This window comes from Cherax quadricarinatus, chromosome 50 (genome assembly GCF_038502225.1).
Source record: "Cherax quadricarinatus isolate ZL_2023a chromosome 50, ASM3850222v1, whole genome shotgun sequence".
In the NCBI taxonomy this organism is placed as follows: Eukaryota; Metazoa; Arthropoda; class Malacostraca; order Decapoda; family Parastacidae; genus Cherax; species Cherax quadricarinatus.
In genome coordinates this window covers 25,174,918-25,246,368 of record NC_091341.1, presented here as the reverse complement: position 1 = coordinate 25,246,368, position 71,451 = coordinate 25,174,918, and the positions used below count along the sequence as shown (strand labels likewise).

At 39.9% G+C, this 71,451-nt stretch overlaps 4 protein-coding genes and 1 long non-coding RNA gene across 15 annotated transcripts in view; 4 read left to right on the top strand and 1 right to left on the bottom strand.

The window, feature by feature from the left end:
* Window positions 1-11,726: 11,726 nt before the first annotated feature.
* Window positions 11,727-24,239, top strand: fh (frataxin). 4 transcript variants are annotated; one of them, XM_053785987.2, is made up of 4 exons: window positions 11,727-11,861; window positions 19,361-19,555; window positions 21,732-21,849; window positions 23,991-24,239. In XM_053785987.2, exons 2-4 carry the CDS (start codon window positions 19,362-19,364, stop codon window positions 24,237-24,239), a joined length of 561 nt encoding a protein of 186 aa, XP_053641962.1. In that variant the 5' UTR covers window positions 11,727-11,861; window position 19,361. The 4 variants fall into 4 exon arrangements, with proteins under 4 accessions (XP_053641962.1, XP_053641960.1, XP_053641961.1 ...); XM_053785985.2 differs by lacking the exon at window positions 11,727-11,861 and adding an exon at window positions 16,507-16,711; XM_053785986.1 differs by lacking the exon at window positions 11,727-11,861 and adding an exon at window positions 16,649-16,808.
* A 232-nt stretch (window positions 24,240-24,471) lies between these two features.
* On the top strand, window positions 24,472-44,947 carry LOC128695408 (uncharacterized protein KIAA0825 homolog). 3 transcript variants are annotated; one of them, XM_053785980.2, is made up of 13 exons: window positions 24,472-25,070; window positions 26,793-26,989; window positions 28,628-28,734; window positions 29,093-29,308; window positions 30,380-30,598; window positions 31,036-31,200; window positions 31,309-31,407; window positions 32,076-32,156; window positions 32,705-32,914; window positions 37,228-37,421; window positions 38,102-38,234; window positions 39,005-39,181; window positions 41,303-44,944. In XM_053785980.2, the coding sequence occupies exons 1-13, from the start codon at window positions 24,472-24,474 to the stop codon at window positions 41,501-41,503; spliced, it is 2,598 nt and encodes an 865-aa protein (XP_053641955.1). In that variant the 3' UTR covers window positions 41,504-44,944. The 3 variants fall into 3 exon arrangements, with proteins under 3 accessions (XP_053641955.1, XP_053641957.1, XP_069951688.1); XM_053785982.2 differs by having other exon boundaries at window positions 39,009-39,181; window positions 41,303-41,439; XM_070095587.1 differs by lacking the exon at window positions 24,472-25,070 and adding an exon at window positions 27,383-27,471 and having other exon boundaries at window positions 26,859-26,989; window positions 41,303-44,947.
* Window positions 29,161-32,174, bottom strand: LOC128695411 (uncharacterized). Its single transcript, XR_008407992.2, has 3 exons — window positions 32,045-32,174; window positions 30,988-31,205; window positions 29,161-29,288 (listed from the first exon to the last, which is right to left on the bottom strand). It is a non-coding gene; the product is annotated as an uncharacterized lncRNA (long non-coding RNA).
* Window positions 44,948-53,201: 8,254 nt separating the features above from the next.
* LOC128695409 (18S rRNA aminocarboxypropyltransferase) lies at window positions 53,202-65,514 on the top strand. 3 transcript variants are annotated; one of them, XM_070095586.1, is made up of 8 exons: window positions 53,202-53,483; window positions 54,149-54,245; window positions 56,190-56,380; window positions 58,270-58,379; window positions 61,025-61,192; window positions 62,318-62,531; window positions 63,740-63,913; window positions 64,835-65,514. In XM_070095586.1, exons 3-8 carry the CDS (start codon window positions 56,191-56,193, stop codon window positions 64,912-64,914), a joined length of 936 nt encoding a protein of 311 aa, XP_069951687.1. In that variant the 5' UTR covers window positions 53,202-53,483; window positions 54,149-54,245; window position 56,190; the 3' UTR covers window positions 64,915-65,514. The 3 variants fall into 3 exon arrangements, with proteins under 3 accessions (XP_069951687.1, XP_069951686.1, XP_053641959.2); XM_070095585.1 differs by lacking the exon at window positions 53,202-53,483 and having other exon boundaries at window positions 54,232-54,363; XM_053785984.2 differs by lacking the exons at window positions 53,202-53,483; window positions 54,149-54,245 and adding an exon at window positions 54,645-54,901.
* A 5,388-nt stretch (window positions 65,515-70,902) lies between these two features.
* Window positions 70,903-71,451, top strand: part of LOC128695407 (uncharacterized) — a 44,024-nt gene continuing 43,475 nt past the window's right edge. For 2 of the 4 annotated variants that reach the window (XM_070095584.1, XM_070095583.1), the window contains exon 1: window positions 70,903-71,117. The gene's annotated coding sequence lies outside the window, so the exon portion shown is untranslated. The remainder of the gene's footprint in view (window positions 71,118-71,451) is intronic. The other 2 variants (XR_011393368.1, XM_070095582.1) reach the window with 1 other exon arrangement.

Here is a 71,451-nt window from a genome sequence, read left to right as displayed (position 1 = left end):
TCATGTCTCATCTTACAGTACTGATATTATTGTGAATGTTTTTCATTTGTAGAATTATTTGTTTAGCGTTATATTTTATAACTTGAAATATGACTTTTTATAGGTATTGCATTAATTTTAAAATAATTTCTTCTTTAACACGCTAGCCATCTCCCACCGAGGCAAGGTGACCCGAAAAAGAAACACTTTCACCTTCATTCACTCTAGGGCTGGGCCGTGGGGGTGTTGACCCATGAAACCCTCTCCAGGTATACTCCAAGTATCACTGTCTTTCCAGACTCACTCTGATATGACAGTATCTGGTTTTGTAGTTACAAAAAAAAATATTGATGAATGGCAAGGATGGTGGTCAAGCTTGGGTTGCCTCACTGCTTATCCACACCGAGTTGTGAGATCTTAATAAAGTAATTAGTCTTGCCTATTTCCAACCATGGACTTGAGATGGTCATTTCATAACATCAGCCAAAATATGAGATTTGTAAAAGAATAATGATCATCTACTTCATTTATCACAGTAAATTGCTACACACATATATACGTATATATGTATGAGAGTATAGTTTTACCAACGCTCTTATATGGGTGTGAAGCATGGGTGATGAATGTTGCAGCGAGGAGAAGGCTGGAGGCAGTGGAGATGTCATGTCTGAGGGCAATGTGTGGTGTGAATATAATGCAGAGAATTCGTAGTTTGGAAGTTAGGAGGAGGTGCGGGATTACCAAAACTGTTGTCCAGAGGGCTGAGTAAAGGTTGTTGAGGTGGTTCGGACATGTAGAGAGAATGGAGCGAAACAGAATGACTTAAAGAGTGTATCAGTCTGTAGTGGAAGGAAGGCGGGGTAGGGGTCGGCCTAGGAAAGGTTGGAGGGAGGGGGTAAAGGAGGTTTTGTGTGGGAGGGGCTTGGACTTCTAGCAGGCAGAGAAATAGCAAGCATCGAACTTAAGCTAAAAGAATCCTTTAGGAGTCAGGAATCGCGGGAAGAACTAAAAGCCATAAATGAAATCGAAAGAAACCCAAAGTATTTCTTCTCCTATGCCAAATCAAAATCGAGAACAATGTCCAGTATTGGGCCCCTACTTAAACAAGATGGGTCCTACACAGATGACAACAAGGAAATGAGTGAGCTACTCAAGTCCCAATATGACTCAGTTTTTAGCAAGCCGCTAACCAGACTGAGAGTCGAAGATCAAAATGAATTTTTTATGAGAGAGCCACAAAATTTGATTAACACAAGCCTATCCGATGTTATCCTGACGCCAAATGACTTCGAACAGGCGATAAATGACATGCCCATGCACTCTGCCCCAGGGCCAGACTCATGGAACTCTGTGTTCATCAAGAACTGCAAGAAGCCCCTATCACGAGCCTTTTCCATCCTATGGAGAGGGAGCATGGACACGGGGGTCGTCCCACAGTTACTAAAAACAACAGACATAGCCCCACTCCACAAAGGGGGCAGTAAAGCAACAGCAAAGAACTACAGACCAATAGCACTAACATCCCATATCATAAAAATCTTTGAAAGGGTCCTAAGAAGCAAGATCACCACGCATCTAGAAACCCATCAGTTACACAACCCAGGGCAACATGGGTTTAGAACAGGTCGCTCCTGTCTGTCTCAACTATTGGACCACTACGACAAGGTCCTAAATGCACTAGAAGACAAAAAGAATGCAGATGTAATATATACAGACTTTGCAAAAGCCTTCGACAAGTGTGACCATGGCGTAATAGCGCACAAAATGCGTGCTAAAGGAATAACAGGAAAAGTCGGTCGATGGATCTATAATTTCCTCACTAACAGAACACAGAGAGTAGTCGTCAACAGAGTAAAGTCCGAGGCAGCTACGGTGAAAAGCTCTGTTCCACAAGGGACAGTACTCGCTCCCATCTTGTTCCTCATCCTTATATCCGACATAGACAAGGATGTCAGCCACAGCACCGTGTCTTCCTTTGCAGATGACACCCGAATCTGCATGACAGTGTCTTCCATTGCAGACACTGCAAAGCTCCAGGCAGACATCAACCAAATCTTTCAGTGGGCTGCAGAAAACAATATGAAGTTCAACGATGAGAAATTTCAATTACTCAGATATGGTAAACATGAGGAAATTAAATCTTCATCAGAGTACAAAACAAATTCTGGCCACAAAATAGAGCGAAACACCAACGTCAAAGACCTGGGAGTGATCATGTCGGAGGATCTCACCTTCAAGGACCATAACATTGTATCAATCGCATCTGCTAGAAAAATGACAGGATGGATAATGAGAACCTTCAAAACTAGGGAGGCCAAGCCCATGATGACACTCTTCAGGTCACTTGTTCTATCTAGGCTGGAATATTGCTGCACACTAACAGCACCTTTCAAGGCAGGTGAAATTGCCGACCTAGAAAATGTACAGAGAACTTTCACGGCGCGCATAACGGAGATAAAACACCTCAATTATTGGGAGCGCTTGAGGTTCCTAAACCTGTATTCCCTGGAACGCAGGAGGGAGAGATACATGATTATATACACCTGGAAAATCCTAGAGGGACTAGTACCGAACTTGCACACGAAAATCACCCACTACGAAAGCAAAAGACTTGGCAGACGATGCACCATCCCCCCAATGAAAAGCAGGGGTGTCACTAGCACGTTAAGAGACCATACAATAAGTGTCAGGGGCCCGAGACTGTTCAACTGCCTCCCAGCACACATAAGGGGGATTACCAACAGACCCCTGGCAGTCTTCAAGCTGGCACTGGACAAGCACCTAAAGTCAGTTCCGGATCAGCCGGGCTGTGGCTCGTATGTTGGTTTGCGTGCAGCCAGCAGCAACAGCCTGGTTGATCAGGCTCTGATCCACCAGGAGGCCTGGTCTCAGACCGGGCCGCGGGGGCGTTGACCCCCGGAACTCTCTCCAGGTAAACTCCAGGCATGCGTGAGCGTGTTTGATAGGAGTGAATGGAGACAAATGGTTTTTAATACTTGACGTGCTGTTGGAGTGTGAGCAAAGTAACATTTATGAAGGGATTCAGGGAAACCGGCAGGCCAGACTTGAGTCCTGGAGATGGGAAGTACAGTGCCTGCACTCTGAAGGAGGGGTGTTAATGTTGCAGTTTAAAAACTGTAGTGTAAAGCACCCTTCTGGCAAGACAGTGATGGAGTGAATGATGGTGAAAGTTTTTCTTTTTCGGGCCACCCTGCCTTGGTGGGAATCGGCCAGTGTGATAATAAAAATAAAAAAAAAATATATATATATATATATATATATATATATATATATATATATTATATATATATATATATATATATATTATTTATATATATATTTAACAAGTCAGCCGTCTCCCACCGAGGCAGGGTGACCCAAAAAGAAAGAAAATCCCCAAAAAGAAAATACTTTCATCATCATTCAACACTTTCGCCTCACTCACACATAATCACTGTTTTTGCAGAGGTGCCCAGAATACAACAGTTTAGAAGCATAAGCGTATAAAGATACACAACATATCCCTCCAAACTGCCAATATCCCGAGCCATTCCTTTAGAGTGCAGGCATTGTACTTCCCATTTCCAGGACCAAGTCCGGCTATATAAAAATAACCGGTTTCCCTGAATCCCTTCACTAAATATTACCCTGCTCACACTCCAACAGCTCGTCAGGTCCCAAATACTATTCGTCTCCATTCACTCCTATCGAACAAGCTCACGCACACCTGCTGGAAATCCAAACCCCTTGCCCACAAAACCTCCCTTACCCCTTCCAACCTTTTCGAGGACGACCCTTACCCCACGTTCCTTCCCCTACAGATATATATAGATATAGTATACAGTGGACCCCCAGTTAATGATATTTTTTCACTCCAGAAGTATGTTCAGGTGCCAGTAGTGACCGAATTTGTTCCCATAAGGAATATTGTGAAGTAGATTAGTCCATTTCAGACCCCCAAACATACACTTACAAACGCACTTACATAAATACACTTACATAATTGGTCGCATTCGGAGGTGATCGTTATGCGGGGGTCCACTGTATATAGATATACGCCTACCATCCAACTTACAACCTGCTCAACTTACGACCACTCGACTTACGACCGTGTTTTTTATGCCAAATTTCTGGGAAATAAACAACTATTTGTGTTGTACACAGCGTTTATGCTGTTAGTACTGAATAAAATACAGTACTAACAGCATAAAAAGTAAAGTAAAATTGAAATACCAAAATAAAACAATAAAATAAAGTCATTACAAAAATGTTTTGTTGATATTCAGTAGTAAAGTTCGATTTACGACCATTTCGACTTACGACCGGTTTCTCGGAACCAAACTCGGTCGTAAGTCGGATGGTAGGTGTATATATCTACATGTATATATCTACATGTATATGTATAGTGGGAGAGGGCCAACTTGTTGGGCTAGTAACCCCTTTTCCTGTAAAGATTACTAAAAAGAATAAGAAGAAGAAAATTGTCAAAGTGGGAAGTCTGAATGTGCGTGGATGTTGTGCAAATGATAAGAAAGAGATGATTGTGGATGTTATGAATGAGAAGAAACTGGATGTTCTGGCTTTAAGTGAAACAAAGCTGAAGGGGGTGGGAGAGTTTCAATGGAGAGGAATAAATGGGATTAGGTCAGGGGTTTCAAATAGAGTTAGAGCTAAAGAAGGAGTAGCAATAATGTTGAAGGATAAGCTATGGCAGGAAAAGAGGGACTACAAATGTATAAATTCAAGGATTATGTGGAGTAAAATAAAGATTGGATGTGAAAAGTGGGTTATAGTAAGCGTGTATGCACCTGGAGAAGAGAGAAGTGTAGAGGAGAGAGAGAGATTCTGGGAAATGTTGAGTGAATGCGTGGGGAGTTTTGAATCAAGTGTGAGAGTAATGGTGGTTGGGGATTTCAATGCTAAAGTGGGTAAAAATGTTATGGAGGGAGTAGTAGGTAATTTTGGGGTGCCAGGGGTAAATGTAAATGGGGAGCCTTTAATTGAGCTATGTGTAGAAAGAAATTTGGTAATAAGTAATACATATTTTATGAAAAAGAGGATAAATAAATATACAAGGTATGATGTAGCACGTAATGAAAGTAGTTTGTTAGATTATGTATTGGTGGATAAAAGGTTGATGGGTAGGCTCCAGGATGTACATGTTTATAGAGGGGCAACTGATATATCGGATCATTATTTAGTTGTAGCTACAGTTAGAGTAAGAGGTAGATGGGAAAAGAGGAAGGTGGCAACAACAAGTAAGAGGGAGGTGAAAGTGTATAAACTAAGGGAGGAGGAAGTTAGGGCGAGATATAAGCGACTATTGGCAGAAAGGTGGGCTAGTGCAAAGATGAGTAGTGGGGGGGTTGAAGAGGGTTGGAATAGTTTTAAAAATGCAGTATTAGAATGTGGGGCAGAAGTTTGTGGTTATAGGAGGGTGGGGGCAGGAGGAAAGAGGAGTGATTGGTGGAATGATGAAGTAAAGGGTGTGATAAAAGAGAAAAAGGTAGCTTACGAGAGGTTTTTACAAAGCAGAAGTGTTATAAGAAGAGCAGAGTATATGGAGAGTAAAAGAAAGGTGAAGAGAGTGGTGAGAGAGTGCAAAAGGAGAGCAGATGAAAGAGTGGGAGAGGCACTGTCAAGAAATTTTAATGAAAATAAGAAAAAATTTTGGAGTGAGTTAAACAAGTTAAGAAAGCCTAGGGAAAGTATGGATTTGTCAGTTAAAAACAGAGTAGGGGAGTTAGTAGATGGGGAGAGGGAGGTATTAGGTAGATGGCGAGAATATTTCGAGGAACTTTTAAATGTTAAGGCAGAAAGGGAGGCGGTAATTTCATGCACTGGCCAGGGAGGTATACCATCTTTTAGGAGTGAAGAAGAGCAGACTGTAAGTGTGGTGGAGGTACGTGAGGCATTACGTAGAATGAAAGGGGGTAAAGCAGCTGGAACTGATGGGATCATGACAGAAATGTTAAAAGCAGGGGGGAATATAGTGTTGGAGTGGTTGGTACTTTTGTTTAATAAATGTATGAAAGAGGGGAAGGTACCTAGGGATTGGCGGAGAGCATGTATAGTCCCTTTATATAAAGGGAAAGGGGACAAAAGAGATTGTAAAAATTATAGAGGAATAAGTTTACTGAGTATACCAGGAAAAGTATACGGTAGGGTTATAATTGAAAGAATTAGAGGTAAGACAGAATGTAGAATTGCGGACGAACAAGGAGGTTTCAGAGTGGGTAGGGGATGTGTAGATCAAGTGTTTACATTGAAGCATATATGTGAACAGTATTTAGATAAAGGTAGGGAAGTTTTTATTGCATTTATGGATTTAGAAAAGGCATATGATAGAGTGGATAGAGGAGCAATGTGGCAGATGTTGCAAGTATATGGAATAGGTGGTAAGTTACTAAATGCTGTAAAGAGCTTTTATGAGGATAGTGAGGCTCAGGTTAGGGTGTGTAGAAAAGAGGGAGAATACTTCCCGGTAAAAGTAGGTCTTAGACAGGGATGTGTAATGTCACCATGGTTGTTTAATATATTTATAGATGGGGTTGTAAAAGAAGTAAATGCTAGGGTGTTCGGGAGAGGGGTGGGATTAAATTATGGGGAATCAAATTCAAAATGGGAATTGACACAGTTACTTTTTGCTGATGATACTGTGCTTATGGGAGATTCTAAAGAAAAATTGCAAAGGTTAGTGGATGAGTTTGAGAATGTGTGTAAAGGTAGAAAGTTGAAAGTGAACATAGAAAAGAGTAAGGTGATGAGGGTATCAAATGATTTAGATAAAGAAAAATTGGATATCAAATTGGGGAGGAGGAGTATGGAAGAAGTGAATGTTTTCAGATACTTGGGAGTTGACGTGTCGGCGGATGGATTTATGAAGGATGAGGTTAATCATAGAATTGATGAGGGAAAAAAGGTGAGTGGTGCGTTGAGGTATATGTGGAGTCAAAAAACGTTATCTATGGAGGCAAAGAAGGGAATGTATGAAAGTATAGTAGTACCAACACTCTTATATGGATGTGAAGCTTGGGTGGTAAATGCAGCAGCGAGGAGACGGTTGGAGGCAGTGGAGATGTCCTGTCTAAGGGCAATGTGTGGTGTAAATATTATGCAGAAAATTCGGAGTGTGGAAATTAGGAGAAGGTGTGGAGTTAATAAAAGCATTAGTCAGAGGGCAGAAGAGGGGTTGTTGAGGTGGTTTGGTCATTTAGAGAGAATGGATCAAAGTAGAATGACATGGAAAGCATATAGATCTATAGGGGAAGGAAAGAGGGGTAGGGGTCGTCCTCGAAAGGGTTGGAAAGAGGGGGTAAAGGAGGTTTTGTGGGTGAGGGGCTTAGACTTCCAGCAAGCGTGAATGTAAAAAATGTCACAAGTGCAGCACTCGAATATGGAAATGTTTTGCTCACTTTTTCACCCCATTGAACTGACGAAGCTTCCAAATGTTTCCATGATAAACATTCAAGCGTTGAACTTGTGATTACTTACATACCGGTACTTGTAGGTATTTGATATCATCTTTGGCCCAGATTCAGTTTAGATTGAGGAAAACTGTTTAAAGTTTGCCAGATTACTGATTTTAACCATTGAATTTATAAAAGTTGAAGTGAAGACAAATATTCGAGACCGAGTATAAATACTGTGTATATACACATGCTTTCTTCATAACTTTATTAACATGAGTTGACACTGGTACTGTACATTATTAAAGTTGTTTACATTGTATATACAGTATATTAAAATAGAAATATTTATACTCATTTATTGCCTACTAACCTCTTTAAAATTTGCATTTAATACCTAATTTTTAATATAAAAATGGAAAAAGTTATTTCCACAAATTACATAATTGTTACAAAGTTAGAGTTTATATGGCAAGAGTTTGTAATAAAAAGGCTTGGGTAATAATGTGACTTGACTGGTTGTGAGTTGCTGTTATGGAATACTATATTTTTGTAAAATACATTAGAATTAGCTATCTATCTATGGCAATATAATTACATATACAGTATAAGAAAGATATATAAAGTATAGCATTCTGTTCTGTATGTAGGAATCAGCATTAAGATAAAAAGGAGAAGGAAAGAAATGAGATTAAAAAGTTATTGACAAGACTAAGATAAGGATGGATACCTTTGACAGATTTCTAGAGCTTTCCTGCTCCTGCAGCCTGGCCCTGAGCAAGGCTTGTCTGGTGCTGATAATGATGATAGATTATGCTGATAATGATATATGTATAATGATAGATAATGATAAGTAAGGTGCTGGTCTGAGACAGAAAGAGAGGCTTAAATTTTCAGTAAATTTCATTAAATTTTTATGCATCTATATATGTAAAAATATAACAATGGATCACATATTTTTGTACGAATTTGGGATCAGTGTGATGTTACCCAATTAACTTGCTCCTTTCTCATAGCACTATAAATGCTGAGATTTCACATAATCATGGCGTTGTGTGGGCTAGAGTCATTATTTGATAAGTGGTAACACCAACACTTCTACAAAGATAACCTAGGAGAGGCAAAATTAATAAATTTGTTAGCAGTCAGAAAGCATTAAAGACAACAGATTATAAAGGCATCTAACATCCATGATCTCACAGGTAGTCCATGCTGGATGGACTCGACCACATATATAGTGACCTTCTTCAAAATAATATTTACAATTTAGTGCTGGTCTTTTATTAACCCCATCTGCCCTGGAAGTTTTTCCGCACTTTTTTCTTTTTTTCTTTTCCTTTTTTTTTTTTTTTTTAATTTTTGAAGTGTCAGAAATTTTGCCTTTTAAGGTCCTGAGAAATGGTTATAATTTTTGTTTGAAATTTTGAAATTTTTCTCTTAAAACTTGGTTTCTACAGGTAACAGTCTGGTTGCTCAGGCCCTGATCCATCATGAGACCTGATCACAGACCAGGCCAAGGGGCATTGACCCCTGAAACCCTCTTCAGGTATACTCCAGGTTAGGGTTTGTCAGCAACAGCTTTATTACACTAACTTTGATTATATTTCCCTCTATTACTCCCCACTAACCTTACTGACTCTTCCTCTTACATACTCTTAACCCTCACATATTTCATCTTCAGTACACACTGCCCTGCAGCGCTGTATGATCCTTGTGGGTTTGGCGCTTGGTTTTAATTATAATAATACAGGTTAGGCTAGAAGTTCCTAGTTATATTTACAAGCTAAAAGCTGTTGCCTATGTCAGTTTATTTAAAAGCCTTTCCAGCAGTATTTTTGTTAAACCTTTATGAAACAAATAGGCAACAGGATAAAAAAAAAAATGGAGCTGGCTGTGTGCCAGATTTCAGTTAGTCAATGTACTTTATTTCAATAATGATTGTGTACTGTTCACACATGTGCCAGGTTCCAGTCATTTCAGAATCTCCACGACTACGGTGCTCCTCGCACCTACTCCTAGGTTGAGGGACCGATTACCTCATCTTCTGTATATAGTCCTACTGTCTTCAAGTTATGTCCTAGAATTTGTATTGATAAAGCCACTGGATGGCGAAACGTCTACAATAAAGATACCCAGATGTTGCACATGTGTCTTAATTTCATCATTTTATGAAAGTCTAGGAATGAATGATTGCAGACAGTGATGTTCTTGAATTGTGTACACTAAGGTGTAGCTGCTGTTTGCTGCCTCTCTTGTATAGAAGCTGTCTTCACAGTCTTCGTAATGGAGCCAGTACTGTATACAGCTTCTCTGTAAGTGTTGTAACTAGTTTGTTGCAAAATAATAGAGGAAATTTGCATTAAAGGTGAAATTTGAAAGAGAAGAATAGACCGTTGCCTAGTAGGTAACAAACACTGAGTGTCCATGGTTCAATCCCGGCAAGGGTGGAAACACAAGGCGTGTTTCCTTACACCTACTGTCCCTGTTCACCTAGCAGAAAGTAGGTACCTGGGTGTTAGTTGACTGGTGTGGGTTGCATCCTGGGGGACAAGATTTTAAGGACCCCAGTGGAAATAAGACAGACAATCCTCGAAGAATATCTTCTCTTACTGAGAAAGATGTCAGAGCTGTACGGGAGCACAAAAATAATGTCATGTGCTCCTGGATAAATGAGGAAATTCATTAAAAAGTTAAACCACAGAATCTTTTTTATTTATCAGTTTTATAGGCTGAACAATTATTTTACCTCAGCTCATTTTAACTAAGGCATACATACTGTTCAACTGCCTCCCAGCATACATAAGGGGGATTACCAATAGACCCCTGGCTGTCTTCAAGCAGGCACTGGACAAGCACCTAAAGTCGGTACCTGACCAGCTGGGCTATGGTTCATACACTCCATTGTGTGCAGCCAGCAGTAACAGCCTGGTTGATCAGGCCCTGATCCACCATGAGGCTTGGTCACAGACCGGGCCGCGGGGGCGCTGACCCCCGGAACTCTCTTCAGGTAATACTTCCATCCCCGGAGATGCCACCACAACACTAGCCTAACACCCAGGTACCTACTTATCCTAGGTGAACAGGGACAGCAGGTACAAGAAAACATACCCATCACCTGTGTTGGTGATCGAACAATGGACACTCGGTGTGTGAGCTGAGTGAACCTTAGCATCTAGCAAGCTAGCATGTGTGCGATCAGAGTAGCAGTTCATTCAATAGCTGCTTATGGGTTGACATGTTGGTGAAATCTAAACAAAAGTATTATTTATGAAGGTATTCAGGGAAACCAGTTAGTCGGACTCGAGTCCTGGAGATGGTGGTAGTACAATGCCTGCACATTTGAGGGAGAGTGATGAGGTGGTTACTGATGGAGGGTTATATTAATTGTAATGTATGCACACCTCCAAAAAGACAGCTATTACATGAATGATGGTAAGTTTTGCTTTTTACTTCGGTACTAGGAACATTCAAAGGAACTGGACCGCATATCTACTTCTTTGGATTAAACCTCATTGCCTCTCTTTCTTTGGTGCCTTTTTGCCTATATGTGTCCCCTCGAGGGAAGTTCCTTGATACTTGATACGCTGGTGAAGGGCTCTTGATCTAGGGATTGCATCTGTGCTCCAGTTCCCTGAATTGAACCTAAATACCTTCCATCTCCACCCCTACATGCGCTGTATAATCCTACGGGTTTAGCGCTCCCCATGATCATAATCCTTGATACTGCTGAGGGGCTCTTGATTTAGGGTCTCCCCTCAAGGAAGGTTCCTTGATGTTGGTGAGGGGCTCTTGATTTAGGGAATTGGATCTGTGCTCCAGTTCCCCAAATTAAGTCTGAATGCCTTCCACATCCCCCCCCAGGCGCTGTATAATCCTCCGGGTTTAGCGCTTTCCCCTTGATTATAATAATAATCTTGATTTAGGGAATTGGATCTGTTCTCCAGTTCCCTGAATGCCTTCCATCCCCCCCATGTATAATTCATAGCTATAGTCTATATAATGTGCAGTATACATATAAAATTATGTATATATAATATATATATTTTATCCATTTATTCACAATTTTACCAGACAACACTGAAAATAACAAAGCATTAAAATTCCGCCTCACATGAAAAATCTCGGTAAATTTAGAGAGCAAATCCAAACACTGGACATATGATAATTTGTTTTCCCAGTATTATCTATAAAAATAATTATTGTTACTATTCTTAAATGTAATTATTCTATTATTTTTATATTGCTAAATATAGAGACATGTTATATTTGCCCAAGAAATCTCATTTACTAAACTTGGAGATAAGATTTTATAACAAAAAAAGGCACAATACCGTGACTGGAACGATACACAAATGGCCCGGTGGCTAGAGCTCCCGCTTCACACACGGAGGGCCTGGGTTCGATTCCCGGCGGGTGGAAACATTTCGACACGTTTCCTTACACCTGTTGTCCTGTTCACCTAGCAGCAAATAGGTACCTGGGTGTTAGTCGACTGGTGTGGGTCGCATCCTGGGGGACAAGATTAAGGACCACAATGGAAATAAGTTAGACAGTCCTCGATGACGCACTGACTTTCTTGGGTTATCCTGGGTGGCTAACCCCCCGGGGTTAAAAATCCGAACGAAATCTTATCTTATCTTATCTTAACCCGCATAAATCCTCTCTTCTATGTGCGGGTTATTTGTGTATAAGATTTTATGATGGTTATTATTAACTCGTATGACCCCACTGGGTTTACCGTTTGGTTTTGATTGTGGTTGCAGGGGTCGAGTCCTAGCTCCTGGCCCCACCTCTTCTACTGGGTTATCCTTACTAAAAATCTATAATATTTATGCATCAAGACCACTGTAAAAAAAATATTTCTTGAATGTTAAGCCTAAATAACTTTAGCAGTTGTTTCCTTAGGCCTACTGGGATTATTATTATTATTATAATCAAAAAGAAGCGCAAAGCCACAAGGGCTATACAGCAGGCCTACTGGGAGGTTCCTTAATGCTGGAACTGGGCTATAATTGGTTGAATTGAGCCTAAATGACCCTGTATGACCCTGGCTGGTTTATCTCTTCTCTTAATGCAATAATGTTAAGTTGTTGAGTTGTAATGTTAAGACACCTGTTGTCCATGTTCACCCATTAGTATAAAATAGGTACCTGGGTGTTAGTGGACTGGTGTGGGTCGCATCCTGGGTGTTAGTGGACTGGTGTGGGTCGCATCCTGAGAGTTAGTGGACTGGTGTGGGTCGCATCCTGGGTGTTAGTGGACTGGTGTGGGTCGCATCCTGGGTATTAGTGGACTGGTGTGGGTCGCATCCTGGGTGTTAGTGGACTGGTGTGGGTCGCATCCTGGGTGTTAGTGGACTGGTGTGGGTCGCATCCTGGGTGTTAGTGGACTGGTGTGGGTCGCATCCTGGGTATTAGTGGACTGGTGTGGGTCGCATCCTGGGTGTTAGTGGACTGGTGTGGGTCGCATCCTGGGTGTTAGTGGACTGGTGTGGGTCGCATCCTGGGTATTAGTGGACTGGTGTGGGTCGCATCCTGGGTGTTAGTGGACTGGTGTGGGTCGCATCCTGGGTGTTAGTGGACTGGTGTGGGTCGCATCCTGGGTGTTAGTGGACTGGTGTGGGTCGCATCCTGGGTGTTAGTGGACTGGTGTGGGTCGCATCCTGGGTGTTAGTGGACTGGTGTGGGTCGCATCCTGGGTGTTAGTGGACTGGTGTGGGTCGCATCCTGGGTGTTAGTGGACTGGTGTGGGTCGCATCCTGGGTGTTAGTGGACTGGTGTGGGTCGCATCCTGGGTATTAGTGGACTGGTGTGGGTCGCATCCTGGGTGTTAGTGGACTGGTGTGGGTCGCATCCTGGGTGTTAGTGGACTGGTGTGGGTCGCATCCTGGGTGTTAGTGGACTGGTGTGGGTCGCATCCTGGGTGTTAGTGGACTGGTGTGGGTCGCATCCTGGGTGTTAGTGGACTGGTGTGGGTCGCATCCTGGGTGTTAGTGGACTGGTGTGGGTCGCATCCTGGGTGTTAGTGGACTGGTGTGGGTCGCATCCTGGGTGTTAGTGGACTGGTGTGGGTCGCATCCTGGGTATTAGTGGACTGGTGTGGGTCGCATCCTGGGTGTTAGTGGACTGGTGTGGGTCGCATCCTGGGTGTTAGTGGACTGGTGTGGGTCGCATCCTGGGTGTTAGTGGACTGGTGTGGGTCGCATCCTGGGTGTTAGTGGACTGGTGTGGGTCGCATCCTGGGTGTTAGTGGACTGGTGTGGGTCGCATCCTGGGTGTTAGTGGACTGGTGTGGGTCGCATCCTGGGTGTTAGTGGACTGGTGTGGGTCGCATCCTGGGTGTTAGTGGACTGGTGTGGGTCGCATCCTGGGTGTTAGTGGACTGGTGTGGGTCGCATCCTGGGTGTTAGTGGACTGGTGTGGGTCGCATCCTGGGTGTTAGTGGACTGGTGTGAGTCGCATCCTGGGTGTTAGTGGACTGGTGTGGGTCGCATCCTGGGTGTTAGTGGACTGGTGTGGGTCGCATCCTGGGTGTTAGTGGACTGGTGTGGGTCGCATCCTGGGTGTTAGTGGACTGGTGTGGGTCGCATCCTGGGTGTTAGTGGACTGGTGTGGGTCGCATCCTGGGTGTTAGTGGACTGGTTTGGGTCGCATCCTGGGTGTTAGTGGACTGGTGTGGGTCGCATCCTGGGTGTTAGTGGACTGGTGTGGGTCGCATCCTGGGTGTTAGTGGACTGGTGTGGGTCGCATCCTGGGTGTTAGTGGACTGGTGTGAGTCGCATCCTGGGTGTTAGTGGACTGGTGTGGGTCGCATCCTGGGTGTTAGTGGACTGGTGTGGGTCGCATCCTGGGTGTTAGTGGACTGGTGTGGGTCGCATCCTGGGTGTTAGTGGACTGGTGTGGGTCGCATCCTGGGTGTTAGTGGACTGGTGTGGGTCGCATCCTGGGTGTTAGTGGACTGGTGTGGGTCGCATCCTGGGTGTTAGTGGACTGGTGTGGGTCGCATCCTGGGTGTTAGTGGACTGGTGTGGGTCGCATCCTGGGTGTTAGTGGACTGGTGTGGGTCGCATCCTGGGTGTTAGTGGACTGGTGTGGGTCGCATCCTGGGTGTTAGTGGACTGGTGTGGGGTCGCATCCTGGGTGTTAGTGGACTGGTGTGGGTCGCATCCTGGGTGTTAGTGGGCTGGTGTGGCGTCGCATCCTGGGTGTTAATGGACTGGTGTGGGTCGCATCCTGGGTGTTAGTGCACTGATATGGGTCGCATCCTGGGAGTTAGTGGACTGTTGTGGGTGGCATCCTGGGTGTTATTGGACTGGTGTGGGTCGCATCCTGGGTGTTAGTGGACTGGTGTGGGTCGCATCCTGGGTGTTAGTGGACTGGTGTGGGTCGCATCCTGGGTGTTAGTGGACTGGTGTGGGTCGCATCCTGGGTGTTAGTGGACTGGTGTGGGTCGCATCCTGGGTGTTAGTGGACTGGTGTGGGTCGCATCCTGGGTGTTAGTGGACTGGTGTGGGTCGCATCCTGGGTGTTAGTGAACTGGTGTGGGTCGCATCCTGGGTGTTAGTGGACTGGTGTGGGTCGCATCCTGGGTGTTAGTGGACTGGTGTGGGTCGCATCCTGGGTGTTAGTGGACTGGTGTGGGTCGCATCCTGGGTGTTAGTGGACTGGTGTGGGTCGCATCCTGGGTGTTAGTGGACTGGTGTGGGTCGCATCCTGGGTGTTAGTGGACTGGTGTGGGTCGCATCCTGGGTGTTAGTGGACTGGTGTGGGTCGCATCCTGGGTGTTAGTGGACTGGTGTGGGTCACATCCTGGGTGTTAGTGGACTGGTGTGGGTCGCATCCTGGGTGTTAGTGGACTGGTGTGGGTCGCATCCTGGGTGTTAGTGGACTGGTGTGGGTCGCATCCTGGGTGTTAGTGGACTGGTGTGGGTCGCATCCTGGGTGTTAGTGGACTGGTGTGGGTCACATCCTGGGTGTTAGTGGACTGGTGTGGGTCGCATCCTGGGTGTTAGTGGACTGGTGTGGGTCACATCCTGGGTGTTAGTGGACTGGTGTGGGTCGCATCCTGGGTGTTAGTGGACTGGTGTGGGTCACATCCTGGGTGTTAGTGGACTGGTGTGGGTCACATCCTGGGTGTTAGTGGACTGGTGTGGGTCACATCCTGGGTGTTAGTGGACTGGTGTGGGTCGCATCCTGGGTGTTAGTGGACTGGTGTGGGTCACATCCTGGGTGTTAGTGGACTGGTGTGGGTCACATCCTGGGTGTTAGTGGACTGGTGTGGGTCACATCCTGGGTGTTAGTGGACTGGTGTGGGTCGCATCCTGGGTGTTAGTGGACTGGTGTGGGTCACATCCTGGGTGTTAGTGGACTGGTGTGGGTCGCATCCTGGGTGTTAGTGGACTGGTGTGGGTCACATCCTGGGTGTTAGTGGACTGGTGTGGGTCACATCCTGGGTGTTAGTGGACTGGTGTGGGTCACATCCTGGGTGTTAGTGGACTGGTGTGGGTCGCATCCTGGGTGTTAGTGGACTGGTGTGGGTCGCATCCTGGCTGTTAGTGGACTGGTGTGGGTCGCATCCTGGGACAAAACTGTCCTAATTTGCGGGAAATTCTCAGTATAACATGTTGCTTTCTATGTAGTAGTATATTAGGGGCTCTTGATTTAGGGAATTGGATCTGTGCTCCAGTTCCCCGAATTAAGCCTGAATGCCTTCCACATCCCCCCCCCCGTAGGCGCTGTATACTCCTCCGGGTTTAGCGCTTCCCCCTTGATTATAATAATAATAATAATAATATGTAGTAATATGTTAGTGATGTCAGCTATGGTTTGTATATCTTGTACATGTACTTGTAGAAATAAAGACATTATTATTATTATTATTATTATTATTATTATTATTATTATTATTATTATTATTATTATTATTATTATTATTATTATTATTATGTTAAGTGGTTGTGTTGTAATAAGTTGAAATGGTTGTGTATTATTATTATAATCAAGGGGGAAGCGCTAAACCCAGAGGATTATACAGCGCCTGGGGGGGGATGTGGAAGGCATTCAGGCTTAATTCGGGGAACTGGAGCACAGATCCAATTCCCTAAATCAAGAGCCCCTCACCAACATCAAGGAACCTTCCTTGAGGGGAAGTGGTTGTGTATCCTGGGAATAAAATACATGATGGTTGCCGGGAAGTGGTTGTGTATTCTGGGAATAAAATACATGATGTTTGCCGGGAAGTGGTTGTGTATCCTGGGAATAAAATACATGATGGTTGCCGGGGTGACCAGTGACAACAGTGATGACCTCCAGTCTACCTCGCAGGTACCTCACTTCTCCTCACTTCTACTCACTTCTACCATCGTTATAAGTCAATAATGTAGCTTTTGTCTACATGTTGGTGGTTGAAGTAAGGTTGTAAGTGAGTATTATGGTGTTCTTGGTTGTTAAGTGAGACTTGAAGAATCCTGTCAGGATATTTTTCTCATAACTTCTGTTCGACTTTCAAGGGATCTTGATGCCGCTGTGGAGCTCTTGATCCAAGGAGGTAGATTTATCTAATCCTTTTATTGAACTTTAATGCCTCCCAAACATTGTATGACCCCCTACGGTTTAGCGCTTCCCCGTAATTATAATGAAATATTCCTTCCAAGGGATGTGTTGATGTTGGTGAGGGGCTCTTGATCTTGGGAATTGGATCTGTGCTTCAGTTCCCTGAATTAAACCTGAATACCTTCCACATCCCTCCACAGGCATTGTATAATCCTACGGGTTTAGTGCTTTCCCCCTGATTATATTATAATCAAAAAGAAGCGCTAAACCACAAGGGCTATACAGCGCCTTGATTATAATAATTATATGCATCAGACCTGACTATCTCCCGGTCCTCTAGCACAATTGGTAGCGCACTCGGCTCACGCCGAGGTCCACGGTTCAATCCCCAGTTTGGGTGGAAATATTAGGATGTGTTTCTGTAAGACACCTGCTGTCCCTGTTCACCTAGCAGTAAAATAAGTACCTGGGTGTTAGTTGACTGGTGTGGGTCGCATCCTGGATTTAAGTGGCCTAATTTGCCTGAAATGCCTTGCACAACAAAGATCTTTCTATATAGTAGTATGTTATTGATGTCAGCTATTACCTGGAGTTTACCTGGAGAGAGTTCCGGGGGTCAACGCCCCCGCGGCCCGGTCTGTGACCAGGCCTCCTTAGGTCAGTGTCCCAGGATGCGACCCACACCAGTCAACTAACACCCAGGTACCCATTTTACTGATGGGGAACATAGACAACAGGTGGAAAGAAACACGTCCAATGTTTCTACTCTGGCTGGGAATCGAACCCAGGCCCTCACCGTGTGAAGCGAGAGCGTTAACCACCAGGCCACCAGAGCTATGACTGTATACCTTGTACATGTACTTGTAGAAATAGAAATATTATATTATTAATGTGTTGTCCTGACCAGCCGGGCTGTGGCTCGTACGTTAGTTTGCGTGCAGCCAGCAGCAACAGCCTGGTTGATCAGGCTCTGATCCACCAGGAGGCCTGGTCACAGACCGGGCTGCGGGGGCGTTGACCCCCGGAACTCTCTCCAGGTAAACTCCAGGTATTAACCATTGATTGCTCAACTCCAGTGTCAATGATATTACTTTATTTATATCCTTTGCATCTCTACCTCACACTAATAGAGCAATACACAAATAATCAATACAGTCTTCCTGAAATCCCCCAGCATGATAGTGACTTTCTTTGTACTTAACAAATCAAAATTGTAATCACACATTGTAAACTTTGCAAAGAAATAAAAATCTATCTGTAGGAAAAAGAAACTATAATGACGTTTTGGTCCGACTTGGGCCATTAAATAGTCACACTGACATGCAGAGGTAATGGAGGCAGTATATATACTCTACTTTTAGTTCCAGAGCTAAGGGGAATGTCCTACGAAGAAAAGTTCAGGAGAATCAGCCTGACAACACTGGAGGACAAGAGGGTTAGAGGAGACATGATAACGACATACAAAATACTGCGTTTAATAGACAAGGTGGACAGAGGATGTTCCAGACAGGGGACACAGAAACATGGGGTCACATTTGAAAGTTGAAGACTCATATGAGTTAAAGGGATGTTAGGAAGTATTTCTTAAGTCATAGAGTAGTCAGGAAGTGGAATAGTCTAGCAAGTGATGTAGTGGAGGCAGGAACCATACATAGCTTTAAGATGAGGTATGATAAAGCTCATGGAGCAGGGAGAGCGAGGACCTAGTAGCGTTCAGTGAAGAGACGGGGCCAGGAGCTGAGTCTCGACCCCTGGAACCACAGTTAGGCGAGTACAAGAGGAGGGCAGGGATGGGACTGCACTCCTCTCTTATATATACTGCTTCCCATATCTTTGTGTGTTAGTGTTAATAGTTAATGTTATAAGTCAGACTGAAACATCATAAAGTTTCTTTGTGTGTTCCAGTTATGGTATTGTACCTCTGTGTTCCTAATAGAGCAACACTAATAATCCATGTTTATTTACACTGAAATTTCATATTACTGTGCTATTAACTTTAAGAATTCTTCTTATATTCCTAATCTCTTCAAGGGTACTTTGTTGCTGGTAAAGCGCTCTTGATCTAATCAAGCCTCATTACCTCCCATTTCCCATGTGCTATATGACCCTTATAAGTTTAGTGTTTTTCAATGAATATTAATAATACATTTGTGATATTTTGAAGACATTTTTTTTAATAGATACACAGATAACCCGCACGTAGAAGAGAGAAGCTTACGATGACGTTTCGGTCCGACTTGGACCATTTACAAAGACACACTTTGTAAATGGTCCAAGTCAGACCGAAACATCGTCATGAGCTTCTCTCTTCTATGTGCGGGTTATTTGTGCATTGTTCCAGTTACGGTATTGTGCTTTTTTTTTTTTTTTTTGAAGATAAATTAGTACACTAAGTGCATAAAGAATTTAATTTTTTTTCAGTATGAGTATTGTGAGTGGATGGATGACAGCAAAATATGTTCCCAGACAACACATTAGACAACTGTCACAGCTAAGGTTCATGTGCTGTCATTCTGCACGAAGACCATCATTTGTCTCTCAGAACTCAAAGCCCTATTTTCTTCAGCCGTATGCACCATTCAATAATTTCATTACATTGTGCAGTTACTCGGTAGAGTAAGTATAGCCATGAATGATTTTAATATTAATTATGGTGAAGCTCGGTAAAATTTTTATACTCTCCATATTTTCATGAAGTTTCTTCTCAGGTTGAATTGAACACATTGGATGTTAGAGATAAATGTTTCATGTATTGTGTATATATCTTCTGTTGCACCTCTTAAAGAACAGTTCTATCATTTGTGTTAATAAAAAATACACTTTGTTAGCAATAAAAAGTAAATTTTTATAGTACATATACACAATTTTGAACATCTGAGGACACATCTGTTTACTTTTGGATAATTGTCGAAATAGTAGCTAAATGCTACGTTTGGCAACCACAAGATAATTATTACACATTCTAAATTCAGTAAAATAGGCAGACAATGTGCTTGGCAAATTTAAATGTTACTAAAATATTGCAAAGGTTCGTAATGCTTCCTCAGTCTTTTAGTAATAGTGCTGTACCATTATGTGAAACTTAAGCACAAGGGATTATCCGAGGTATGTTAGCTCATGGAACAGGTTGGATTCGAACTCATGGCAAGCCAGTCTTAAAGCTAGCAGGCCATTGTGTTAATCACTGACCACTAACCACCATTTTGTGAGTTATTGAGGTATAGGTACTGCAGTAGTAGAGTTAATACAAGAAGCAGCACTATTACAATATATAATAATAATAATAATAATAATAATAATAATAATAATAATAATAATTTTATTTCAGCATGATACATGTATGTACAAAGGAGTATGACAGTTGGGTGTACATGCCCAAAGCCCTTTTATATGCAGAGCATTTCGGGCAAACTTAAGACTAACTGAAGATTAGTAAGGCAATAACAGTGCTGTAATTTTGTACATGTAGTCATTAGGCGAGTTACAATGAAAACAAGATAATTGAATATTCTATTAGTTCATGCTATATGGCTTTAATAAGTTTGATAGAGAAGAATTAGTTTTGATTATTAACCTAAGGTAGACAAAATGGAATAATTAACATTTGAGAGGATTACAAATATTGAGAGTAAGTATACATATATTGATTATAATGTAATGTAATGATCAGGATAATGTGTACTACAATACACATACAGTATATGTAGTATTTTGGTTTACTGAATATTGTGCCAGCACTGACAAACGCTGGCTAGTTGTTCAGTATATTAAACCCTTTATCTGTATTTAGTTTCTCTCTATTTTAAGTTGCAGAGTTAGACACACTTTCAAGACTTCGGCATCTTTATTTAAATAAAGGTACCCAAGTGTTGCATGTATCTAATTCCTCATCTTGTTGGTATTGTGTACCATTGCATATATTCTAAGTTGTACTTGAGGCAAATCAAAATAATATTTATTTGAAGAAAGTCTTGATATCATGACTGGTACAGTTCACAACTAACCCACACTTTGTAGAGGAAATCTCAAGAAATTTTTTACAGTAGTATCATCAACAAAACATATTGGCTTTAGAAGATGGCTGACATTAGGAAGACCATTGATATACATATACATGTAGTACATATAAGGAATGGGAGAGGACCAGGTACGTATATAATATTGAGTACAACATTGTTTATTGGGCATGTAGGGAAGGAAGTTTCATTTGTGGTCTTGAGTCCTAGTGGTGGGAAGTACAGTGCCTGTACTCTAAAGGAAGGATTTTAGGATATTTGCTATTTGGAGGGACATCTGAACTATCAAATGTATGTGCCTCTGGCATGACCATGATAGTATAAATGACAGTGAAAGTGTTTCTTTTTTGAGTCACCTTTCCTTGGTGGGAGATGGCCAACATGTTACAAAACAATGGTGTCTGTTTCAACCCTAAGAAAAAATAAAAGAAGTTATAGTATTATCACAACCATTGGCTCCATAGGAAGGTATGAAATTTAAAGAGGGTTTTTTAGAATTGTCACTGTTTAAAACCTTATTCTTAATTTTTATTATTTAACCCTTAAATTATCCAAACATAGATCTACGTTCTCATGCGTAGCGCTCCGAATGTACATCTTCGTTCAATTTTAAATTGTTTATGTAAAAAAACGTAATCTACATTTGGAGTGCTACGTGTGCAAACGTAGATCTACGTTTGGACAGTTTAAGGGTTAAGGATGACATTAATGTGGAATTGATAAATAGTCCTCCTTTAGCATTGTGCTGCATTTATAGATTAAAATTTATTTTTCAGATTAAGTGAATTAGCATATGAACAGTTGAGTGATGACACGTTGGAGTCACTCAGTGATTATTTGGAGGAGTTAATATCAAGAGAAGAAGCTCCTGCAGACTGTGATGTGTTATATTCAGTAAGTGCAAGAAGTGATGTCTGACATGTTTCATAAACACTGCAGCATATGGTTAACATTTCTTCAGTTACCATTATTATATTATAGGAATAATGCAGCAACTGGGGACTGGAACTGATTCAAACTAATCTGTGAAAAGAAAGTTTCTTAAAGTTGATCCCCAGTGTGCATGTGTACATAATTATACTATTTGCATATTGTGATATCACTTGTTTTCTGTGATATTTTTTAATTATTATATTGGGTTTAGCACTTCTTTTTTATTATAATAATTTGCATGATTATATATGTGTACTGTATATATTCCCATACTGTTTTTTAACAAGTCGGCTGTCTCCCACCGAGGCAAGGTGACCCAAAAAGAAAGAAAATCCCCAAAAAGAAAATGCTTTCATCATTCAACACTTTCACCTCACTCACACATAATCACTGTTTGCAGAGGTGCTCAGAATACAACAGCTCAGAAGCATTCCGATATGTATATGTTTATTTCCTCTTATCTCCATGGCGAAGTGAAACAGAATTCTTCCTCCATAAGCCATGCGTGTCGTAAAAGGCAACTAAAATGCTGGAAGCAAAGGGGCTTGTAACCCCTTCTCCTGTATATATTACTAAATTTAAAAGGAGAAACTTTCGTTTTTTCTTCTGGGCCACCCTGCCTCAGTGGGATACGGCCATTTTGTTGAAAGAAAAGAAAGAAGCATATGTTACACTGATAAAACATATGTGCACCTGGATGCATGTCCATGCTTATTTGATTTTTTTTTTTTTTTCAACAAGTCAGCCATCTCCCACTGAGGCAGGGTGACCCAAAAAGAAAAAAATCCCCAAAAAGAAAATACTTTCATCATCATTCAACATGACTGGAGTTTTGAGACTCTATGACCGCGGGTTCAATCCTGGCCGGGGGTATGGTTTATGGATCATTCAACACTTTCACCTCACTCACACATAATCACTGTTTGCAGAGGTGCTCAGAATACAACAGCTCAGAAGCATTCCCATATGTATATGTTTATTTCCTCTTATCTCCATGGCGAAGTGAAACAGAATTCTTCCTCCACAAGTCATGCGTGTTGTAAAAGGCGACTAAAATGCTGGAAGCAAGGGGGGCTTGTAACCCGTTCTCCTGTATATATTACTAAATTTAAAAGGAGAAACTTTCGTTTTTTCTTCTGGGCCACCCTGCCTCAGTGGAATACGGCCATTTTGTTGAAAGAAAAGAAAGAAGCATATGTTACACTGATAAAACATATGTGCACCTGGATGCATGTCCATGCTTATTTGTAATAATGTTTGATTTTTTTTTTTTTCAACAAGTCAGCCGTCTCCCACCGAGGCAGGGTGACCCAAAAAGAAAAAAATCCCCAAAAAGAAAATACTTTCATCATCATTCAACACTTTCACCTCACTCACACATAATCACTGTTTTTGCAGAGGTGCCCAGAATCGAACAGCTCGGAAGCATATACGTATAAAGATACACAACAAACTGCCAATATCCCGTTTTAATATGAGCATCACAGAGCTTTGTGTGTAGCTTCTTAGTAATGAAACTTAATTTTAATTATTTTTGGAATGAAATAATCTTCTTTCAACAAACCAACTGTATCCCACCCAGGCAGGGTGGCCCAGAAAGAAAAACAAAAGTTTTTCTTCATAAATTTAGTAATGTCCACAGAAGAAGGGGTTACTAGCCCCTTGCTCCCTGCATTTTAGCTGCCTCTTATGACACACATGGTTTACAGAGGAAGAATTCTGTTCCACTTTCCCCATGGAGATGAAATAATGTTTTTTTTTTTTTTTTTTTTTTCAACAAGTCGGCCGTCTCCCACTGAGGCAGGGTGACCCAAAAAAGAAAGAAAATCCCCAAAAAGAAAATACTTTCATCATCATTCAACACTTTCACCACACTCGCACATTATCACTGTTTTTGCAGAGGTGCTCAGAATACAACAGTCTAGAAGCATACACATATAAAGATACACAACATATCCCTCCAACTGTTTAATTACTCCTGAAAAGTTGGTCAGCATATACAGTATAATATAGGATGATTCATGATTAGTTAAATTAACTATTGTATAAAAAATTACAGCCATATGATGAATCTTTAAAATATGTATTCTGATTTTCAATAGGCAGGTGTACTGACGCTGCACCTTGGGAACTTTGGAACATATGTCATCAACAAGCAGACACCAAATAAGCAAATCTGGCTCTCGTCACCAGTCAGCGGCCCCAAGAGATATGATTTTGTGGATGGAGTGTGGATCTACAAGCATAGTGGAGTGACACTGCACCATCTGTTGAGCCAAGAATTGTCAGAAATTCTAAAGACAACCATTGATTTTTCTGGTTGTGTTTATGGAGGCAGCGAGTCCATTTAGTTTAAATAGTTAAAATCTCTATTTATTGGGAATCATTTGTTTATTTACTGTGCAAAAGGAACCTCTAATTGATATAAATGCTTAAAGACTGAGTGAATCTTTTATATATCAAGACCAAGAATGCCTTTTATAATTTATGGTGAAAATATAATGTACTGTATCCTCAAAATATTTTACAGTGATATGTGCATAGTGTAGATCAGCAACTAAAACTAGAAGCCACCTATCAAAAATGTCTGGGGGTGATGTATCAAAGTTAATGAGTGCCATTAAGGATGGGCTGCATGCCGAGTGGGCCGAATTCAAAAAAACTAAGCAAGTTTCAGTAAAACCTGTATGTGCTTATGCCACTGGAGGTCAGTGGGACACGCCTATATCAGCTCTAGCCAGCATTAGTGGAGGCGTATGCGAGTGGGAGGAGTGCTTAAAACACACAGTCGACCCAACAGTGGATAAAACACGTGGCGTGCTTCCCTCCGAGATCATGGTAGGGGCAGAGGGACAGGTCATGCTGTACCCTGTGCGACGTCACGTCTCCATCGATGCAGGTGCATCCACCCCAGCCAGTACACTCTCATCAGCATCAAAGGCAATGGAGCCCAAAGTTCCTATTGTTGCTGTTGGAAAGAATAAACATTTACCACCCAAAGCAATGTTGTTATCTATCATAGAACAGACAGCAAACTACATGTTGGATCATGTAAAACGAGTGAGTGAAAATGCATTTATAGCTGGTAACAACAAGATTTTGTTTATGTGTCTGGCTTCAGCGGCTCTTGTTAGAAGTAGACTCAGTGCTTACAAGGACATTCTTAAACAACCTACCTCAAAGTGAGTTCATTTATTATGTAGAATTTGATTAGAAAATATAAATTGTTTAGCCTTTTAGTTTTCCTCAGTCATTCACTCACCTTGATAACTGTATATATAAGTTTCTTAATCTTTATATTGATATTTTGGCTAAGTAGAGAAAGTAAGAGTGAGTACTGTGGCTACGTCTATATCAGTTTTTTTTCAGCAAACCAGCCGTATCCCATCAAGGTAAGGCAACCTAAAAAGAAAAACTAAATTTATACTGAAGAAGGGGTTACCAGTTCCTTGCTCTCAGCATTTTAGTCACCTCTTATGACACGCATGGCTTTTGGAGGAAGAATTCTTTTCCATTTTCCCATGGACATAGAGAAGAATAAGAACTATTAAGAAAACAGAAGAAAACCCAAATGAATATGTATATATATACATGTACATGCAGAATTCTTCCTCTGTAAGCCATGTGTGTCATAAGAGGCAGCTAAAATGCCGGGAGCAAGGGGCTAGTAACCCCTTCTCCTGTATACAATACTAAATTTAAAAAGAAACTATTGTTTTTCTCTTTAGGTCACCCTGCCATGGTGGAATATGGCCAGTTCATTGAAAAAAAAAAATAAAGAAAATAGTCTAAGACATTTAGCAATGCTTTTCTACCATTTATGAGTAAGTTTACTTCGGTACAGGTACACGTAAGTACAGTTATACAAATTTCGGTGATTACAACTATCATTGTACCTGTACTGGTACAATTATTATCATTATATTGGTACGGCTGGAAAACCTTAGAATGTGTTTCCTTAAGACACCTGTTGTCAGTGTTTACCCATCAGTATAAAATGGGTACCTGGATGTTAGTCGACTGGTGTGAGTCGCATCCTGGGACAAAACTGACCTAATTTGCCCAAAATGCTCTGATGTCAGCTAGGCCTGTATACCTTGTACATGTACTTGTAGAAATAAAAATATTATTATTCATAGAAATGTGTAAATTATCTAGGATAGCCCAAAAAAGTCAGAGTGACTTATTTCCGGTGGGGTCCCTGTAAATGTATATGTAAGCCCCTCAAGGAAGGTTCCTTGATAGTGGAGAGGGGATCTTGATCCAAAGAATTGGACCTGTCCTTCCCTTTCTTGGATTGAACTCGATTGATTCCCATTTCCCAGACACTGTATGACCCCTATGGGTTTATTGCTGCCTCTAAATAGAGTATTAATAATATACTGTATATAAGGGGATATTTGGCAACCATGTCTACAGGAGGAAGCTTGATAAAATATCTGAAGTATGCTCCTCAACAACCAAGCTGTGGGGCTTATTTTAAGCTGCTTTCATTAAGCACCAAAAGCTTAACTGATCAGGCTGTCACCAAGGATGCCTGGGATGGGAATGGGTTGCAGGAGCTTTTATCCCAGGAGCTATCTTCAGGTAAACTGAGATTTTAGTAGTAGATTACTAGGCCTCAACCACTCTTGAAGCCATTACTGTGGGGCAAGCTAATGGATTTTTCTTTCTTATGCCATGGTCTATGTTCAGTTGCCTTTTCAATTTACTTTAATGAATCGGTATACAGTACCTTTCCATTCTTGTCTTTATCCTCCCTGCTAATTTGTGCTTTTTTTCTGCATGTTAACAATTGATAAAGAGATTAATGGGTCTTTTCCACACCCATAGTATTTGACCAAAGTGTACATTTTAGACTTACTATTAATTCTTATTGTCAAGTGTAAATATTCATGTGGTAGGAATATGAGAGCTGCGCTGGGTCGGTGTGGGGAGGTTGTGGAGTTTATGATGCAGAACATCCTAAGCTACAACTGTGACCTCCTCCATTCATCATTGCTGCATGATGCTTCAAGCCATGACTGGACAGACCCTAAGCCATACCAAGAAAATGGCAGATCATCACTGACTATCCAGATGTGGACATTCTATATGCAAGGTATAATTGCAGCCAGTGTACTGTATAGTTTCTCACGAGGGATAAATAGTTAAGTACTTTGTTGCAGATGCAATATTACTATGTACTAATGTACTTTACTTGTATATAAGGAACACAGAAAATAATGAAAGTTATTTGATCTATTTCAGTTGTTAATACAGTAAATCAAACGATAAGTTAGGTGATGGCTAATTCATCTGCTAAGCTTCCACTGCAGTTCAAATATAGTCGTGGGAATAAGGTCACTGTATACTATACTGTTTAGCATCATTATTACCAAAGTCTAAGACAAATCCTATAGCATACAACACAGTACCATTTACCTACAAAAATCATTACACGAGTAGATTATATAAATAATAAATGATTACAGATAATATAATTTAATTTTAGAGGCCACGTAATGTCATTCTGCAAGGATTGTCAGATCATCCTCACAGCCCATCATCTCTTGTGGGAGCTGCCAGTTATCTGTTGCAAGGGTAAGAAAGAATGTCTTGATAAGGATTTTTTTTTTTACACATTTCATCACTGAAGTATGCAAATACCAGCTAGATGTTCTTAAACTTGATCCCAAGGACATAAAGGCTCGTCTGTTGCTTGATAATGCACCTGCTCACCCACGTGCTGATAAACTAATCAGTAATGATGGTAAAATTAAGGCCATGTTTCTGCCCCCTAATACCACCTCCCTTAGCCAGCCTATGAATCAGGGGTTATTGTAGCCTACAAAAGATGGTTTCCAAAAAGATACTGTATTTAGATAAGGCATTGGTAGTGATTTAGGAGGAAGAGTTGTAAAAAAGTCTGAGAGGTCTGTGTGCATTACAGAACATCAAAAACTATAACCTGAAGTCTCATCTTCAACCTTGCAGCATTTTGGAAGAAAATGACATCACACCATTAGTCAATGGTTGGAAAATTTTGTTACATGATGATTTTTGACATTGTGGAGTTTGAGGCCAGTGATTGTCATTGAACACTTCAGAAGACAGGAGAAGCAGACAGGCCAGAGGAAGATGTTATGACATGGAAAAAATTATGCAGTCATGGATACCATGTCTTGACTGATGAAGAAACTGCAGAGGCCATTTTTGTTGCTAACAAAGAAAAAACAGCGATGATGCAGCATCTCTAGATATGTTCTTCAAACCTGTTGCCACTTCTGTTTGTCTACAACCAGAGGATGGGGAGACAGACTGTACTATTAACTTGTACTAGATCTGAATTACTTTGTATTTTATGTAGCAGCTACTGCATTATGTAGTAAGAGGTAACTCCTGAATTAAATAATACAGCCTCTCCTCACTTAGCTACGTACTTGTTTACTGACGACTTGGACTTATGATGCATACCTAAATAATGTATATTAGAGCTGATTTCCTCTATTCTGTTTATTGCAATATACAGAGTACTTCTGTATAAACATTTAAAAATATACTAAAAATGTTATAAATGGTGCAGAGGTGACATTAGAACTATATCAAAGATGGTTGACACAAACCCACTACCATTATTGTATGCTCCTTGCTTAGCAACGAATTTGTTTACCGACATGGTCTTAGGAACAGAACTCTGTCATTAAGTGAGGAGAGGCTGTATAAGATATTTGTATGATAGCTATTATGATTGTAACAGGTGTACGTAATGACCTCTGGCGCTATACTTCGCCACGCATCGGTGAGAGTATTCTGGCCAGCATCTTCACAGACACCCTTAGTCTTCTGGTAACAAGATATGCTCAGGTAAATTTCAATAGACTCATTCTAATATTGCCATAAAAATAATTCTTTTTTGCCTGTATATACAGGTTACATCCATGATGTTTTTAAATATTAAAGGCAATAGTTTACTTCCATCATTGCCACTATTTTTCCTTTACCCTTACTGGTTAATGGATTTAGATGTTCAGTGCTGTAATAGTTTCTTCTCCAAATTATGAGTTAATATTGAATGCTCCAACCACAGCACTGCAACTTCTATTCGTCATTTTAAGTCTTATTTTTACTAATTAATAGTTTTTCTGTGTCTTACCTTAATATACAGTAGTTGCTTTGCATTATATGTATTAACTTGCTGTAACTTTGTATTTTCATCCAACAGATTGAGCCCAGTGATGTACGAATGTCACAGTATTCAGCAGACATAGTTGCAATTCTTACAGTCATTGCAGCTTTTCTACCCTCCCTTATAGCCTCTCCAACAATGTTTTTCTCTGTGCGAATCCATGAATCAGTTGCTCTGCCTATTCATCGTCGGGCAGACTTGTTACTCAAAGTTGCTGCTCTTAAATGTGCACCTATTGAAAATTTAGCACGGGTAAGTGTTTTTACATATAAATGTGATTTTTCTGGATTAAACAATTATTTTTTATCAAGGGGAACATCAATTTAGACTGTGCTTCAAGAAATACATTTCTGAAGAGTGCAACTTAATAAGAAAGGCATATAGTGATCTATAATTTCTCATATACTGTACTAGCTAATGCTATCATTAGACATTACATAAGGCCAGGGATTTATAGAAATGTTTTATACAAAATTTTGAAGTTGAAATACACAGTAAATGGTCATGGTCTTGTCTGTACAAACCTAATGAGACAGCAGTGAAAACAAATTACTTAAAAATTTTTTTTTTTCAACAAGTAGGCCGTCTCCCACCGAGGCAGGGTGACCCAAAAAAGAAAGAAAATCCCCCAAAAGAAAATACTTTCATCATCATTCAACACTTTCACCACACTCACACGTAATCACTGTTTTTGCAGAGGTGCTCAGAACACAGCAGTTTAGAAGCATGTACGTATAAAGATACACAACATATCCCTCCAAACTGCTAATATCCCGAAACCCCTCCTTTAAAGTGCAGGCATTGTACTCCCATCTCCAGGACTCAAGTCCGGCTATATAAAAATAACCGGTTTCCCTGAATCCCTTCACTAAATATTACTCTGCTCACACTCCAACAGTAGGTTGGTAGACAGCAACCACCCAGGGAGGTACTACTGTCCTGCCAAGTGAGTGTAAAACGAAAGCCTGTAATTGTTTTACATGATGGTAGGATTGCTGGTGTCTCTTGTCTGTCTCATAAATATGCAAGATTACAGGTATGTCTTGCTGCTTCTACTTACACTTAGGTCACACTACACATACATGTACACATTTATTTATACACACTCATCTGAGTTTTCTTTGATTTTATCTTAATAGTTCTTGGTCTTATTACTTTTCCTTTTATATCCATGGGGAAGTGGAATAAGAATCTTTCCTCCGTAAGCCATGCGTGTTGTAAAAGTCGGCTAAAATGCCGGGAACAATGGGCTAGTAACCCCTTTTCCTTTAAAGATTACTAAAAAGAATAAAGAATAAAATATTTTGATATAATAATTTTCAGATATTCCACAAAGGGTTTGACAATGCTGTAAAAAGAACAGGCTATCCAGGCTCAGAGACCAGCATTGACTCGACCCCTGCCTGGCTTACCTTTCTCAACCCAACCTTGTTTCCCCGTGGCAAATCATCTCTGGGACACATAGGGGACAATATTGCAGTTTATCTCACACTGCTTACTGCTGCCAGTCGACCTCACCCTCAGTACCCACTCATTATTAGGGTATGTTAACTTCAGTCATTTCATTCGTGCAGTGGTACCTTGTATAATTTATTTTATTGTTTGCACCGAGTGACCTACACAGGTTTAGTTTTTTGTGGAATATAATGATGATATATATTCATTAAGAAGGTTGATAAAGCAGTTTTATGTTTATTTTATGTTTCCATAGTAAGAGGAGGAGGTATTCCAGACCCCGTCTCCAGAACTAGTGTTATTCTATTTTCAATTAATTACAGTGTGTTTGGGTTTCTTCTGTTTTTAAAGTTTTAATTATAGTAAAAACTTGTAATAAAAAAGGATGGGGAAGGAAAAGAAAAGTAGGTTAATTAAGGAAGAAAATGATGTTTATATTTTCTTCTCTGAGTCACCCTGTGTTGATGGGAAATTACCGATATGTTATTTTTTAAATACGTAACATGGTTGTGGTTATTTTGCAGGGTTTGTTGATGCGTCAGTATCTTGGTACCAAGATAATGATGACAGGTCTGCAGGATGCCCCAGGCCAGGTGTCCACTGGAGAGCCTTGTGGTGGACCTATGTGTATGAAGCACCTCTGTACACCACCTCTCATCCCTCATACTGTATATGCTGCCATTGCACAGGTATTCTGTGAACGATACGAGAATTTGGGCATATGTTAATTCAGTTTTTATAAATTTTAATAGATTTGCACTAGCTATTATAAGAACACTTTTACAATACCTTCTCAGATACTGGTAAAGTGTGTGGACTGGACACCAGCTCTTTGTCGACTTATGAGTCCAGGAGTCAAACACTCTGGCTTGTGGGATTCTCTTGACCGCACTCAGGTATGTACACACCATGTCATTTATGATCTTTGCTTTGTCATTTTAACAGTTTTGGATTGCTTTGCATACATAAAAAATAGTAGAAAAAATATATTTACCCATATATCTTAAGTCATTATGTTTTGTTCCTTCTTAGAAGAGCCCATCTCTGTGGGACTGACCACATGTACAATTTATACTAAACAGAGAATTAAAGAGGCACCTGAAAACTGATCTCAAGCAATTCTATATAGTGTGCTGGTTTGGCTATCATAAAAGTCGAGTGTTTGCTCAAAGCTTTTAACGTGAATAAAATGTGGGTAATAATGCCTTCAGCAGAGACATACGAGTGAGGGAGTGTAAGAGAAGAAACATAAAATATAAACCAGAGTGCAAAACTTCCAGAGTGCAGGCACTCAATTTCCCATCTTCAGAATTCAAGTTTGGCTAACCAGTTTCCTTCAATCCCTTCATAAAAGTTATATTGCTCATACTCTAACAGCACATCACATCCCTAAAATGACTGGTTATCATGTCTCTTCCTTTTGTCCTGTCAGCTAATGAGAATATCTTAAGCATAGAGATGCAGTGGAAATAGGAAATAAATAGATACAGTATACTGTATTTCTATTTTCTTGGATGATTGATATTGACATACAGTGTTCTGACTTTGAGATCTTATCTGGCAGGTTTGGAATATACAGCGACCACCATGGCACCATGCTCTTGTGCAGCTTGTTACGCCCAGTGTGGCAGGAGTTGTGTCAGAGGTCTGGATTTTTTCTTTTACTGAAATAAAGCAAGTTGAAGCATTTGATTTAATTGTATTTATAAATTTAATGTCATATGGCTTACTCAAGGATTTCACACTGTAGTAACTGTAAAGATATATAGTCTCAGATTTGATAATTGAGTGGGGAACTACATTATTTTTTGTTACCACATTCTAGCTAAACTGCCTCACGGTATTTAAAGAAAATCCTAGTGTGTTAATGACACTACTGTATGTTAATTTTATATGTGGATTTGGAAACACAATATAGTAGGGTTTTTAAAATACCTTTGAGCACATAGGTTAACGATAATGTTAAGTATCCTTGCATAATTAATGCTGCATATTCTTTATGCTATGGTGTGGTGACAGTCATTTTATTGTCTTAATAAAGGCGATTTTATTTCCCAAGAAAATACATTAGTTACAATAGAAGATTAACAGTGCATATTTTTTACAAGGAAAACCCCTTTAGTTATGGACAGCAATGATAATTCTCTTGTTTAGGGGTACTGTTTAGTGAATGTGCTTGTTTCATGTGGACAGGTTATAAGAGCAGTTCCACCACAACCTCCAGCCAAACCTGCTCATCCAAGTCAGTTGTCTGTGCGCTTGGAACATCATCTAGCAGCCTGGACTCTGCAGTTGCTGACAGGCATGGAAGGTGTTGCTGATACTGTGCCTCTGTCTGTCATATATGTCGCACATACAATCAACACCTATTTGCCACCAACTATCAAGCCTACTGGGGGTCATGTGAGATAAGTTGTTCATTGCAGTAACACAATGATGCAATTTTATTGTGAAAACTACATATTATCAATGAATAATTTTGGTTTCATAGGTGAAGTGCATTTAACTATAGTTAATAAATAAATATTTTTTCAATATTGCATCAATCTGAGAAGCTTTAAATCATACTTTATAAAGAATGTAACTTGCAAAATATATTACACCACTGGTATATTGGTTCACTGTGGCAGTAGATCTAACAGGAATGAGACCAGCTATCATCTGTATGCTTCAAGAGAAAAAGAAAGACTTATCAGCTTTGTGACATTTCAGGCTTGTATTTTTTTTTTTTTTTTTTTACGCTTGTCTTCCTGCATTTGTTTAATAAATCACAAAATTCCCTGAAAGTTAATATACAGTGGACCCGCGGTTTACGATATTACTTCATTCCAGAAGTATGTTCAGGTGCCAGTACTGACCGAATTTGTTCCCATAAGGAATATTGTGAATTAGATTAGTCCATTTCAGACCCCCAAACATACACATACAAACGCACTTACATAAATACACTTACATAATTGGTCGCATTGGGAGCTGATCGTAAACCGGGGGTCCACTGTACTTTCTTAGAGCAAAAAAGAAACATATCCAACTTCTTTGCTACCTACAATAATTTTTCCCTTTCTGCTAGTCTCAGAAATATTTAGTATTAATTAATAACACTAGCCTACAAAGGTTTCAGTTCACATTGCTAACTAATTTTGGGACCCTGAATTCAAATCTGAACTTAGTTATTCTCTAACACACACAATTTCTGTGAAATAGAACCCCATGTTCAATACTTTCACCAAGACAGCCATCATGGAGAAGAAATATCAAGGACACATACAATCAGTTTGATAGCCAACTACTTCTGAACACAGGCACAAAAAAACTGAAAACTGGGATGTAAATATGTTTGTTTGACTGAATGGAAACTTCTTAATTTTGTTCTGCATGTACTATATAAAGAATTTATGTTAAGAAAGATTAGTCTTTCATTATATATGCTTGACACTTATTTTTTTTTTTTTTTAACAAGTCGGCCGTCTCCCACCGAGGCAGGGTGACCCAAAAAGAAAGAAAATCCCCAAAAAGAAAATACTTTCATCATCATTCAACACTTTCACCTTACTCACACATAATCACTGTTTTTGCAGAGGTGCTCAGAACACAGCAGTTTAGAAGCATATACGTATAAAGATACACAACATATCCCTCCAAACTGCCAATATCCCAAACTCCTCCTTTAAAGTGCAGGCATTGTACTTCCCATTCCAGGACTCAAGTCCGGCTATATAAAAATAACACTTTACACTTAACATCTCTGCGTAATATAATACCTATGATTGTTAGATAATATGTATCATATGGTTCTTCAACCTTAAATAGCCAAAATATTGATCATAAGATTAAAAAAAACTTATTTGATAGACACTGAACAAGCTGAAATTTGTGATCAGTGTATCAGTATGAGCTTAAAACAACCAGTTTGGTTTCTGAACTGGATAAAAAAAGTTAAATTTTGTTGGCTAGTGTAATTAATGTATTTCTTTTCTTCATTCAACAAACCGGCCGTATCCCACCGAGGCAGGGTGGCCCAAAAAGAACAACAAAAATTTCTCTTTTCAAATTTAGTAATTTATACAGGAGAAGGGGTTACTAGCCCCTTGCTCCCGACATTTTAGTCGCCTCTTACAACATGCATGACTTACGGAAGTAGAATTCTGTTCCACTTCCCCATGGAGATAGGAAATAAACAAGAACAAAATCTAGAAAGAAAAAAGCAGAAAACCAGAGAGGTGTGTATGTACTATATGCTTGTACATGTATGTGTATTGTGACCTAAGTGTAAGTAGAAGTAGCAAGACATACCTGAAATCTTGCATGTGTATGAGACAGAAAAAAAAGACACCAGCAATCCTACCATCGTGTAAAACAATTTACACTCACTTGGCAGGACGGTAGTACCTCCCTGGGTGGTTGCTGTCTACCAACCTACTACCTAGAATTAATGTATTTCTTTCTTTCAACACACCGGCCGTATCCCACCGAGGCTGGGTGGCCCAAAAGGAAAAACGAAAGTTTCTCCTTTTACATTTAGTAATATATACAGGAGAAGAGGTTACTAGCCCCTTGCTCCCGGCATTTTAGTCGCCTCTTACAACACGCATGGCTTACAGAGGAAGAATTCTGTTCCACTTCCCCATGGAGATAAGAGGAAATAAACAAGAACAAGAACTAGAAAGAAAATAGCAGAAAACCCAGAGGGGTGTGTGTGTATATATATGCTTGTACATGTATGTGTAGTGTGACCTAAGTGTAAGTAGAAGTAGCAAGACGTACCTGAAATCTTGCATGTTCATGAGACAGAAACAAGGACACCAGCAATCCTACCATCATGTAAAACAATTACAGGCTTTCGTTTTACACTCGTTTGGCAGGACAGTAATACCTCCCTGGGCGGTTGCTGTCTACCAACCTACTACCTAGAATTAATGTATTTACTAAGGTTAATTCCACAGAATATCAAACACTAGTTTGAGTCATGATTTTCTTAAGTCTTCTTGTAACTTCCAAATGCTTATTATGTTATGTGAAAGTTAATAACATAAGAATATTATGGTTTCCTGTAAGAAATTCATATGGCAAATGGAATTATTTTTAAAATTGCCTAACATGTGAGGCCTTCATTACTTTGATAAATTTTTTAAGCATTGTGTACACAGTGCGTATATGCATTATTGCTGTTGTATGATTTCTTCTCCAGACTGCAAGTCCTTGATGTTGGTGAGGGGCTCTTGATTTAGGGAATTGGATCTGTGCTCCAGTTCCCCGAATTAAGCCTGAATGCCTTCCACATCCCCCCCCCCAGGCGCTGTATAATCCTCCGGGTTTAGCGCTTCCCCCTTGATTATAATAATAATAATCCAGACTGCAAGATCATTCATAATCTTCCATTGGGTATTATGTATTTAATTATTCCCTATGTTAGGATACATTCTTCCTTAATTTTTCTATTTTACTCCATCTCTATTTCTGCATAAATTGTATGTCAAAGGTATTACTAACCTGAAATATCTAGGTTATTCTAATTTTTATCTCTGTTTAGATTGTGTAGAAATTGATGTATTGTATTAAGTGTGGAAATAGATGTAGCATTTGGAGGATGGTTATATCCAAACTCCTGCAGCCTTGAAGTCAGGCAATTGAGCATCTATTACAGTGGAGTCTTGATATTCGAATGTACCGGACCTCAAATGAACTGTAATCTGAATAATTTTGTTCAGAAAAAATTTGATTATCAAATGGTATACAATACCGACAGGTTGGTAGATAAGACACATAGGCAACTTTATTCCGAAACGTTTCGCCTACACAGTAGGCTTCTTCAGTCGAGTACAGAAAGCAGGCGGGAGCAGTAGAGATGTGAAGACAATGTAATCAGTCCATCACTCTTGAAGTCGTAGAATTTGAGGTTGCCAGTCCCTCAGCCTGGAGAAGTTCAGTTCCATAGTCAGGAACTATCTGAAGATCAAGCGACAGTGTTGAGACTTAAATACTGTCGTCTAAAGGAGAGGTGCAGAGTAGTAGTAGTGAGAATGTAGCCACTGAGAGGTCATGTCCCTCTCAGATCAAACAGTTCTCACTTGAAAAAGTTGTCCAAGGTGTTTTCTCTTCTGTACAAAGATGCCATTGTGTTGCAGTGTCTGACAGAGTGATTATCATATGGTATACAATACCGACAGTTTGGTAGATAAGACACATAGGCAGCTTGATTCCGAAACGTTTCGCCTACACAGTAGGCTTCTTCAGTCGAGTACATCTCTACTGCTCCCGCCTACTTTCTGTACTCGACTGAAGAAGCCTACTGTGTAGGCAAAACGTTTCGGAATAAAGTTGCCTAAATGTTGCCTATGTGTCTTATCTACCAACCAGAAAAAATTTATCTGGTCTTTGAATGTTTTTCTGGAGTCCAAATGCACTGGCTTGTTTACAGTTTAGTTGTAAAAAACTTTACACAAAAGCCCTGTTTCAAAAGTGCTTGAAGTGATCTCTGACACTGACCTAACTCTCAGAGGCTTTTGGAAGAGTCAGTTGAACATCCTCTAGTGTGTGAGGCTGATAATTAAAGCCTGGGAAATACTGTTTCACACATAAATCTTTTCGCAGTTCAAGAACCACCTAGGAACCAGTTAAGTTCAAACACTGAGGTTCCACTGTATATAGCATGTACACTGTTGAGCACTGTTCTTATAACTCTAGATGAATGACTGCTATTTTCTTCCTGTCTACAGGTAATTACACAGATAGTGGTGAATGCCATGTATTCAGCCATCAATTCTCGTGTATCTCTAGATGAGCTGAATGATGCCCCAATCACAGATGGACAGTGGGACATGATGATTGCAGTTGGAGAACGTCTATGCTCCTTGCATGATGGCAACTATGATACACATCTGAAGCAGATGACACAGGCCTTGTTGGCACAGTTAGTACTATTTTAATCTTTAGTCAAATACACCTTGCTATCTACATAATGTTAGACACAATCTGTAGTACATAAGAAAGAGAAAGGGCCAAAGGTGGTATATACCTGGAGTATACCTGAAGGGTGTTTCAGCATCCTCACAGCCTGGTCCATGACCAGGCCTTACGGTGGATCAGAGCCTGATCAACCAGGCTGTTACTACTGGCTGCACGCACACTGACGTACAAACCACAGCTCGGGAACTGACTAGGTGCCTGTCCAGCTCCCTCTTGAAGACAGCCAGGGGTCTATTGGTAATTTTCCTTATGCTGGGAGTAATAAGTATGATTTAATTCCAGTTGAGCTTTCCCATGGCCTCACAGCAATCAAGCTTTGACATTAGATGAGCACATGACAGTGGGCTACAGTAAATAGAAACTACACAACAGTTATGCAAATTATGTAGGCATTGTATCATACATTCCTTGTAGTGAGAAAAACAAACTATTGTAAAGTCCCAACTTGTCTTACACATGGTATGATTGAAGTGTCTTTTAAATCTTTCCTATTTTACACTGCTTCTCAGCCACTAAGATGTAGGCATCTTTAAATTTAATGTACCATTTCCGAGAGCCATCTCTCTCATATACCCACTGCACTCAAAGCAAGCATCATTTTATCAGGTTTCTTATTTGCTTCAGACTTGAAGATATGGAAGATGATGGTGAAGAAGACAGTCTCGATGAATATACAGATGAAGATGTAATAGAGTGTGTATGTACTGCCTTAGCCAACACTGTTCTTTCCTCTGTTCAGGGTCAACATGCACTTGTGGTAAGACTCACTCTTCTCTCATTACTCTAATACTAGCTTTATAGCATACCTTGAAATTACCCTTCACTTCCCTTGGATTACACATGATTGCTTTGACCCTCTCTCATTTGAGTGCTCTATGGTAAATTTAATGATCATAATTTATAATATCCAGACCATCCCTTTTTTTCCTTAATCCTTGTAAAATATCTTTCTTTACTAATTTAATTAAAAATCTTCTGAGTCCTCACATACTGGGAGTTATTATTACCAAGTATATTATTATAATTTTTGCAAGAAAGCACTAAACTATCATGGGTCATATATTGGGGAGCATAGTACAGTATTCAGTTAGTCAGTCATGGACTGTACTGTATATACATAAAGCATTTGTTCGGCTAGGAATGTTTATTGTAATTTACTTTTCATTTCATGTTTAAGCAGACCTACTCCTGTTGTAGTTCTTGTGTTAATGGTTCTTTAGCAAAAAAAATAGCAGGTCTTGTGTTAGCAGTACCAGATTTTATGTCAGTCGTTCCCTATCAACAGTAGTAGGTTTTGTGTCAATGTTTTTATAAAAAAAAACAGTAGTATCTAGGCACCTCTTTGAAGGACACATGTTTTTGAAATAAAGTGACTGCATACTTTTACCTCCATAAGTATGCCCCACAACACTTCTTGTGTGATACCATGCATCAGGCTCATAATATATGTTCACTATATTTTAGTCTACAGCAATAATTTCCTGCAGTCATCTAGACACTTCAATAGTATGCTACTCTATACTCTAGGTAGTGTGGGAGTTCCTTAAGAGAAACATGGAGTGGGTACAAGAGGCTCTTGGCATTCCTGCTATCCTTCCTCTCATCTCTGATCACCCACCAGCGCAACTCATCTTTACGCCACATCCCCCCATCTATAACCCCATATACTACTACAAACGTGTAGTATATACTCGTTTGGACCAGGTCAGATGATATTGTTTAATATAGAGGATTCCAGACGAGCATAATACTTTCTAATAGTAGATTTTTATAAGTAGTACATGTATATCTATACATGTACTGTATATAGCTTCTCCTCACATAACAACAAAGTTCCGTTCCTAAGAACAAGTTGGTAAATGAGTTCGTCGCTAAGTGAGGAGCATAGTATAATGGTAGTGGGTTTGTGTCAACCATCTTTGATATTGTTTTAATGTCACATTTGCACCATTTATAACATTTCCGGTACAGTGGACCCTCGACCAGCGATGCCATCGATTAACGATAAATCTGACTAGCGATACATTTTATGCAAAAATTTTGCCTCGATTAGCGCTAAAAAACTCGACCAACACTATTCGTTCCGTCTGAGACGCGTCCACTTCTGGCCAGTGTTTACAAGCCAGCCAGCCACCACGGTCGCTTCCAAGCATACAATCGGAACATTTCATATTATCACAGCCTTTTTAGTGATTGCACCTGCAAAATAAGTCACCATGGGCCCCAAGAAAGCTTCTAGTGCCAACCCTACAGCAAAAAGGGTGAGAATTACTATGGATATGAAGAAAGAGATCATTGCTAAGTATGAAAGTGGAGTGCGTGTCTCCGAGCTGGCCAGGCTGTACACAAAACCCCAATCAACCATCGCTACTATTGTGGCCAAGAAAACGGCAATCAAGGAAGCTGTTCTTGCCAAAGGTGCAACTATGTTTTCGAAACTGAGATCGCAAGTGATAGAAAATGTTGAGAGACTGTTATTGGTATGGATAAACGAAAAACAGATAGCAGGAGATAGCATCTCTCAAGCGATCATATGTGAAAAGGCTAGGAAGTTGCATGACGATTTAATTAGAAAAATGCCAGCAACTAGTGGTGATGTGAGTGAATTTAAGGCCAGCAAAGGTTGGTTTGAGAGATTTAAGAATCGTAGTGGCATACATAGTGTGATAAGGCATGGTGAGGCTGCCAGTTTGGACCAAAAAGCAGCTGAAAAATATGTGCAGGAATTCAAGGAGTACATAGACAGTGAAGGACTGAAACCTGAACAAGTGTTTAATGGTGACACTGACAATGTTGTGAACCACTTTAGGAAAGTCATAAGGACTGAGAGGTACAGGTAACTATGGACAGATATGTTGTGCGACAGAAGTCCAGTGACTCTGAAGCTGGTCCTAGTGGCATTAAAAGAACAAGGGAAGTAACCCCAGAAAAAGACTTGCTGCCTCAAGTGCTAATGGAAGGGGATTCCCCTTCTAAACACTAACACCTCTCCCCTCCTCCCATCCCATCAATCATCACCAGATCTTCAATAAAGGTAAGTGTCATGTAACTGTGCATGTAATCTTCATTTTGTGTGTATTAAAATTAATATTTCATGTGGTAAAATTTTTTTTTTTCAATACTTTTGGGTGTCTTGCATGGATTAATTTGATTTCCATTATTTCTTATGGGGAAAATTAACTTGACTAACGATAATTTTGACTAACGATGAGCTCTCAGGAACGGATTAATATCGCTGGTTGAGGGTCCACTATATATTTTTAAATGTTTATGCAGTAGTGTACTGTATATTAAACAGAATAGAGGAAATCAGCTCTAATATACATTATTTAGGTATGCATACTGGTCAGATAGCCCATCATAAACCCGAGTCATCGGTAAACAAATATGTCGCTAAGTGAGGAGAGGCTGTATATAGTTTCTTGGTATCTATCCACATACAGTAATTATACAACATTATTACTGGTAATGAAAGTCAAAGATTCATTAAATTATTATTTATTTTATACACAAATAACCCTCACATAGGAGAGAGGAGGAGCTTACAATGACATTTCAGTGCAACTTGGACCATTTACTAAGTCATTGTGACTTCATGAATGGACCAAGTCAAACCAAAATGTCGTCATAAGCTGCTGCTCCTCTCCTGTGTGCAGGTTATTTGTGTATTATTCCAGTCACAGTATTGTGCCTTTTTGTTCATTTAAATTATGTTAAGCAATCTTAAATATGCAGAAACTGAATGCAATACTGATACTTAGTTTTACCTGGATAAAGAGTGCAACTCAGTATGATTTTATTCTTATGCATAAATTTTACTTTCAGGAGAGTTTGATGAGTTTTAAAGGTGACTGGGACACAATATTATGGAATGACTTTGGCTTGCCAAAAGATACCATCATTGACTTGGTTAAGCAGAGGCCAGAGTTCCAGGAGGAAGCCCTTCTTACCAAGAGCCAGAAAGCATCAGTTAATAAACTGAAACCTTTTCTCAACAATACACATGATCCAAAAACAAAGAAATGAATTAAGAATTTTATACATTGAATGTGCTGGTTTTGCATGTGCATTTGATAGGAAAGAAAAAACTTGATCATCATTCAATACTTTCACCATCACTCATACATAATCACTGTCTTTGCAGAGGCCAATATCCTAAACCCCTCCTTTAAAGTGCAGGCATTGTACTTCCCATTTCCAGGACTCGAGTCCAGCTAACCAGTTTCCTTGAATTCCCTCACACAATATTACCCTGCTCATACTCCAACAGCTTGTGAGATCCCAAAAACCATTCCTCTCCATTCACTCCTATCCAACATGCTCACACACGCTTGATGGAAGTCCAAGCCCCTCGCCCACAAAGCCTCCTTTACCCCTTTCAACCTTTTTGGGGATGACCCCTACCCCGCCTTCCTTCCCCAAAAGATTTATATGCTCTCCAAGTCATTCTACTTTGTTCCATTCTCTCTAAATGACCAAACCACATCAACAGCCCCTCTTCAGCCCTCTGACTTATACTTTTAGTAACTCCACACTTCCTCCTAATTTCCACACTACAAATTCTCTGCATAATATTTACACCACACATTGCCCTTAGACACGACATCTCCAATGCCTCCAGCCGCCTCCTCACTGCAGCATTTACAACCCATGCTTCACACCCATATAAGAGTGTTGGTACACTATACTCTCGTATATTGCCTTCTTTGCCTCCATGGATAATGTTCTTTGTCTCCACAGATACCTCAGCGCACCACTCACCTTTTTTCCTTCATCAATTCTCTGGTTTACCTCATGCTTCGTAAACCCATCCACTGACAAGTCAACTCCCAAATATCTGAAAACATTTACTTCTTCCATACTCCCTCTCTCCAATGTGATATCCAGTTTTTATTCATCTAAATCATTTGATACTGATATGTTTGACATTGATATGTGCATGTTACTTTTATAGTCTTGTAATATTTGTCTTGGTATCAGAGAATACCTGACAGGGAGGCAACAGCGAGTCATGGTGCATGACGAGGTGTCAGAGTGGGCTAGTGTGACAAGCGGGATTCCACAGGGGTCAGTCCTAGGACCTGTGCTGTTTTTGGTATATGTGAATGACATAACGGAAGGGATAGACTCAGAAGTGTCCTTGTTTGCAGATAATGTGAAGTTATTGAGGAGAATCAAGTCAGTAGAGGATCAGGCAGGATGACAAAGAGACCTGGACAGGCTACAAGCCTGGTCCAGCAGCTAGCTCCTTGAATTTAACCCTGCCAAATGCAAAGTCATGAAGATCAGGGAAGGGCAAAGAAGACTGCAGACACAGTGTAGTCTAGGTGGCCAAAGACTGCAAACCTCACTCAAGGAAAAAAGATCTTGGGGTGAGTATAATACCGAGCACATCTCCTGAGGCGTACATCAGTCAGATAACTGCTGCAGTGTACGGGCGTCTGGCAAACCTTAGGATAGCATTCCGATACCTCAGTAAGGAATCGTTCAAGACTCTATATGCCATTTACGTCAGTCCCATACTGGAGTATGCAGCACCAGTTTGGAATCCACACCTGTTCAAGCACGTCAAGAAATTAGAGAAAGTGCAAAGGTTTGCAACAAGACTAGTTCCAGAGCTAAGGGGATTGTCCTATGAAGAAAGATTAAGGGAAATTGGCCTGATGACAATGGAGGACAGGAGGGTCATGGAATGCACAGGGTGGACAAAGACAGGATGTTCCAGAGATGGGACACAGAAACAAGAGGTCACAATTGGAAGTTGAAGACTCGGATGAGTCAAAGGGATGTTAGGAAGTATTTCTTCAGTCATAGAGTTGTCAGGCAGTGGAATAGCCTAGAAAGTGACGTAGTGGAGGCGGGAACCATACGTAGTTTTAAGATGAGGTTTGATAAAGCTCATGGAGCAGGAAGAGAGAGGACCTGGTAGCAGTCAGTGAAGAGGTAGGGCCAGGAGCTATGACTCGACCCCTGCAACCGCAAATAGGTGAGTACACGTCCCTCTGGGCTTTCTTTTATTTCCTTACTCATTCTTGTTTATTTCCTCTATGAGGAAGTGGAACAGAATTCTTCCTCCGCGAGCCATGCGTGTTGTAGGAGGCTACCAAAATAATGGGAGAACGGGGCCAGTAACCCCTTCTCCTGTATATATTACTAAACTTAAAAGGAGAAACTTTCATTTTTTCTTTTGGGCCACCCTGCCTCCGTGGGATATGGCTGGTTTGTTGAAAGAAGAGCAGTAATCAGTATTATAAACATGACTTTTGATTAATATTATAAATATTTAAGTAGGTTGGTTGGTTTTGTTTAAAGTCTGTTAACTGCATAAGGGCCAAGGTTGTGTTTTATCTATAGTAAAATGATGCTCACAATAGAAAAGTGCTAAACCCATAGGGGTCATATAGTACCTGAAGAGTGTGCTTTACATTGAAAGACATGCACCTTTCAGAATATGACTCATGAAATCGTAATGACACGATTGCAAACAAACCATACCCCGGCCGGGATTGAACCCGTGGTCAGAGTCTCAAAACTCTAGACCGTCGCGTTAGCCACTAGACCAGCTAGCCACAATAAGATTCGTCCAACTAGGTATATTTCTACACCATAGGAAGGTTAGCATAGGCACCACTGTGACCACAAATGAGCTAGAGTTCGTCACGGCCACGCTAGCTGGAGATTCGTCTGTAAAAACTTGCATTTGTGGTCACAGTGGTGCCTATGCTAACCTTCCTATGGTGTAGAAATATACCTAGTTGGACGAATCTTATTGTGGCTAGCTGGTCTAGTGGCTAACGCGACGGTCTGGAGTTTTGAGACTCTCTGACCGCGGGTTCAATCCCGGCCGGGGTATGGTTTTTTTTTCAGAATATATTCAAAATGAGATATTCCTCAGTGTAAATACTCCTACTGAATGTCAAGATGCTAACTTTATATTGTTTTGTTGTACAGTTGAACCCCCAAATTTGCAAGAAAAAATGGAGAGATACTTGGGAATGGAAAATTCATTGAGAATGTTTTAACTGAAATAAAGTGATTAGTTGTTAATTTAGGAGTTTTGTGCCAAGCAGACAAGAAGAAAATGGACACTACATAAAAACTAGGGAATAATTTAAGATATTAGCAAGATGCTCTTTAGTGCAAACATTATATAATTAAACTCTTATGGGTTTAGATTCGTTTTGATTGTACGTGTTAATAATAATAATAATAATAATTGTGGGAAACAGCTGATGTGCTAATAAAAAAAAAAAAATTTTGAAGCTCAAATTTGGGGGTTTGGCTAATTATTTTACTCCAAACAGTTTGGAAATAGATTTAAATATTGTGATTGGCCCTCAGGATTGTAATAATCTTGTAATATTAAGTCACTCAACACATTTATCTTCCCAAATTTATAATAATTCAGTATTTATGAACTGTTGGAAATTATGTCATTGTACATTTAGTTCTAAGGTAATTAAAAATAATTATCCAAAGTATGTTTTTTATTTGAAATAAATATTTCAGTGTTTTGTATCCTTCAAAGACTTATTAATCATCATACTAGCTTAGACCTTAATCTTTTATTTTAATTGTACAATGCTGTATTTAGGTAGTAGATTGGTAGACAGCAACCACCCAGTTAGGTAGTACTACCATCCTACCAAGTGAGTGTAAAAGGGAAGCCTGTAATCATTTTACATGATGGAAGGATTGCTGGTGTCATTTTTTCCGTCTCATACACATGCAGGATTTCAGGTATGTCTTGCTACTTCTACTTACACTTAGGTCACAATACACATACATGTACAAGAATATATATACACACCCCTCTGGGTTTTCTTCTATTTTCTTTCTAGTTCTTGTTCTTGTTTATTTCCTGTTATCTCCATGGGGAAGTGGAACAGAATTCTTCCTCCGTAAGCCATGCGTTTTGTAAGAGGCGACTAAAATGCCGGGAGTAAGGGGCTAGTAACCCTTCTCCTGTATAAATTACTAAATTTAAAAAGAGAAACTTTCATTTTTCTTTTTGGACCACCCTGCCTTGGTGGGATATGGCCGGTTTGTTAAAAAAAAAAAAATACACCTCTGGGTTTTCTTTTATTTTCTTATTAGTTCTTGTTCTGGTTTATTTCCTGTTGTCTCCATGGGGAAGTGAAACAGAATTCTTGCTCCTTAAGCCATGTGTGTCATAAGAGGAGACTAAAATGCCGGGAGCAAGGGACTAGTAACCCCTTCTCCTTTATTCATTACTAAAGTTAAAAAGAGAAACTTTTACTTTTCTTTTTGGGCCACCCTGCTTTGGTGGGATACAGCCGGTTTGTTGAAAGAAGAAGACAATGCTGTATATATTTTTGGTGACCCTACCTTGTTGGTAAAAAAAAAATTGCAGTATGTACATATGTACGTATGTTATACCACTCCACTGATAACATTGTACTGGGAACACCTCTGGGCCCTTAGGTTAGGTTAGCATTAAATGACCTGAAGGGGATTTAGTAGACAAATGATTTGAGTGTCCACAGTACCTGGATCTTTTCACAAGGTACCTGACTGCCCTGGCTAACCTATTTCTTGAAGTGGGCAGCCTCTAATGACATCCAAAAATGAAGTGAATATTACCATCTGAAATCAACATGCAGGTAAGTATTAAATCTGTACCTGAAAGTCAGTAACCAAGGAGGTCACACAACACTTCTAGTTAGACTGAGAGTAACAGAGTTAGCAAGCCTATCAGGAAAAATGAGGACCTTAAAGCAACCAGCTTTACCAGTGACTCACTGTTGCAATCCAGAGAAGATATGCCTGGAGCATCCCAGGCATATAGCCTACCTTGGGGAACCTGGTTGAAGTTTTCAAATTATAGGTTTTTTTGATGTTGGACATGGTATTCACATCACAAACGCATCATATGAAATGAAGTCTTGAAGTGAACATATACAGTACAGAGGATGATGGGGAAAGAAAACGTATACAGCTTCAGGAAGAAACCTCCTTTTTTTTTTTTTTTTTTTGAAGTACAGTACATTTTTTTTTCTCTTCTGAAGCTGTAGTGGACCTTGCTGCATGGGCAATGGTACATAACCTTCACGTTTCTTATAGGAGTATTCCATTCTCAGGCTATTTTCCTGTAATCTCTACCCACCTTCACAACCGTTGGCAACAACGTTGGTCTGACTTGATTCATAGTAAATTATATTCTATCACACTGTGTTTAGGATTCTGGTCTTATCAGTCCACCCAAGGAAGGTTCCTTGATACTGGCAAAGGGCTCTTGATGTAGGGAATTGAATCTGTGCTCCAGTTCCTTCAGTTAAACCTGAATACCTTCCACATCCTCCCACAGGCGCTGTATAATCCTACGGGTTTAGCGCCTCCCACTTGATTATAATAATAATGGTCTTATCAGTGACGTGTTCGGGAGACTATGCTTTTCCGTCTTTGCATTGGGCTCGCGTCTCACTCATTGGTATTTTGTGAAAAGGCACTTGATTCCACTCTGTGAGAATTGTCATGTTTTAGTTTCAGTTTGAAATATTTTATTGGACTGTCCTGTCTAATAGAATTTAAATCAGATGTCATTAACACCCTTACTTACTTCCCTCCTTGTTGATGGCCCCACTTTTGACAAAGACTCTTTCTAACTGGCTTTTTTGACAACAACAGCTTTATTACACAAACTTTGATTATACTTCCTTTGGCACTCCTCACTGCCCTTTACTAACTCTACCTCTATTATGCTCTCTACCCTTGCTCATCTTAGATCAAGCATATTAAGCGTTTAGCACACCCTACCTGCAGTGCTGCATTACCCTTGTGGGTTTAGGGCTTAGTTTTGATTATAATCATCTGAAGCTGTGGGACCCCAATTAATGCTAGAGTGGCCATGCCCATATATATATATATATATAATATATATATATATATATATATATATATATATGTATGTATGTATGTATGTATGTGAAGCTTGGGTGGTAAATGCAGCAGCGAGGAGACGGTTGGAGGCAGTGGAGATGTCCTGTCTAAGGGCAATGTGTGGTGTAAATATTATGCAGAAAATTCGGAGTGTGGAAATTAGGAGAAGGTGTGGAGTTAATAAAAGCATTAGTCAGAGGGCAGAAGAGGGGTTGTTGAGGTGGTTTGGTCATTTAGAGAGAATGGATCAAAGTAGAATGACATGGAAAGCATATAAATCTATAGGGGAAGGAAAGAGGGGTAGGGGTCGTCCTCGAAAGGGTTGGAAAGAGGGGGTAAAGGAGGTTTTGTGGGTGAGGGGCTTGGACTTCCAGCAAGCGTGCGTGAGCGTGTTAGATAGGAGTGAATGGAGACGAATGATACTTGGGACCTGACGATCTGTTGGAGTGTGAGCAGGGTAATATTTAGTGAAGGGATTCAGGGAAACCGGTTATTTTCATATAGTCGGACTTGAGTCCTGGAAATGGGAAGTACAATGCCTGCACTTTAAAGGAGGGGTTTGGGATATTGGCAGTTTGGAGGGATATGTTGTGTATCTCTATACATATATGCTTCTAAACTGTTGTATTCTGAGCACCTCTGCAAAAGCAGTGATAATGTGTGAGTGTGGTGAAAGTGTTGAATGATGATGAAAGTATTTTCTTTTTGGGGATTTTCTTTCTTTTTTTTTGGGTCACCCTGCCTCGGTGGGAGACGGCCGACTTGTTGAAAAAAAAAAATATATATATATATATATATATATATATATATATATATATATATAATATATATATATATATATATATATATTATATATATATATATATACACACACACCCTAGAAGTGCAGCAGCTGTATAACCCTTGTGGCTTAGCACTTCTTTTTGATTATAATAATAATAGAAGTGCAGCACTGTATGACCCTTGTAGGTTTAGCACTTCTTTTTAACTGTAATAATAATAATAAAAAGTAGGTTGGTAGACAGCAACCACCCAGGGAAGTACTACCGTCCTGCCAGATGACTGTGAAACAAACCTGTAACTGTTTTGCATGATGGTTTCTTTTTCTGTCTCATAAACACGCTAGATAACAGGGATATCTTGCTACTCCTACTTACACTTTGGTCACACTTCACTGACACGCACATGCATATATATATATATATACATCTAGGTTTTTCTCCTTTTTCTAAATAGCTCTTGTTCTTCTTTATTTCTTCTATTGTCCATGGGGAAGTGGAAAAGAATCTTTCCTCCATAAGCCATGCGTGTCGTATGAGGCGACTAAAATGCCGGGAGCAATGGGCTAGTAACCCCTTCTCCTGTAGACATTTACTAAAAAAGAGAAGAAGAAAAACTTCATAAAACTGGGATGCCTGAATGTGCGTGGATGTAGTGCGGATGACAAGAAACAGATGATTGCTGATGTTATGAATGAAAAGAAGTTGGATGTCCTGGCCCTAAGCGAAACAAAGCTGAAGGGGGTAGGGTAGTTTCGGTGGGGGGGAATAAATGGGATTAAATCTGGAGTATCTGAGAGAGTTAGAGCAAAGGAAGGGGTAGCAGTAATGTTGAAGGATCAGTTATGGAAGGAGAAAAGAGAATATGAATGTGTAAATTCAAGAATTATGTGGATTAAAGTAAAGGTTGGATGCGAAAAGTGGGTTATGATAAGCGTGAATGCACCTGGAGAAGAGAGGAATGTAGAGGAGAGAGAGAGATTTTGGGAGATGTTAAGTGAATGTATAGGAGCTTTTGAACCAAGTGAGAGAGTAATTGTGGTAGGGGACCTGAATGCTAAAGTAGGAGAAACTTTTAGAGAGGGTGTGGTAGGTAAGTTTGGGGTGCCAGGTGTAAATGATAATGGGAGCCCTTTGATTGAACTTTGTATAGAAAGGGGTTTAGTTATAGGTAATACATATTTTAAGAAAAAGAGGATAAATAAGTATACAAGATATGATGTAGGGCGAAATGACAGTAGTTTGTTGGATTATGTATTGGTAGATAAAAGACTGTTGAGTAGACTTCAGGATGTACATGTTTATAGAGGGGCCACAGATATATCAGATCACTTTCTAGTTGTAGCTACACTGAGAGTAAAAGGTAGATGGGATACAAAGAGAATAGAAGCATCAGGGAAGAGAGAGGTGAAGGTTTATAAACTAAAAGAGGAGGCAGTTAGGGTAAGATATAAACAGTTATTGGAGGATAGATGGGCTAATGAGAGCATAGGCAATGGGGTCGAAGAGGTATGGGGTAGGTTTAAAAATGTAGTGTTAGAGTGTTCAGCAGAAGTTTGTGGTTACAGGAAAGTGAGTGTGGGAGGGAAGAGGAGCAATTGGTGGAATGATGATGTAAAGAGAGTAGTAAGGGAGAAAAAGTTAGCATATGAGAAGTTTTTACAAAGTAGAAGTGATGCAAGGAGGGAAGAGTATATGGAGAAAAAGAGAGAGGTTAAGAGAGTGGTGAAGCAATGTAAAAAGAGAGCAAATGAGAGTGGGTGAGATGTTATCAACAAATTTTGTTGAAAATAAGAAAAAGTTTTGGAGTGAGATTAACAAGTTAAGGAAGCCTAGAGAACAAATGGATTTGTCAGTTAAAAATAGGAGAGGAGAGTTATTAAATGGAGAGTTAGAGGTATTGGGAAGATGGAGGGAATATTTTGGGAAATTGTTAAATGTTGATGAAGATAGGGAAGCTGTGATTTTGTGTATAGGGCAAGGAGGAATAACATCTTGTAGGAGTGAGGAAGAGCCAGTTGTGAGTGTGGGGGAAGTTCGTGAGGCAGTAGGTAAAATGAAAGGGGGTAAGGCAGCCGGGATTGATGGGATAAAGATTGAAATGTTAAAAGCAGGTGGGGATATAGTTTTGGAGTGGTTGGTGCAATTATTTAATAAATGCATGGAAGAGGGTAAGGTACCTAGGGATTGGCAGAGAGCATGCATAGTTCCTTTGTATAAAGGCAAAGGGGACAAAAGAGAGTGCAAAAATTATAGGGGGATAAGTCTGTTGAGTATACCTGGTAAAGTGTATGGTAGAGTTATTAATGAAAGAATTAAGACGGAGAATAGGATAGCAGATGAACAAGGAGGCTTTAGGAAAGGTAAGGGGTGTGTGGACCAGGTGTTTACAGTGAAACATATAAGTGAACAGTATTTAGATAAGGCTAAAGAGGTCTTTGTGGCATTTATGGATTTGGAAAAGGTGTATGACAGGGTGGATAGGAGGGCAATGTGGCAGATGATGCAGGTGTATGGTGTAGGAGGTAGGTTACTGAAAGCAGTGAAGAGTTTTTACGAGGATAGTGAGGCTCAAGTTAGAGTATGTAGGAAAGAGGGAAATTATTTCCCAGTAAAAGTAGACCTTAGACAAGGATGTGTGATGTCACTGTGGTTGTTTAATATATTTATAGATGGGGTTGTAAGAGAAGTAAATGCGAGGGTCTTGGCAAGAGGCGTGGAGTTAAAAGATAAAGAATCACACATAAAGTGGGAGTTGTCACAGTTGCTCTTAGCTGATGACACTGTGCTCTTGGGAGATTCTGAAGAGAAGTTGCAGAGATTGGTGGATGAATTTGGTAGGGTGTGCAAAAGAAGAAAATTAAAAGTGAATACAGGAAAGAGTAAGGTTATGAGGATAACAAAAAGATTAGGTGATGAAAGATTGGATATCAGATTGGAGGGAGAGAGTATGGAGGAGGTGAATGTATTCAGATATTTGGGAGTGGACGTGTCAGCGGATGGGTCTATGAAAGATGAGGTGAATCATAGAATTGATGAGGGGAAAAGGGTGAGTGGTGCACTTAGGAGTCTGTGGAGACAAAGAACTTTGTCCTTGGAGGCAAAGAGGGGAATATATGAGAGTATAGTTTTACCAACGCTCTTATATGGGTGTGAAGCATGGGTGATGAATGTTGCAGCGAGGAGAAGGCTGGAGGCAGTGGAGATGTCATGTCTGAGGGCAAAGTATGGTGTGAATATAATGCAGAGAATTCGTAGTTTGGAAGTTAGGAGGAGGTGCGGGATTACGAAAACTGTTGTCCAGAGGGCTGAGGAAGGGTTGTTGAGGTGGTTCGGACATGTAGAGAGAATGGAGCGAAACAGAGTGACTTCAAGAGTGTATCAGTCTGTAGTGGAAGGAAGGCGGGGTAGGGGTCAGCCTTGGAAAGGTTGGAGGGAGGGGGTAAAGGAGGTTTTGTGTGCGAGGGGCTTGGACTTCCAGCAGGCATGCGTGAGCGTGTTTGATAGGAGTGAATGGAGACAAATGGTTTTTAATACTTGACGTGCTGTTGGAGTGTGAGCAAAGTAACATTTATGAAGGGGTTCAGGGAAACTGGCAGGCCGGACTTGAGTCCTGGAGATGGGAAGTACAGTGCCTGCACTCTGAAGGAGGGGTGTTAATGTTGCAGTTTAAAAACTGTAGTGTAAAGCACCCTTCTGGCAAGACAGTGATGGAGTGAATGATGGTGAAAGTTTTTCATTTTTGGGCCACCCTGCCTTGGTGGGAATCGGCCAGTGTGATAATAAATATAAAAAATAATAATACCCTAGAAAGATGGTGTGGGGCTACAAAACATTCAAAAGGAAGAGGAGGAGGGTTTGTTGGGGTGGTTTGGTCATTAGGAGAGAAGGGAACAGAACAGGTTGACCAAGAGGGAGTATAACTTTGAGGTGGAAGGAAAGATTATTATTATTATTATAATAAAAAGGAAGCGCTAAGCCACAAGGGCTATACAGCGTGTGGAGCGCTGTATAGCCCTTGTGGCTTAGCGCTTCTTTTTGATTATAATAATAATAATATACAGCATGTGGAAGGAAAGAGAAGTAAGGGCTGGGGGAAAGGTGTGAGGGATTTGGTAAGTAGAAGGGGCATGATCTTCCTCTGGGGAAGAGGATTAAAGAACCCCAGTGGAAATAAGATAAGTCCCTGATGATGCACTGACTACTGGGCTATCTTGGGTGGCTAACACTCTGGGTTAAATAACTGAAAAAAAAATCTTAAGTTTGTCTTTTATGCTGTATAGCCCCTCAAGGAAGGTTCCTTGATGTTGGTGAGGGGCTCTTGATTTAGGGAATTGGATCTGTGCTCCAGTTCCCCGAATTAAACCTGAATGCCTTCCACATCCCCCCTCCCAGGTGCTGTATAATCCTCCGGGTTTAGCGCTTCCCCTTGACTATAATAAGAATAATATGCTGTATAGCCCTTGTGGCTTAGCGCTTCTTTTTTATTATAATAATAATTGTCTTTTAACACAAAGTAATGCTGAGGGACTGATCACCTCAGTCACAACTACACCACTTTTATTGTGTACGAATGGTATATAATACCAACAAGATGAGATTAAGACACATCCCAGATGTTGCACATGTGTCTTAATCTCACCACTTTTATTGTTTTTTTTTTTTGTGTGTACTTCCCATGCATCTTTTGTTTACATTCCATCCCCTCAAGGGAGGTTCCTTGATGCTGGTGAGGGGCTCTTGATCTAGGGAATTGGATCTGTGCTCCAGTTCCCTAAATTAAGCCTGAATACTTTCCACAACCCCACCACAGGTGCTGCATAATCCTACAGGTTTAGCACTTCCTCCTTGCCTATAATAATAATAATAATAATGTTTACATTCCATGCATCTTTGTTAACATTCCTTGCGTCTTTGTTTACGCTCCATGCATCTTTGTTTACATTACATATATGTTTACATTCCATGCATCTTTGTTTACGTTCCATGCATTTTTGTTTATTGTAGATGAATGGTTCAGAGAACCGACATGTTGATAAACATGTTGGTTCTCTGAACCATTCATCTACAATCCTGTCAGACACTGCAACTTCTTGGAATCTTAATACTTGGGAATTCTTCGCTTGCCTAACCCTTGGGCACAACCTACTTCCACATTGAACAAATGTGACACCACCTACCTCTGCTAACCTCTCCTGCCTACGGTTTATAAGCTCCTTCGCCGCCCATATGCCGTATTCTATTCAAGATTGATGGACTTACCACATCGACTCAAGGTTGAGGGACTGATTACCTCATTCTCCTCCTGTTCTTCAAGATTCTCCTTGGTATAGACTGATGAAGCCACTGTGTGGCGAAACGTTCCTCAATAAAGATACCCAAGAGTTGCACATGTGTCTAATTTATCATCTTTGTTTACGTTCCATGCATCTTTGTTTACGTTCCATGCATCTTTGTTTACATTCCATGCATCTTTGTTTACGTTCCATGCATCTTTGTTTACGTTCCATGCATCTTTGTTTACGTTCCATGCATCTTTGTTTACGTTCCATGCATCTTTGTTTACGTTCCATGCATCTTTGTTTACGTTCCATGCATCTTTGTTTACATTTCATGCATCTTTGTTTACGTTCCATGCATCTTTGTTTACGTTCCATGCATCTTTGTTTACGTTCCATGCATCTTTGTTTACATTCCATGCATCTTTGTTTACATTCCGTTTTTATATCTGTGCATTGATGGTGTATTGTAATGTTTTATATTATATTTTAATAGTATATTTAATGCTTTTAGTATATTTCAATGTTTTTATAGTGTTTCAATGTTTTTTAAGTATACTTTAATATTTTTTAGTATATTTAATGTTTTTTATAGAATAGTTTAGTGTTTTTATAATATACTTTATCTTTAATTTCTTATTGAATATTTCAATGTTTTTATAGTATATTTCATTTTTTTGTATTTATATTGTATTCAGTATAATCATTTGCAGGGTAATGCTGTCTCTGGTAATTGGGAAACAATTTTGATCCGAGGAAAGGAAGAGTAGCTCCAATCCCTGGGATCAAGAGACTTCCAGCAACATCAAGGTAACTTCTCCCTGGAATTTCTTGTGGTAAATAGAGAACACGTGCGACCTTAATGGTAAATTTTAGCCGTGTAAACACCACCAGCTGACTGACACCAGCTGAGAGGACGGTCACTCAGGTGGGACTTTTAAGTATATATTGGTACAGGTACACATAAATACACCTACAAAAATTATCATACATAATAACAGATGTGGAAATTACCCCCCCCCCCCCAAAAAAAAAAATAGGTCTGACAAAGTGACTTATTTCCAATGTTAAATTATCAATTTTATTTCAACAAAGTATGGCTTACACGTAATTCAGAAAATAAGGTGTAGGTATGTAAGTAAATTTAATTTATTTAGGCACAATCAACACCATGCCTAACCCTTCTAGGGTAGGGTAGGTGCCTGAGCCCGAGCTTACAGCTCACAAGACTGTCATTCCCATTAGCCCCCTTGGGGCGGGGATGACAGACCAGAGGCCTAGCTTGTGGCTAGGCCTGGGGACAGTTGGTCCCAAAGATGAGGAGGTACTTGTGCCTCCTCCCATGGGAGACTTCGGTCTCAGACACTCCCTAAAGAGGGAGCCAAGGCCGGGCCACCACTTGGAAAAGGCCCGGGCCGGGAGAATACCGGCGAATCTTTAATAATAATAATAATATTTAGGCACAGGTACACATAAGTATAATTATCATACATAGGTATCTACACATGTTACTATGTATGGTAATTTGTGTTTATCTGTTGGTGTGTACCTGTACCTAAATAAACTTAGTTTATACTTAAATAAACTAAGTTTATTTAGGTACAGATACACATAAGTGCAATTATCATCATTGTAACATATGTGTAAATTACCCACCACAAAAAGAAAAAAAAGATAATCAGATGTTGTATTAATGTCTTATTCATCACCTTACTGTTGCTCTAAACCATTATTATATAAACTTGTAAAGCCATTGGTTGTAAAATTATTTGTAATTTTCCTGAATAATGGTTATTATAGTTTGTTAGATTTAAATGTGATTATTACATAGGTTATTATGGCTGCAGTTGACTCATACTTCAACATGAAGAACACATTAATATCCAAAAAAATCACACAAACTCTCAGTGTATATACAATGAGATACACACATATTGCTATATATATATTGATACACTTATCTGATATACACAATATACCTCAGTGTATATTCATATTCTTCCTCAGTGTATATACACAGATATACACTTACTAGTGTAGGTGACAAGTAAAAAATCCATAATAAAGTTAAAGTATGGCTAAAGTTAAGGATTATAACAAAAATTTTTAGGTTAGGTTAGTTTAAATTAGATTAGGATAGGTTAGTTTAAGTTAGATTAGATTATGTCCAACTTTCATCAGTCAGTTGCAGTATGTAGGTTCTGTGCAGTTCGTACTGGTATAATAAAACTATACTTCAGTTTCTTTGTTCTAATACTTTACCTTACCTACACTGTGCTTTTATTTTTTTTTTTTACCTGGATATCATGAGATTCCCATTCTTCTACCCACAGTGAAGCTCCCTATTCCCACCACCCACAGTGAAGCTCCCTATTCCCACCACCCACAGTGAAGCTCCCTATTCCCACCACCCACAGTGAAGCTCCCTATTCCCACCACCCACAGTGAAGCTCCCTATTCCCACCACCCACAGTGAAGCTCCCTATTCCCACCACCCACAGATAGACCCCCACTATCATCCACCCACAATAAGAGTCATTTCATCCTCCACCCACAGTAAAGTTCATTTCATCCTCCACCCACAATAATGACCATAACCTCCACCCACAACACCACAAATATGATCCTCATCCACCCATAATAAGGTTCATATCACCCTCCACCCATTGCCTTCGATTAGAACCAATTGTTATTTTTATGTTTACCATTGATATAGTTGTTGAAAATAAAAATTAAATTTTTATGTGTTTCCAGGATGAATCGACATGGTGGTCGACAGATGCGAAAGAGCGGAAGAGGAAAAGCTCACGCTGGAAAAGGGAGTCAAGGAAGCTGTCAGCAGCAAATGGGGCGACGGGAAAGATTTGAAGCAAATGCTGATTCGGCAGCAGCGAGTTTTAGTGAGGTACTGGAAGATGAAGCTCTGCAAAAACTTGAAATTAAAGGTATCATTAAAAAAAAAAGCTATTTATGTTATTTATGTCTTCAAGAAGGCACTGGACAGGCACCTAAAGTCAGTACCTGACCAACAAGGCTGTGGTACGTACGTCAGTTTGCATGTGGCCAGCAGTAACAGCCTTGTTGATCAGACCCTGATTCCACCATGAGGCCTGGTCTCAGACCAAGCCATAGGGGCGTTGACCCCCGAAATTCTCTCCAGGTAAACCAGGTAATGTATTGGGATGAGTATCACATTATAAGCAGACACAAAATTATCATCTTTTGTTCAGTTTCTGGCCATGCTGGTGTTCAAAGCAGTGAACTCGAAGACTTCATGTGCATTCTGCAATTCAGTAACTTTCGTTCCATCTTCTGTACTGTGCTCTTATTTTTTTTAGATTTTTAGCAACATCATTATTCTGAATTGGTGACCAAGCTGTTTTAATTGAGCCTGTCCTGCAATGAACCTTCACAGCTACTGGTTGTGGGAAATTACTCCTAAAGCCTGCATATTAGTCACACCAGACTCGCATGTTCATCTTATAATCTGCAAAAATTGTCAGGTTCTGATAAGTACAATATTTTTATTAATTTATTGTCCCTCACAGAGAGTACATGCACTTCATTTTTGACCTCTTAAATACCCAGATACACAGTGAAGCTTCTAAATAATGGATTAATAGTAGGAAGGGGTGTACATTATTTATCAGTTGTCACTAGATTCTGAATTATAAAATTAATTTTTCACGATCATAACATAAACTGACAAGTTCTGAATCAACAGACTTGGTACACTGATTACAGGACACTAAGAATACAGGTATTGTAATCTGTAGCACTATAATAGTAAATTTTGTAGACAGTAAGCTGCCATGGGCAGCCTATGGCTCAAGGAACAATGAAAACAGACAGGTCCTGAATGAAAACACTGGCCCATACGAGACAGATGTTGAAATTGCTGGATTTGGTTCATTAATTTGGAAGACAACTAGGCACTATCTCTGCAGACAAAATCCAGAATTACAGACTTTTTTTCCATGTTGTCTGATGATTCCAACGTTTATCCAGCCATTTTTTTTTTTTTTTGTAATTTCCAGAATCCGTTAAATGGGGTTTTGTTAACTAGAGGTTTTACTCACCTAAATGTGGTTGCAGGGGTTGAGACACAGCTCCTGGCTGGTCTCTGACAGTCCCTCCTTAAATACAGATTCTATCTTTTGTTTTGAGAATGTGACTCTTTCTTTATGCCCTTGTGGTTCACCCTCAACACTTCTTCTTTCCTTCCTGCTGCTGTCTCACTCTTGCCATTCAACGCTAATTGATCCACATACAGAAATTATGGCTACTACACTTTTAGAGAAACATTAATGGTAATGAGGTAGTAGGTTGGTAGACAGCAACCACCCAGGGAGGTACTACCGTCCTGGCAAGTGAGTGTACAACGAAAGCCTGTATTTGTTTTACATGATGGTAGGATTGCTGGTGTCTTTTTTCTGTCTCATAAACATGCAAGATTTCAGGTACGTCTTGCTACTTCTTCTTACACTTAGGTCACACTACACATAGATGTACAAGCTTATATATATACACACTCCTCTGGCTTTTCTTCTATTTTCTTTCTAGTTCTTGTTCTTGTTTATTTCCTCTTATCTCCATGGGAAAGTGGAACAGAATTCTTCCTCCGTAAGCCATGCGTGTTGTAAGAGGCGACTAAAATGCCGGGAGCAAGGGGCTAGTAACCCCTTCTCCTGTACAAATTACTAAATTTAAAAAGAAAAACTTAAGTTTTTCTTTTTGGGTCACCCTGCTTTGGTGGGATACGGCCGGTTTGTTAAAAAAAAAAAAAATTATGGTAATGTACAGTACAGTATCTGTAAATATGATATGTTTACAGATGAAAGTGATGAATGTGAGTTCAGCAAGACCACCCATTTAAATAGCAAACAAGTAGAAGAAAATATAGAAGATGAAGAGGATGATGACGAGAACAACAGTGATTGTGAGGTCAGTGTTTATTATAATGTTACAAACTTTATATAATTCATTTTACTTTTAGAGAATCCCTCTTAGTATATAATACTGTAAACTTAGATTTTTACTTCTATTCAAAATTTTAATCCCCCCCCCCCAAAAAAAAAAAAAAAAAAAAAAAAATCAAATATTATGTTGTATAAAATATCATATGTACATGTATTTCAGATTCCAAAAGATGCTGCTGTATATTCTGAATGAAACTGATTTTGGTTCAGAATAAATTTGGGAAGGAGGGACAAGCAGAATTTGTAACATAATCAGTGACAGGGAATCTAAACATATAATTGCTCAAGATAAGATGAAGCTTATTCTGTATGGTGGAATGTACCTGGAGTTTACCTGGAGAGAGTTTCGGGGGTCAACGCCCCCGCGGCCCGGTCTGTGACCAGGCCTCCTGGTGGATCAGCACCTGATCAACCAGGCTGTTGCTGCTGGCTGCACGCAAACCAACGTACGAGCCACAGCCCGGCTGATCAGGAACTGACTTTAGGTGCTTGTCCAGTGCCAGCTTGAAGACTGCCAGGGGTCTGTTGGTAATCCCCCTTATGTGTGCTGGGAGGCAGTTGAACAGTCTCGGGCCCCTGACACTTATTGTATGGTCTCTTAACGTGCTAGTGACACCCCTGCTTTTCATTGGGGGGATGGTGCATCGTCTGCCAAGTCTTTTGCTTTCGTAGTGAGTGATTTTCGTGTGCAAGTTCGGTACTAGTCCCTCTAGGATTTTCCAGGTGTATATAATCATGTATCTCTCCCTCCTGCGTTCCAGGGAATACAGGTTTAGAAACCTCAAGCGCTCCCAGTAATTGAGGTGTTTTATCTCCGTTATGCGCACCGTGAAAGTTCTCTGTACATTTTCTAGGTCGGCAATTTCACCTGCCTTGAAAGGTGCTGTTAGAGTGCAGCAATATTCCAGCCTAGATAGAACAAGTGACCTGAAGAGTGTCATCATGGGCTTGGCCTCCCTAGTTTTGAAGGTTCTCATTATCCATCCTGTCATTTTTCTAGCAGATGCGATTGATACAATGTTATGGTCCTTGAAGGTGAGATCCTCCGACATAATCACTCCCAGGTCTTTGACGTTGGTGTTTCGCTCTATTTTGTGGCCAGAATTTGTTTTGTACTCTGATGAAGATTTAATTTCCTCATGTTTACCATATCTGAGTAATTGAAATTTCTCATCGTTGAACTTCATATTGTTTTCTGCAGCCCACTGAAAGATTTGGTTGATGTCCGCCTGGAGCCTTGCAGTGTCTGCAATGGAAGACACTGTCATGCAGATTCGGGTGTCATCTGCAAAGGAAGACACGGTGCTGTGGCTGACATCCTTGTCTATGTCGGATATGAGGATGAGGAACAAGATGGGAGCTAGTACTGTGCCTTGTGGAACAGAGCTTTTCACCGTAGCTGCCTCGGACTTTACTCTGTTGACGACTACTCTCTGTGTTCTGTTAGTGAGGAAATTATAGATCCATCGACCGACTTTTCCTGTTATTCCTTTAGCGCGCATTTTGTGCGCTATTACGCCATGGTCACACTTGTCGAAGGCTTTTGCAAAGTCTGTATATATTACATCTGCATTCTTTTTGTCTTCTAGTGCATTTAGGACCTTGTCGTAGTGATCCAGTAGGTATGAAGTATGGCATGCATTGTTTACCTGGAGAGAGTTCCGGGGGTCAACGCCCCCACGGCCTGGTCTGTGACCAGGCCTCATGGTGGATCAGAGCCTGATCAACCAGGCTGTTGCTGCTGGCTGCATGCAATCCAGCATACGAGCCACAGCCTGGCTGGTCAGGTACCGACTTTAGGTGCTTGTCCAGTGCCTGCTTGAAGACAGCCAGGGGTCTATTGGTAATCCCCCTTATGTATGCTGGGAGGCAGTTGAACAGTCTTGGGCCCCTGACACTTATTGTATGGTCTCTTAACGTGCTAGTGACACCCCTGCTTTTCATTGTGGGGATGTTGCATCGTCTGCCGAGTCTTTTGCTTTCGTAGTGAGTGAGGGCAGTGGTTTTAAAGAGCATAAGAGAGAGAGCATATTGATGTCATGAGGAAGGTAATCTTTTCCAAGGAGTTAGTGGGAGAATGAGCTATTGGAGCAGGAAGAGGGTGAGCTCAGGAGGAGAACTCAAGGTTTTAAATTTAAGAAAATGGAAGTGAGTGCAATTTTTTCATTTAATTTCTACATTTTTTACTTTGATCTTGTCAAATGTCACTTTGCCTTCTTTCAAGAATTTTTTAAGTATGGAATCCTTTATGTCTCATCCATCTTGCATCCTCTTGTTTTCTAATGCTAAAATTCTCACTCTTTTTTTTGCCTCTTTTTTTTTTTATCTCTCACATGCCTTTATCATTCAGGACTTGTTGTTCTTAGCTTTCTTTATGTTGAATCTAACTCTTCTTACCACATACCAGTGTTTGTTAAAGCTGTATCTGTATTATATACAGTGGTATCATATATGCACAGATATATTTCTAACCTTCACTTACCTTACATAAGTAAGCATTTGTACATTTCCCTGTTAGGCATATTTATGTATAAATTCTTACACACATATAAACTGTAATGCATGTATGCATATATAGCTCTTTACTACTTCATAGATATGATTATTCAGTCCAGGTACGAAATGTGTAATATAAATTACCCTGTGGCCATGTGGGACCTGCAACATTGTGACCCAAAGAAGTGCTCTGGAAGGAAACTGGCTCGTCATGCCATGGTTAAACTCCTCAGACTTGGCCAGAGATTTAGCGGGCTAGTTCTTACTCCAGTTGGAAAGAAAGTAAGATATAGTTTGTTTTCATGTCAGTCACCTGTAGTGTAAGAATTGAATATTTTTAAGCATGGCGCTCACTAAACATATGCTCTTTCAATTATTCATATAAGTGTATACTGTAATTAAATTTTTCTACATTGGAACTTTAATCTACCTTTACCTCACCTATAGTCTGTGTACCTGGCAATCTGCAACACAGATTGTCTAAAACCAATCAACTCAATAAAAAATCTGCCATTAGAATAATCAGTCTTTGTGAATAAGGACAACACCTCACATCCTTCCACAACTGAATCTTCTTAAATTCATTCTTCTTTCCTTGGATCCTGCATTTATTTCTACTTAATTACAAAATATACAATAATCAGAAAGCCCATAGGATGTACAGCATTTTAGACAATGCAGATACCTGTGTGCATAGTTTATATACGTAACATTCATTACAAATATTAACTCTCAGCTGTAACAATTCCTGGAGAGCTGCAACAGATCACACAGATTTTCCTTAGAATGTAATTCCAGGATATGAAATGTGATGTGATATAATTTGAATTGAGAATAGGTTTAAATATACATATAAAAAAAATTTTTGTCTGAAATACTGAACATAATATGGGCTTTTTTAATACATTATAATGCCTACATTATCCCTTACCCATGTACATAAAATTTTTTTTTGCAAATAAATAATTTAGTTCTTAACCTGTAAACGGTCCAAGCAGATCTATGTTCACATGTGTAGTGCTACAAAAGTAGATCCAAGTTTTTTTTACACATTTTCAAATATAACAAAAAAAAAAAGTAGATCAAAGTTTTTTTACACATTTTCAGATGTAGAAAAACAAAAAGAAGATCTACTTTTTTTACATACTTTCAAATGTTGAAAAAACGTATATATACGTTTGGACCATTTACGGGTTAATAATGAATTACTCTACTGTAAATAGCATTCCATCCAAATGACCTAGTTTTTAGACTATTCAGTCTACTTCAGGCCCCATGGTAGTTATGTAATGAAACCTTTGCAACAGAAACTGAACAAATGAAATAACCACTAATCCACTAATTTGTCTTGTAAGTTCAGAGCAGAGTAGCAAAAAAAAGGCTTCTATCACTGATAACTTTTTGCAGTGTATCTCACCAGAGGATGCAAGTATTCTCCTGCAACATGGCATTGCTGTAGTGGATTGCTCATGGGCAAGGTTGTCAGAGACTCCCTTCAACAGGATGAAAGCAGCTCATCCAAGGCTCTTGCCTTATCTTGTGGCATGTAATCCAATTAACTATGGCCGGCCATGCAAGTTATCATGTGTAGAGGCTATTGCGGCCACTATGTATATTTGTGGTAAGAGTTCCTAGAATTGTTTATTTTTAACAAGTCCGCCATCTCCCTCCGAGGCAGGGTGACCCAAAAAGAAAGAAAATCCCCAAAAAGAAAATACTTTCATCATCATTCAACACTTTCACCTCACTCACACATAATCACTGTTTTTGCAGAGGTGCTCAGAACACAACAGTTTAGAAGCATATACGTATAAAGATACACAACATATCCCTCCAAACCGATAGTATCTCGAACCCCTCCTTTAGAGTGCAGGCAATGTATTTCCCATTTCCAGGACTCGAGTCCGGCTATATAAAAATAACCGGTTTCCCTGAATCCCTTCACTAAATATTACCCTACTCACACTCCAACAGATTGTCAGATCCCAAATACCATTCGTCTCCATTCACTCCTATCGAACATGCTCATGCAAGCCTGCTGGAAGTCCAAGCCCCTAGCCCACAAAACCTCCCTTACCCCTTCCAACCTTTTCGAGGACGACCCCTACCCCGCCTTCCTTTCCCTACAGATTTATACGCTCTCCATATCATTCTACTTTGATCCATTCTCTCTAAATAATTACACCCACCAAGACAGCCTGGAACAGTAGACCATCTAGACAAGACCAAGCTGCCACCCAACATGGCCACCAAGGTGAGGTTGTTTATGTAGTCACTTAATAAATTAATAATTAATGCCTAGTATGTATGTGTAGAGAGGTACAGTGACAGTTAAAAGAACATTCACTAAATATTGTTGCAGCCTCAGAAAAATGGTAATTAGTTTAAGTGCATAAATTTAAAAAAAAGTTCCTGCAAGTCGCATTCTAAATGTAGTGATAAAACTGCATGTAATACGAATACAGTGGACCCCTGGTTAACGATATTTTTTCACTCCAGAAGTATGTTCAGGTGCCAGTACTGACCGAATTTATTCCCATAAGGAATATTGTGAAGTAGATTAGTCCATTTCAGACCCCCAAACATACACGTACAAACGCACTTACATAAATACACTTACATAATTGGTCGCATTCGGAGGTGATCGTTATGCGGGGGTCCACTGTATAGTGTTTAGGAATATATATGGCTGAATCAAGTAAAGCCATCAATCTGTATTTTATATTTTCTAAACTGGTGTTAATTGATTATAAGATTGCTAAGACTGTCATATGAACTAACTGTTGATTATGAAACAGAACAGTAACACTCAAATGTTTTATGTTACAGGGGAAAAGAAAGGTGCCGAGTTATATTTGAGCAAGTTTAAATGGGGTAAAACTTTTATAAAAATCAATGCAGAGCTTCTGGACAAGTATAGTGCATGTAGTACCAGTACAGATGTTGTCCAGGTGCAAAATGCATACCTTGAGGAACTGAAGGAAGAATCACTGAGAATAAAAGGTGAGAAAACATTTAATATTCAGTCTCTCTTATCTCGGATTCACTTCAGCGTTCTTGCTTTTGTCTTTCTCCTAAATGATATCTTTATACTAAATAATATCTTTTTCCTAAATGATATCTATTATTAATTTTAATTATTCTTATATATATATTTCTTTCTTTCAACACACCGGCCATATCCCACCGAGGCGGGGTGGCCCAAAAGGAAAAACAAAAGTTTCTCCTTTTACATTTAGTAATATATACAGGAGAAGGGGTTACTAGCCCCTTGCCCCCGGCATTTTAGTTGCCTCTTACAACATGCATGGCTTATGGAGAAAGAATTCTGTTCCACTTCCACTTCTTAATAATTGTTGCCTACTTAATTTTTCTTTCTGCACTTTTAAATTTTCATTGTTGTGTTGATCTGATACACGTAATCCCACTTCATTTAACTAAATTATAAAAAGCCAAAATCACGTCATCTAAATTGTCTTCTGTTGTATTACAGTACCCTCAGTCTTTTACACATATTGCATGAATTCACACAAATATTATCTCTCTCTCTTACATATACAGTACAGTAGTATATATTTAGGAATTATGGAACCGTATATTACATATTCTCCATGGGGGAACGGAACAGAATTCTTCCTCCATAAGCCATGCATGTCGTAAGAGGCGACTGAAATGCTGGGAGCAAGGGGCCAGTAACCCCTTCTCCTGTGTGCATATTAAAGTTATGAAGAGAAACTTTCATTTTTTCTTTTTGGGCCACCCTGCCTCGGTGGGATACGGCTAGTTTGTTGAAAGAATATTACATATTGTTTTGCCTTGGTGATTTAATTTCTATCTTACAACTTCTGATTCATATCACTTAATTTTAACCTGTATACCCAGTAGCTACTAACTGAGTTTCTTTTACCTGGTATGTATTTGCAGACGATATTGATTTACCACCATCAGAATCGGATTCAGATGAAGAGGATGAGCAAGACAAAGATGAAGGTCTAAGAAACTAAGGAAGAAGGCAAGTGTAAAGATCAAGATTGCAGCTAGACAAAGGAGTGGATAAAGGAAGACAAGGTTGAAAGTCATCATTATTGATGAAGGCAATTGTAAGCATCAGAATCAAAGTGAAAGTGGTTGAGGAAGGCGAGAGTGGGAGTTCAAGTCATTAACCCTTAAACTGTCCAAACGTAGATCTACGTTGACATGTTTAGCACTCCGAACATAGATCTACATTTTTTTTACATGCTTTCAAATGGAGAAAATAAAGGTCGGAGCACTACGCACGGGAACATAGATCTACGTTTGGACAGTTTAAGGGTTAAGGAACAAGGCATATGTAAACATATGAGTCAGAATCAATTAAGTACATGAAAAAAATGAGGATGGGAATCCAAGTCACTGGGAAGGAGGCAAGTGTTTATAAATAGGATCTTATTCCCAGCTATGGCTTGAGTTAGACGTCCATATGTGTTATGACTTGCTGTCATGTTAAAAACAAAGAAGTTCTTCAGTATTAGTACATTTTGTTGAAATTCATGTTATAAAATTTATGTAAAGTTTATGCATAAGCATGACTGCAGCATTTCTTGGTTAATAAATAAATTTTATGTTTTCTATTTTTTTACACCTTACCAATGAATCTCACTGACATTACAACTCTGATAATTCTCATTTGTACTTTAAAATAGTGAAATTACATTTAGCTTTTATTATAAATTTTGAACACAACAAAGCATATAGAAATGAATTAAAATTTATAGTTCTTCTTTAGCTCTGTATGTTTTGCTTTCTTGTGAATATAATAATACCCTTTCTTATAGTGTTTTCTGAACTACCCAGGGAGGTAATTTTGTCCTATCTTGTAAATGTGAAATGCAACTCTGTTAATTGTTTTACGCTGGCAGAATTGATCGTCTTTTCTTTTTGTCTGATAAACATGCAAGATGAAAGGGAAATCTTACACCTACTACTTACCCATTATATACTTCAGGAGTAAGAATGCAACTGTAAGTGTCTGTGTATTCACTGAATTTGTTTCTAAATTTCTTAACACTTTTGCCTTTGTATTGTTCTCTTCTTATTCAAAGGGTGAGTGAGTTAGAATCCTTCCTCCATAAGCAATGCGTGTTGTAGAAGGCGACAAAATTAAGTTTGTTGAGTATACCCAGTAAAGTGTATGGTAGAATAATTAATGAAAGCGGTAAGCATAGACAGAAAGTAGGATTGCAAAAAAACATAAAGGATTTGTGAAGGGTTTTTGATGTATGTATAAACCAGGTATTTACATTAGCCTCTATGCAAAAGCAAATGTCCCATCCTTGAATGATCATCATGATCCTCATTGCCTCCGCTATTTTATCTGCTCTAACGACCTTCACGATCCTTCTACATACAGGATAGTAACTAATGTTAGCAGAAGTCCATCATTTGTTCGCTGCCCCTGTTTACTCTGCTCCTTTTCTTTTTGTCTTCAGTTTCTCTTGTCTTCTCTTCAGTTGCCCCTTCTCTGTTCATCTAGCATCTGACTTTTCACTTTCCCCTTGAAAAGTTCTGACAGTTCATGTTTGTTCTTCCCCACGGCTGTGCATGAAAGCCTAAATCCCTACAGTTGCTTCTTGCTCTATTTTTCTTAATCACTTCCGATCTCAGTCTCATGCTGTTGTAGTGTACACTGATGGTTCTAAATCCTCTGATGGTGTTGGGTTTGCAGCAGTGTTCCCTGACAGTGTGGTGCAAGGTCACTTATTAGACTTGGCAAGCATTTTTACAGCTGAATTGTATGCCATTCTCATTGCAGTTATCCATATTGCATCCATGCCTACTTCAAAGTTTGTAATTGTCTCAGACTCTTCTAGTGCTTTGCAAGCTATTAAAAAATTTGATTCACCTCACCCCCTAGTTCTTCGTATACAACTTTGGTTATGCCGCATACTAGCAACATTAAAGAAATCATTTTCTGTTGGGTCCCTGGTCATGTTGATGTTCAGGGTAATGAGCAGGCAGACTCTGCTGTGGAAACTGCAGTACATGACCTACCAGTTTCATAAAGCCAGAAACCCAAAACCAAGTTTGGGTTTCTGGCCTTCTTCTTGTCATCAATACCAAGGTTGGAAGACAACACTCTCCCGTCTTCGCATCGGACACACTTGTCTAACTCATGGGTATCTCGTGGAAAGGCATCCTGTTTCATTGTGAGAATTGTCTAGTTCCTGTTTCAATTTCCCATATTCTATTGGACTGTCTTGTCTATCAACGAGCACACAGAATTTTCTCGTGATGTCACTGCTCTAATGCCCTCACTTTATTTTCTCTCCTTGCTGGCAGACCCACTTTTGACACAGACTCCCTCTTTGACTTTTTGACAGCAACTGATTTATTACACAAACTTTGATAATACTTCCGTTAGCACTCCTCACAGCCCCTCCTAACTTTACCTTTATTGTCATCTCACCCTTATTTATCCGTAGATCCACATCAATTCCTACCCTGCAGCGCTGTATGACCCTGGTAGGTTTAGCGCTTCCTTTTGATTGTAATAATAAGAATTTACATTAGATGAGATAAGATACTTTATTTCAGCATGATACAGTATTTGTAGAGAGGTGAATGACAGGGGTGTATGCAGTAAGCCCCTTAATATGCAGAGTATTTAGGGCAAACTTAAGTTTAATAAGGTAATGACAGATTGAGTTGTACTTAGTCTCTTAGGTGGTTATAAATATAAAATTAGAAGTTACAATGATTACAAGAGACTTGAATATCTTGAAGAATATAAGTGAACAATGCTTATGGAATTAGAAAAGGCACATGAAAAGGTGGCAATTGTTTCAAATGTATGAAATTGGTAGTAAACTATTTAACAAGTTGTTATGAAGATAGGCTCAGGTTGCTGTACAGAGGGGAGGAGGGAAGGGATTTCTCCAGTAAAAAGAAGCCTTAGACAGGGATGCATAATGCCACCATGGATGTTTAACATATTAGTAGATGGGGTTGTAAAAGAAGCGAATGCTAGGGTGTTGGGAAAAGGTATGGGATTAATAGATGACGAATTTGATACAAAGTGGGAGCTATCACAGTTGCTCTTTGATGATGATGATGACAGTTTTTTTGGGAGATTCTGAAGAGACGTTGCAGAGGTTGGTGAATGAATTTGAGGGGGTATGTAAAAGAAGAAAATTAAAAGCAAACATAGGAAAGAGCAAGGTGATTAGTGTAACAAAATATCTTTGTAATGAAAGATTTGATATAATGGAGGGAGTGTGGCAGAAGTAAGTATGAATATTCAGATATTTAGGAGTGAATATGTCAGCAGATGGGCCTGTGAAAGATGACGTGAGACAAGGAACTTTATTTAAGGAGGCAGAGGGGAATGTACAAGATTATAGTGTGAAGCAAGGACTTTTGATGTTGCAGTGTAAAGGATCCTGGAGGTAGAAGAGATATCACGGTTGGGAGAATTGTATAGTATGAATATTATGTCGATAATTAGGATTATGAAGATTAGAAGACGATGTGGGGTTATCAAAACTATAATTCAGATGGCAGAAGAGTTGTGAAGGTGTTTTGGGCATTGAGAGAGGATGGAGCAGAATAAGATAGCTAAGAGGGTATATAAATGAGGGGTGGAAGGAAGGAAGAGTAGGGGTTGTCCCAGGAAAGAGTGGAGGGTTAAGGTTTTGAGAGTGCTAAGGGTTTGAACATCCAACAGGCTTCCGTGAGGCTTTAAATTGGAATGACATAAAGGAATTTAGGGGAAATTGGTTAGATGGACTTTAGTATTGAAGGTGAGAAATACAACGCCTGCACTCTATAGAAGGGAAGATGGGTGTTACAGTTCGGAAGGTCATCTGAACTCTTGTCATTACACTTCTGGCAAGACAGCAATTGAGGGAATGACAGTGACTGTCTCCTTTTTTTGGGTCACCTTTCCTCAGTGGGATACGTCTGATGTGTTTATTCACCTAGTTGTGGTTGCATGGGTCGAGTCATAGCTCCTGGCCCCTGTGTGTGTGTGTGTGTATATAATATATATATATATGAACATAAGAAAGAAGGAACACTGCAACAGGCTTACTGACCCATGCAGAGCAGTTCCATGTCCCCTCCCCCCGGATTAGCCCAATGACCCACTTAGTCTGGTCACCTCCACTCAAGGAAGGAGCACGGCACCAGACCCAGCAACACAAGCTAGTCAGGTTCAACTCACACCCACCCACACCCACTCATGTGTTTATCTAACCTATTTTTAAAACTACACAACGTTTTAGCCTCAATAACTGTACTCGGGAGTTTGTTCCACTCATCCACAACTCTATTACCAAACCAGTGCTTTCCTATAGCCTTCCTGAATCTGAATTTTTCCAACTTGAAACCATTGCTGCGAGTCCTGTCTTGGCTGGAAATTTTCAGCACGCTGTTTACATCCCCTTTAGGGGTCGGCCTAGGAAAGGTTGGAGGGAGGGGGTAAAGGAGGTGTGCGAAGGGCTTGGACTTCCAGCAGGCATGCGTGAGCGTGTTTGATAGGAGTGAATGGAGACAAATGGTTTTTAATACTTGACGTGTTGTTGGAGTGTGAGCAAAGTAACATTTATGAAGGTGTTCAGGGAAACCGGCAGGCCGGACTGAGTCCTGGAGATGGGAAGTACAGTGCCTGCACTCTGAAGGAGGGGTGTTAATGTTGCAGTTTAAAAACTGTAGTGTAAAGCACCCTTCTGGCAAGACAGTGATGGAGTGAATGATGGTGAAAGTTTTTCTTTTTCAGGCCACACTGCCTTGGTGGGAATCGGCCAGTGTGTTAATAATAATAATAATTATTTATTCCTGTTTTACCTGACCAGCCGGGCTGTGGCTCATACGTTGGACTGCATGCAGCTAGCCGTAACAGCCTGGTTGATCAGGCTCTGATACACCATGAGGCCTGGTCACAGACCGGGCCGCGGGAGCGTTGACCCCCAGAACTCTCTCCAGGTAATCTCCAGGTAATACACCTCGATCATATCCCCCCTAATTCTACGCCTTTCGAGAGAGTGCAGATTCAGGGCCCTTAGTCTATCCTCATAGGGAAGATTTCTGATACATGGGATCAGCTTTGTCATCTTCCTCTGTACGTTTTCCAGAGCATTTATATCCATTCTGTAATACGGTGACCAGAACTGAGCAGCATAGTTAATGAGGCCTAACCAAAGATATATAGAGTTGAAGAACAACCTGAGGACTTCTATTATTTACACTTCTAGATATGAAGCCAAGAATTCTGTTAGCTTCATTGCGAACATTAATGCACTGTTGTCTTAGTTTTAGATTACTGCTAACCAGAACTCCTAAATCCTTTTCGCAATCAGTAGTATTAAGATTTACATTATTTAGTTTATATGTTGCATGGTTATTTAACTGTCCAACATTTAGAACTTTGCATTTGTCTATATTAAACTGCATCTGCCACTTCTCCGACTATTGCATCAGTCTATTCAAATCATCCTGGAGTGCTCGAGTGTCCACATTAAAATGAATTGGACGGCCTATTTTGGTGTCATCAGTAGATTTGCTTATGTCGCTATTTATTCCCTCATCTATGTCGTTTATGTAAATTGTGAACAACAACGGGCCTAACACTGACCCCTGAGGAACACCGCTTGTGACGTGCTCCCATTCTGATTTCTCCCCATTTATGCAAACTCTCTGCTGCCTATTTGTCAGCCATGCCTCTACCCAGGAAAAAATTTCTCCTATTCCGTGTGCCTTAAGTTTTTTCTCCAATAGCCTCTGATGTATTAGTAATTACTTGCGAATTCAGTATTAATATTCGTATTATTAAAATCATAATATAGTATATATTCTGGTTACATTTTAGCCTAACCAAAATACTAAACAGCTGCAAGAATACGAGATGATCAAGTGCAAGGAAAATATTTATCGCAAAAATGTGTTATAAGTGTTTGGTGTAGGAATATAACAGGGCAGAGGTAGGAATATAATAGTGAGGTGAGGTGCGGGGGTTCCACTGACCGAGTAGTGTATCTTAAGATCAGTGTAGAGGCAGCCAGCCAGGGAGGTGGAGACACATAACACCTCCTCCTGGCATGCCACCTTCATCAGTTTAATGTACATTATTGACTGCTCGTGTACAGTAGTAAGAAGCAAGCTACAAGAATTACTGGATTAATTAAAACTTAAGAGGTTGTAACTAGTACCAGGGAACTTCAAAGTTCTGAAGGTGAGATATTTTTAAATAGTTAATTAATTCATGTTTAAATTATCAATATGGGATAAAGACTTTAGTTTTATTTAAAATTATATTAAAATGGCTTATGTACAACATTAGAAGTATTAATGTATTGTATAACAAAGGCAAATGACCGATAGTCTTCCCATTTTTGAGGAAAAACAATCACCACCAATACAATATTAATGAGTAAATAATACCTGGCTATATACACTTTAATATATTATTAACAGCTATAAAATGCAATAAGTTTTGCCTAGGAAGATCCTTGCTCGTATTATTTTTTAACGAGTTAATGCTAAAATATCCGGGAATCCTTTAGTAA

Bases quoted from the DNA above. Each gene is read 5' to 3' on its own strand.
- fh (XM_053785985.2), top strand. From the start codon at position 16,689: ATGACCTCCAGTCTACCTCGCAG. The intron at 19,556-21,731 runs GTAAGTATAGCC...TTTATTTTTCAG, and splicing joins TTGTGCAGTTACTCGGTAGA to ATTAAGTGAATTAGCATATG. The intron at 21,850-23,990 runs GTAAGTGCAAGA...GATTTTCAATAG, and splicing joins ACTGTGATGTGTTATATTCA to GCAGGTGTACTGACGCTGCA.
- LOC128695408 (XM_053785980.2), top strand. From the start codon at position 24,472: ATGTCTGGGGGTGATGTATCAAAGTTAATGAGTGCCATTAAGGATGGG. The intron at 30,599-31,035 runs GTATGTTAACTT...GTTATTTTGCAG, and splicing joins AGTACCCACTCATTATTAGG to GGTTTGTTGATGCGTCAGTA. The intron at 31,201-31,308 runs GTATTCTGTGAA...ATACCTTCTCAG, and splicing joins TATATGCTGCCATTGCACAG to ATACTGGTAAAGTGTGTGGA.
- LOC128695409 (XM_070095586.1), top strand. From the start codon at position 56,191: ATGAATCGACATGGTGGTCGACAGATGCGAAAGAGCGGAAGAGGAAAA. The intron at 58,380-61,024 runs GTCAGTGTTTAT...ATGATTATTCAG, and splicing joins AGAACAACAGTGATTGTGAG to TCCAGGTACGAAATGTGTAA. The intron at 63,914-64,834 runs GTGAGAAAACAT...ATGTATTTGCAG, and splicing joins AGAATCACTGAGAATAAAAG to ACGATATTGATTTACCACCA.